Genomic DNA, 72,089 nt, shown 5'->3' with positions numbered 1-72,089 from the left:
TGACAGATCCTACTGAACGATTGAGAATTTCTATTGGAAACCTTATTGAAGAATCATTGGCAAATGACTGGGTGAGCAAAAAAGAGACAGAATTCTTGGTAAACAACAAACCAGTCACTCCATACTTCTATACAATCCCCAAGATTCACAAACGCCTGACCAAACCACCGGGGAGACCTATAGTCTCAGGTATAGGATCTATTCTTGAGCCCCTTTCCAAATATGCTGATGCCTTCCTAAGACCGTTAGTGCAGGAAACAGATACCTACTTACAAGACACCAAAGATGTCCTCTGCCTACTGAAAGAACAAACCTTTGACCCCCACATCCAGCATTCTTATAAGTCTGGATGTGGAGAGTCTGTACACCAGCCTCCCCCACAAAGAAACCTTGGAAATCTTGGAAGAAGTCCTTTTTGATTCTGAATGGGATTATAAAACACCAAGACATGTAGTACTGGAATGCTGCCGCCTGGCACTCACCGAGAATTTCTTTAGATTCGAAGATACACTGTACCGCCAACAGCACGGGACCAGTATGGGCAGCACCTTCGCGCCGAGCATAGCAGGTCTATATGTGCATCATCTAGAGAAGACGAAGATCCTGCATGATGACAATCCCTACAGACAACACATCAAGTTGTGGAAACGTTACATCGATGATGTACTGGTAATTTGGGACGGCGATGAGAGTGAGGCTCACAACTTCTTTGACTGGCTAAACCATCAAGATAGTTTCTTGAAATTTACCAACACCTTGAGCAGATCACATCTGATATTTCTTGATCTGAATATTTTGGCAGATGGAGGGTCTCTAAAAACAACGACACACTTTAAGCCCACCGCGAGAAACTGTTTGTTGACCTACGACAGTTTCCATCCGAGACATCTGAAGCAAAACCTTCCTTTTTGACAAGTCCTAAGGTTAAGGAGAAACTGCTCTAACAGACAGGACTACCTGCTACAAGCAGATGACCTAAGCCAAAAATTGAAAGCAAGACAATATCCGAACAAACTAGTAAGGGATGCAAAAAAGAGGGCAGGAAATAATCACAGAGATGCTCTTTTGTAACCTAAAGTGATACATCCAACTGAGAACACACGACCCATCTGCATCACAACATTCAATAAAATATCGGACCAGGTAACTAAAATAGTAAAAAAACTTTGGTCTATTGTTAACAGCGGCGACCTAAACATACCTCTTCCAATGTTCAGTCACCGCCGTGGGATGAATCTGAGAGACCATTTGGTCCATACTCGTCTAAAAGTGACTAACACAATGAACGGACTACACCCTCTACCCATGGGTCACTACCCTTGTAACAACTGTAGTGTGTGCCATCTGACAGCTAGTACCAAGACGGTTCTCTTTAACAACAATGTCACATGGGAGGTGAGACAGATGTCTAATTGCAACACTAGCGGAGTAGTATACTTAATCACTTGTAGTTGTAACTTGCATTACATTGGTATGACTACCCGCAAAGTCAGCACCAGAATAGTCGAACACAGGAGTAACATCAATGACGAACCATTTCATCGAAATGAACCATACACCGAATGATATGAGGTGGGTGGTTCTGGAAGTTGTCAAAGCCAAGGAGAACCAGGAAAGGATACTCAATGAACGCGAACAAAGGTGGGTGTTCAAACTACATACGGATTCCCAGGGACTTAATGATGATATACCTTGGGGTGCTTTTAGGAACTAGGCTAGTCTCCTAGCTCTCTCGAAGTTAGTCCTTATATCTGAACTATGACCTACCACTTCTGATAGAATTTACATGATATCGGGCATTTTTCCCTTAGCATACCTAATATACCAATCTGTGATTAAAAATGCCAGCGTGGAGATGAGTCTTGCGATTTTTGAATGACTTACTAAATTTTTTGGTTCTTTAGGAACAACATTACCATAAAAAAAAGCCCGTTGGCATCGCCTGCTCTGCTCTCGTAGAGGCATAGAACCTGTGTGACAAAGATCTAGGTATAACAGTTAGTGTCCACACAAGCACTTTGTGTGACAAAGATCTAGGTATAACAGTCAGTGTCCACACAAGCACTTAGACAACAACAGTGCATCACTATTAGGCTTTACAACAGAAGATCTATAGCAAAGGTTATAGCTATTTCCCTATATATTTTTTAGAACTGGGTGCTTTTTTACAGATTAAGCCCACACAGCAGTTTTTATCATAAAAAACTTTCCTAAGATCGATCCTCATAATCGACCCTCTAGTCACCGAAGAGACTAAATAATAAACACCATTACGTGGAGATTTAAATACTATCCATCTGTTCCGTTTTTGAAACTATAAGTTTTCAATTCCACTATCACTCGGAGTTTCGATTTCAATATCCTTTATTGTACCCGAAAAAAGCATACTTCCAATATGGCCGCCCGCACCTAATGGTCTAGCGGTCCTAAGGGATGAACCCGGAAGTCCGCCGAGTCTTAATCGCACACGAGCAAACGGACAAGCAAGATGCGGTCCCAGGGAGGCTATTACCAGGTTTGACCGAGCGTTTTCGCCTGATAGGAAGTAAGTAAATGCTCTCGCTGCAATGCAGAATGCCGCTTTTTTGACATTAGGAAGGACTGCAAGTCCGACTCTACGATCGGCTGACTATCGATCTCAGGGTGTTTACATTTCCCTTTCTCTACATTATCCAACAGCAGTGTGTCCCATAAGTGAAATCGACCCCCTGCGAGATCATGAAGTGTTATTATACACTTTAATAAATAAATATCGAGAACTTTAATTCTATGTACCTACTATATGTTTTATGTGTCTAACGTCCTGGTCACATTATGTCCTGTCTTGTTTTCATGTGTGAATTCACAACACGCCGAACTGTTTTTATTGGACAAACACTTGGCATGGCAGCCTGCACGCACCAATATGGTGTAACCATCAACCATAGCACCGTATGTGTGCGGCATGAAAGTGTACTGTGTGTCCCTTCCCACAAGGAGGGGTTGAATGTTACAAATGATATGCTTTCTTTTACAGCACCTTCAATTTGATAGACGTATGTATTTCTAGTATGAATGCATGCTTTGATTATTAAGTGTATTATTATTATTTTTTAATTTGTGCACCCATTAGGGTACTTAGGAGTGGCATATGCAAGGCTGGTCCCTGCATGGTCCTGAAGAAATGCTAGGGGTAGCATGAAACATGTTGACCTTGTAATTTCACTGAATCAACCCTACTAAAGGTTGACCTACAGTGATACTCACCCCACTTTTAATATACCTGCCTAGGAGCAATAATAAATCTGTTGAGGCCCACTAAGCATGGTATTTTTAACTCACTCACACCCACTCCACCACTTTTTTGCATTACACATAGTCTTTCACCGTTAAGTGCTCCTACGTAGTCGTGAGTCGCAGCACGCCCCTTTTCGTAGAGAACTGGGATGGCCCCAATGATGAAGCATGTCACCGTGGGGCAACCCCGGTGAGTGAGGGGACACTAGAAAGAAATTTTTCTTTCTTGTAATGGTCAAACTGATCAATTAGGTCAGTCACCTATACCTGAGCTAGGTCCTGGGACCCTATACATGGGTTTCCCACTTATGTACTGTACCTGTTGGAGGACAGCCTAGTCTCTTACTCCTCCTTCTCCCTCTGTTTCGTATCAGTGCACATGTGTACACAGCTTCATGGGACTTGATCTTGACCACATTTACCAGCATACTATAAGTTTCAAAGCTACAGACTTCCAGTTTCGTTCTTTTTATTGACATTCTTGTATTTTACAAAGTGAAACTCAGCTCAATTGCTTATCCATTTGTCCAGTTGAGGGAAGGATGAGCTCATCCCTACACTATACGATCAATTACATTCTAGGTTCCTGTAAGTTGGATTACTTGACATTATAAGTAATGTATTTATAGTATTTGCATATTCTTGTAGGGTCAGTACGCCTTCGGGAAGGACTCTGTACCTAGGCTCAACATACCTGGAGTGCAGTTTGAGTAGCTGCACTTTGCTTTGGGGTCTTTCAGTGTTGCCTATCCCTCACGGTAGCACCAAGTTTTAGCTACTACTTTGTTTTTACGCCACCTCTACTCAGTACATTAAACCTATAGTCATTCTATCCTTTCACAGGGATCTTGTATTGTATGACCCTCACACAGGGAATCTGCTTTTGGGTGTCAGTCCCATTTACTTTAGCTAAGCCCCCTTATGTTTTGGGGTAGGTATTGGGTGTCAGTCCCTTTTACTTTAGCATTGCACCCTGTTGTCTCGGGGTTGGTTAATGGTGTCAGTCCCATTAACATTTTCTTCCCTTCCTCTGTCACAGGGTAGGTCATTGGTGTCAGTCCCATTTTCTTTAGCTTCCCACCCTTATGTCTGGGGGGAGGTTATGGGTTCAGTCCCATTTACAGTAGCTACTTCCCTTTTGTCATCGGCAGGTCATGGGTATCATTCCCATCTACACATTCTTGTGGTACATTATTTCGCTAACACAGGGTGTGTCTGGTTGGGTGTCAGTCCCATCTCTTACAGTGGTTATCCTCACCAGGGCTGTTATGATGGGTGTCTTTCCCATTTACAGTGTTCTCGTCACTAACTTTTACATTAGTAATCACCCGCTGGGGTACAGTTTTGTTTCAGTCTATTCCTAGACTTTGCTGTTCATTTACTTGAAACGTTATGTTACCATTTTATTACATTGTCATTTTGAAAATGGTGGAGGATGAGTGATGCTTCTTGTATTTTCTCCTTATCTTCTCTGTTTTCTTGCTTGTTCAGTTCTCCTCGTGATGTCTTATCTTCTTTTCTTCCTTGGAATCTGTACTATATATATATATATATATATATATATATATATATATATATATATATATATATATATATATATATATATATATATATATATATACTAGCAGCCCGCCCCAGCGTTGCCAGGGGCAGAAGGGGGCTGGGGACAGCATCGCAGCAGGAGTGGCGCAGCAGAGCGGCCGGGAGCAGCAGAGCGTACTTACAGTGTTCCCTTGCTCCGGTTTTGTTGGTCCTGGCCGCTTCTGCCCACGCTCTTGTCCGCTGTTTCCCCCGATGTCCCGACTTTGAGGAAAAGGCTTGCGAGCACTCATGGCCCCCGCCCGCCCGTCCCTCCGCCCGTCCCTCGGTGCGCACCTGCGGCTTTTGTCCGCTGTTTCCCCCGATGTCCCGACTTTGAGTAAAAGGCTTGCGAGCACTTATGGCCCCCGCCCGTCCCTCCGCCCGTCCCTTGGTGCGCACCCGCAGCTCTTGTCCGCTGTTTCCCCCGACGTCCCGACTTTGAGTAAAAGGCTTGCGAGCACTCATGGCCCCCGCCCGTCCCTCTGCCCGTCCCTAGGTGCGCACCCGCGGCTGCTTGACTTACCTCAGCCGGCTCTCCTCCCCGCGCTGCTGAGTTCACCGCTCCACTGCTCCTCCGCTTATCGCCACTCCTCACCCCTTGTCCGCCGCTCGCCGCTCCTCCCCGCCTGTCCGCAGCTCCTCCCCGCACTAATGTCCGCCGCTCTTCCTGTTGCTCCTGAACGCCGCTCCTCCCCGCGCTCCCGATGTCATCACGCACGTCGCGGCCGGCGCTACTTGCAAGGGACTACTTTTTTTTATTCCTAAATTTTTTAAAGAACGTATATTTTTTCTTTTTTTATAGCCTATGTCCTTCTGCTTGCTCTGAGGTTTTCAAAGATGTCTTGGGTGTTTGGATTGGTGGTGTACTTTTCGAGTTTACCTGGCTCAAAGGACACAGTTCTCTCTTTATAATAGTAGTATAGATATATAAATATATATATATATATATATATATATATATATATATATATATACACGAATCTCTGTCTGTCTGTCTGTCTGTCTGTTTGTCCTTTATGCATTACTACACCATTCATCCGTTCGCCATGAAACTTTGGGAAGTTGTTGAGTACACTCTCGCGAACGTTTCTGGCATAACATTTTTTAAATATCGGCCCCCCAGGGCCCTCATAATCTTTCAAATACTGATGTACGCACCAGACGGAAAAACAACAAATCGTGTATCCACAAGCACTCAAATAAATAAATAGAATTAAAACACCATTCATCCGATCGCCATGAAACTTTGGGAAGTTGTTGAATACACTCCCGCAAAGGTTTCTGGCATAATTTCTTTTTAAATATCGGCCCCCCAGGGTCCTCATAATCTTTCGAATACTGATGTACGCACAAGACGGAAAAACTAAAAATTGTGTATCCACAAGCACTCGAATAAATAAATAGAATTAAAACAACACTTTGAAATGTTTTCCATATTAAAATGAATAAGTTTCAATAAAAATGACACAATGTAAATTGAATGTTATCATAACAAGTTTCCTTGAATTTCCTTTCGTCAGAGATCGCAGCAACGCGCGACAGGTAAGCTAGTATATATATATATATGTATATATATATATAGTTATTCTGACTTTGTCCACAGTCTTTCTCTTTTTGTAGTGTGATTCTTTTTCTTCCATGTTCTGGAGGAGATCCTTCCTCTTCCATTTCATGTGTCTGGCTGTAAGTCTTGTGTTCAGTTTGTGTTGTGCTATGTCTTTCTTCCTTGAATGCCTGTCTTGCCAGTGGGTGTGTTTCGGGGGGTAGTCATGTATGCGTCCATGCCTTTTTGCTGACTAGTTGTTTCTCATGCCTTATTACTGTTTTCTTCTCTTTCGTAATTCTTTGTTCTTTTCTTGTACATGTATTCTGTTTCATTAGTGTTCCTCTCATTTATTCCATACTTGGGTTCTTATTGTTATATCTTATTTAAGTACAGGACTTATGCTTCTGTTGTATAAGAACGGGGTATATGTAATATCCTGCTAATGTCAATGTTCTGCCATTTTCACCACCTGCTCAGCCAGTGTGAATGTGCTGTGTGCTGCATTAAATGTTGGAGTGATGATGCGTATTGGAATGTTGGGAGCCTGTGAGGTGAAGTCTGACCGTTGAGAATGGGCTGAGCAGCAGGCAGGCTGCTCATGGTGGGGCTGCTTCACAAGTACTTATTTACATCTAACAGACTGCAATGAATCTACTTAAACTACATCTTACCTGTGCGGACCTCCTTACTACAAAATCCTATTAAGATTCTTGACACTTAGGTTCTGATTATGAGCCAGGTATAATGGACGTACCATATGGAGGTAAGAGCCTCAGTGGCCCCGGTATAGAAAAGTTGCGGCAGCCATCTTGATTCCATTTTTTAATTTTGCTAAGGTATAAGGTGGGCATCAGGGGTGTTGTGCCTTGCCCCAGAATATACAGCCACAACAGATTGCTCCCATTGGTGAGTTCTGCACCCTCTGAAAGGTCACAGGGGAGGTCGCATTTCATGGGGCAGTCTTCAGGTATCATCCTCGCAAGCAGGCTTGCAGAAAACTTCATTCTATAAGGCAGCTGATTCTTCTCACCTGATCATACTGTGGCCATCTTCTTCTTATCCTCCCAGAGGTGCCTCCAGGCATGTGGCCCACCCCTTCCCCTTTTTCCTGAAATAATTGGGGATAGGGTGAATGTTGTTTTTGATTTGAATACCGTGTTCTAGTCTGCCCTCTACGGGTCGCAGAGTTTTCCATCTCCCTCCCCTAGGGCGGCTCTGAGTACTAATGTCTAGTCTCCACTCTTGTAGGTCTCTAGCCTATTGTGCTATCTCACCCTCTGGGCTTCACCTGATCTCCTACTTGCCTCCTTTGATGTTGAAATCTGAATCTATGCGTCAGCTCACATTCCCAAAGCCATGGCTAACACAGTTCAGGTCAACACGCCATCCACTGATTCCTACTCAGTCCCTGCTTTTCCATATTCTGCCCTCAACTCTCTCCTAAACGAACTGACTGACATTAAAGATTCCATTGCATAGATGTCCTCCACGGTTTCCACAATGATTTCCAATGAATTCTGAAGTACTGTCCTTGTGAAGTGACATCAGCTCATATCAGGCCAGACTGTCTAGTGTTGAGGTACAGGCGAAAGTCTGCACCTATGACCAAGACGATTAATCACTTGGAGAACGGAACCCTCAAGTGATTACGACCCCATGATGACACTACCCACATTACTACACGAGCGGATTGTGAAAGTGTGGTTGAGGTCTCCGATACAATTTCTTTGAGGCAAGTGATTCATTCCCAATTAATGATAAGATTGATAATCCGGAAACTGAATGAATCTCTGCTTCTCTCTCCCTGTTATTTTTTCATGTGTACTGTTGAGGGGCAGTACATGGATGTGAAATCATGCACAGAAGCATTTCTGCACTTGGGTAAAGATATCTGGTTTCTCCAGCAGAAAGTCGTTGACGTGGAAGGAGGCAGTCACCATGATAATACCAGAATTATTGGTCTACCAGAGCACATTGAGAAGGATGATATGCCCTGCTTTTTGGGTGCTTTGATCCATGATCTCCTGAATCTCACCTCTGACTCACCACTAGAATACCATAGGGCCCACAGGGTCCACTTCAATTGTGTGTCCGATGACCATCGTCCATGTCATGTCTTGGCATGTTGTGTACGGAATCAGCATGCTGGACAGATCCACCAAGAAGCCAAAAAATATGGACCCTAAGGGCATGAGAACACCCAAATTCTGCTTGTGGCGGATTTTACCGTCCATGCCAGTGGCATACGGAAATAGTTCTTGGCTCTCTGCCCTCCTTTTAAGAAGAAGGACATTAACTGCAGTTTACTGGAACCCAGGAGATAAATCAAGGGCACCACTTAAGACTTGATGTGACCCTCGCATCTGGTGGTACCCAGTGGTGCTTGCTCTGCAATGTGTACTTCAGCTGTGAGCCTAATTTGCGTGAGTGATTTTCCCCCAGTGTTCTTCTAACCTCATGATTGTATAACTCCGTGGTGATAGATGTTGTAGACCACCTCCTATATTGCATATTGTTCCTAGTTTTTTGCTGATGCTCTTTTTCTGGGGTGGGCAACAGAGGTAGTACTTTAGTGGTGAATTTAAATGCGGCCCTTGGTCCTGTGGTGATCCACTTCTGCTCTTGCTTCAGTTTCCTGTGTATCCCCTGCCACAAAGTTCCTTGAAGGTACTTTCCCTCAGCGTACATAGCTTGACAGATTTAATCAAATGTAAGAAAATTCAGAACTTTTTGGGTCAACACAAACATGACATCGCCTTCCTTCAAGAAACCCACCTGCCCCCGGACAGAGCGACAAGCTACTAATGGATTTGGTGGTCCGGGTCCTCGATAGCTAGCATCTCATTCACATCGTGGGGCCTGGTTGAGAGGAGTAGTCCACATAGGAAACGGGGCTTTGCTATACTTCTTCAGAAAAACCTCTTGTATAGACTTCTCCAAACTTAGTCGGACACCGAAGGTAGATATGTGTTTACTAAGCTCTCAATACAGAGGATGACTGTTACCGTGGGCTCTGTGTAGGTCTCACAGACATCTAAGTCTGGGTTTCTTTCTCACATCAGTAGGTTGTCGACATCATTTGGCACCTCTAGAGTCATTATATGAGGGGACTGGAATGTGTCACTTGACCCTCTCCTGAACATATCAGGCAGGCAGGATATGCACGATGATGGTGACAGGCATGACTAAATGCAAGACCATGCTGTCTGTGACCCTGTAAGACTCCTGCACCTCTAATATAGAGACTATACCGTCACCTCTTGCCTTCACCACATTGACTTCTTCCTTTGCACCCCTTTAATGACCCAAACATTAGTAGATGCGAATATAATCACCTGCGGGGGTCTCTGATCATGATCATATAGAGCTGCACTTAGGCCTGGGTTTGCATACACCACCGCAAGGACCTTGGCGCCTCAATGGCTCCTATTATAGGTATCGGAGGCAAAATGTTGCCTCACAGAATGTGGAGAAAGATATTTGGAGGATAATGGGGGCTCAGTGACCTCAGCGCAGACATTGTGGGGGGAAGGGAAGGCTGCCCCTTGCTAAATGCTGATGAGGGACTCTGTTCTGACCAAACGGAGGCTTTCAGACTCCAGACGGCAACTGAAAGTATGGATTGGGTCCCTCACTACTGCCTACTCCTCTTCCCCGGACCTGTCCCTTCTCTTGGGAGCTTCTGCTGGCTAAATACTAATTGAAAATACTATGTGCCACAGAGGTGGAGAAAGGCTGCTTCCACATAAGAAAAAGACTTATAAAAGAGGTGAAAAGGCGGGTAGGCTGTTGGAGGGTCTACTCCACCAACAAGAGGATCCCAGGACGATCCCTGCCACCTGAGATCCAGAGGCATGCCTCGTCACCCATCTCACAGCAATGGTGGAGGAATTTCAGAAACATTATCAACATCTACATGGCTTGATAGGCCCGACCCAGGATGCTGAATCCTCCTTTTTTAACTCCCAAAAATACCAAAGCTAACCCCACCCAATCTGCACAAATGGAGGGAGCGATCACGGCAGAGGAAATAACCTCAACGATCGGTGCCATGTCCACCGTAAAGGCTCCTGGTGAGGACGGCTTCTCAGCTGATTAGGTCTCGACTATTCTATCCCGCAGGGATAAATAAACGAGAGTATAGTAGGCAAACCAAGCTCTGAAACCATTGCGGATTTCGTACAGTTCATGTGGTGCACTCGTGCGAAACGCGCGTCCACATCAAACCCATCAGCCTCGCTCCCACAGGCATCTGAAGCTTCACCAGTGTGCGCGCGGCCTCAGGCATTCACCCCAGCGCGCGCTCGGCCTCACTTCTCCTCCCCCTAATTCACCCCTGCTGTTTCACTTTCACGGCCGCGAGGCCGTGCTCTAGCTCATTATGCCGAGAGCTTCACTTCAAAGGGATCCGCTCCCCCGCCCCCTGATTCACACTTCCTAGGAATGCGCACCCCACCCCCGCAATGCCGAAAGCATTTCCCGGCCGCTTTTAATTACATTTTTTTTTCTTTCGGCGATGTTCTTGTTTTCTTGGTTTGCCTCCAAAGCAGACCCCCCCCACCTCCAACAAAGCATTGAGCGGCGCCCATCGTGCATCTTTATTTATATATTAATGGCTCCTGTGTGCTTTGATTTTTCTTGGCTTACCACGGAAGCACACCCCTCCAACCTCCGACACAGCATTGAGCAGCGCTCCCCGTGTGCCTTTATTTATATATTAATGGCTCCTGTGTCCTTTTATTTTTCTTGGCTTACCTTGGAAGCACACCCCTCCCACCTATGACACAACATCGAACAGCAATGTGCACCTTTATTTATTTATTAATGGCACCCGTATGCCACCACAGCACCACCACAGCACCACTCAGCACCACCACAGCATCTCTCAGCACCACCACAGCGTCACTCAGCACCACCACATTATCACTCAGCACCACCACAGCACCACTCAGCACCATCACAGCATCACTCAGCACCACCACAGCACCACTCAGCACCACCACAGCATCACTCAGCACCACCACAGCATCACTCAGCACCACCACTCAGCACCACCACAGCATAACTCAGCACCACCACAGCACCACTCAGCACCACCACAGCATCACTCAGCACCACTCAGCACCACCATAGCATCACTCAGCGCCACCACAGCATCACTCAGCACCACCACAGCATCACTCAGCACCACCACATTATCACTCAGCACCACCACAGCACCACTCAGCACCACCACAGCACCACTCAGCACCACCACAGCATCACTCAGCGCCACCCCAGCATCACTCAGCACCACCACAGCACCACTCAGCACCACCACATTATCACTCAGCACCACCACATTATCACTCAGCACCACCACAGCACCACTCAGCACCACCACAGCATCACTCAGCACCACCACAGCACCACTCAGCACCACCACATCATCACTCAGCGCCACCCCAGCATCACTCAGCACCACCACAGCACCACTCAGCACCACCACAGCATTACTCAGCACCACAGCATCACTCAGCACCACCACAGCACCACTCAGCACCACCACATTATCACTCAGCACCACCACATTATCACTCAGCACCACCACAGCACCACTCAGCACCACCATAGCATCACTCAGTGCCACCCCAGCATCACTCAGCTCCACCACAGCACCACTCAGCACCACCACATTATCACTCAGCACCACCACATTATCACTCAGCACCACCACAGCACCACTCAGCACCACCACAGCATCACTCAGCACCAGCACAGCACCACTCAGCACCACCACAGCATCACTCAGAACCACCACAGCACTACTCAGCACCACCACAGCATCACTCAGCACCACCACAGCACCACTCAGCACCACCACAGCATCACTCAGCACCATAACAGCATCACTCAGCGCCACCCCAGCATCACTCAGCACCACCACAGCATAATTCAGCACCACCACAGCATCACTCAGCACCACCACATTATCACTCAGCAGCACCACAGCATCACTCAGCACCACCACAGCATTACTCAGCATCACCACAGCATCACTCTGGAACACTACAGAATCACTCAGGGCCTCCACAGCATCACTCAGGGCCTCCACAGCATCACTCAGGGCCTCCACAGCATCACTCAGGGCCTCCACGGCATCACTCAGAGCCTCCACGGCATCACTCAGAGCCTCCACAGCATCACTCACCGCCTCCACAGCATCACTCACGACCTCTACAGCATCACTCAGGGCCACCACAGCATCACTCAGGGGCACCACAACATCACTATGCGCTACCACAGCATCACTGAACGCAACAGCATCACTCGTCGCCACCACAACATCACTTCGCGCCATCACAGCATCAATCTGTGCAACCATTCAACAACAACTGGTTCAAATATGTTCTCTCAATGTTTCAAGCTTTATTACAAATGTCACAAAAGGATGTTAATATTTCACTTCTGTTCTTGGATTTTCGTCCCAATAAAATACACTGAACATAATCTTCACAAAAGTTGTTTACAAAAGTTTAAGCTATTGCCATTATAAATTACAATCACTTTTATTTAAGGATTAATTATTTTAAAAAATTAAAAGCCATGTTATTTGTAATATCAATACATCTAAGCCACGTAAATACAAAACATGTTGCATTACAAATGCTATAGGTGTCACATTTGCGAAAGTTATAACTATTGGCATTGTAAATGGCAAAGCTATTAATTTAGCTATTTTCAAAACCAACACATAAATAAAAAAATTGTCATTTACAAGACCAATAGCTCAAACTTTCCTAATGCGAGACCTATTGCATTGCAAATGCTTGTTTTTATGAAGCTACCAAAGGCCAGACCATACCCATCTTAGCCTCAGTTTATCAGGAGGCCCTAGACAATGGGCATCTCTCTGCTGAGTTCCTCAGAGCACAAGTCTCGGTGATCCAGAAACCGGGGAGGACACCCAGGAATGCTCTAGCTATCAGCTGATTTCTTTGATAAACATGGACACTAAGATTTTGGTGAATGTTTCGGCGACGTGTTTGAAAAAAGTTATCACGGCTCTTATTCACTCCACTCAGGTGGGATTTGTCCCTGGGCACTCTCCTCAACCAATCATTTGCATACTCTCTCACATATTATTTGTCAGGTGAGGGACAAGGTGGAAGAGAAGGTCCAACTCTCCTTGGATGCCGAAAAGGTTATTGACCTAGTTGATTGGGGTAACCTCTTTCGGGCCATGAAGAGGACAGGCATAGGTCATAAATTTCTCACACTAAACAGGAGCATGTACTGCGATCCCACTGCATTTGTCACATGTACGGGTTTCTCCTTTCTGTATTTTGACATTTGACACAGCACCAGACCGGAATGTCCCTTGTCATCGTTGTTGTTCATGTTGACTCTGGAGCCTCTGGCGTTTGCAATTCGATCTAATGACAATATTATGGGTGAGGTTAAGGCCTTTTACTACACAAATACATTTCTCTTCACATTATCAACCCTCTTGGCCCCAGCAGCCACTCTGATTTCTCAATTGGTCTCTTTGCTGGACATTGTGCAACCCATTGTAGATCGTATCGCATGCGATTTTAAAAGGTGGGCTTCCCTGAACCTGTTCCGGTGGAGTAGGGTTCCGATCATCAAGATCAATGTCCTTCTCAATGTAACTACATCTTAGGAGTGCTTCCCCTCGTTATATCGGTCTCCTGCCTGCGGGGCATCCAGCGCTCCATCTCCTGATTCATTTGGGGTTAAGATAGACCGAGAGTAAAGGGGGATCCGCTCCACTCATTATCAGAGAAGGGTAGCTTACGTCTCCCACACCTGGAGGGTTATTAGTTGGCACAACAGCAGGCCCACTCTGTGTATTGGTTGCCGGCTCCCAGGTCCATAGCCTTATGGGTATTGCTGGAGAATCACATATTGCAGACTTCTGGGGACCTTACCATTTATTACACTTTGGGATCTTTGTTTACTCCTTCTCTCAACCCCATCATTCATACTTACCAATACATCAGGTATAGGGCTCATAGGCTGTTGCATCCCCGAGTCATGTTCACTCCGAAGCCCCAATATGACACAATGCACCTAACACGGTCGGTGGGGAGGAAATTCATTGCTCCACTGGATAACTAATGGTATTCTCCACATTGAAGACTTTGTCTCCAACTGCTCCACCGCATCGTTCTCTGACTTTAGAAGCAAATTTGAGATTCCATCCTCCCAACTATGGAGATACAATCAATTTTCCCACACCGTAATATATGTTCTAGGGAAGGCGCTATTGATCTCCTTAGCTTGTCCATTAATTAATATATCCACTCTTGGAAAAACATTGGAGGGACTATTGCCGGACTGTATGTCACATTGCTTGACTCCTGTTTTCCTCTGCCACATCCACAGCACTGCGTGCCTGGTTGGAAACTCGTCTTAACACGCAATTCTTGGATGATGAATGGTATACTTTACTGGCAGACTATAATAAAGGATTATTGGAAGCGCACCTTCTGTATAGCTTTTTAAGATCCTCCACTGTTGGCAGTGGTCACCAGCAAGGTTACACAAAGCCTGTCTTAGTATGGATTTACGGTGTTGGAGATGTGCTTTAACGGACTGTGATATAGTCCATAATGTATGGAAATGTGACCAGCTCATAGCTTTCTGGTCCCAGGTTTGGGACCATTTGAGGAAAGATCTCGGGGTAGATAGGCCATTGACTGCCCAGCTAGTGCTCCGGCATAATACTTATGACCTCCCTTCTGTGAATCAACATGTTAATAAATGGCTCTCCACTGCCTTATGGGTGGCTAAATTGCCAATTCTGCGGCTCAGGAAATTGACTCTAACTCCCACATAGCAGACCTGGCTGGACAACATGTACGACATGCTTTGAGTGCCTTATATATAGGTTAAATGATGAATTGCAGATATTTGAAGAGGTTTGGGTCTCTTTTCTTAAAGATTGAAGAGCCAAACACACCCATACATGTAAGGTGTCTACTGTGTACCTCTTCCTTCTTCATTTTCCATGCAGACCCCTATGTTCTGTTCCCAGACCCCCTTCCTCCTGAGGTCCACCAGACTTCGATCCGTACTGTTGTTTACTTTCGTTAGTGGGGGTTCCTTGGTTTTCATCCTGTAGGGGCGGGTCATTGTGACTTGGCCTGGAAGGTACTGGGGACAGAAGACCATCTTAATTTTTTTTCGTCCCTTGCGGGTGTTCCCTTCCTCTCCTTTCCCCCATTGCGGGAGCGTGTTTTCTTTTCCCTTTCCCCTCTTGATGGTTGTGTTCTTCTTTTCCCCCTGCTTAAGTTGTTAAGTAGTAGTTGTTGCCTACTTGCCCATTTCCTGTTCCTGTTCTTGGAGACTTATACTTAGCCGTTCTTTGTATTTCTCATCATTTTTTGCTGTGGGTCCTCCATGGTGGCCTAGTATACAGATAGATTATGGGTTTTCATTTTACCTTGTTGGCTTCCTCGCTCTGCATGGCTATTTGACTGTATATATCTGAATGTACAACTCTTATTATGGAAAAACACAATAAGGAATTGAAATTTTAAAAAAAGGTAGATCCCTGACCCCCAAGCAAAGACGTGGTATCCTGCTAAACCCAATCTTGCCATAGGTGTTGGTAGCCCATATAGGTTACAAGCTATGAATGTGTGGAAGCCATGAATCACCATATACTACCTTCCATGTAGATCCAGGTTCTGACATCACCTCTGCATCTCCATTCATAGCCTTGACTGTAGAGATGCTTCACTGCCGGGAAGACGCTGAAGAATCTGCCAGATGGTGAACTGAGTCAGCATTGTGCTGTTTTGCCATTCCTCCAAATGACAGCTGGTAGTCCAGAGGAACTCATGACCCTTTGCAAATCAGTTACCACCCCAACTTGGGGGGGTCACAAACCATTCATACATCAGGGTCTGAATTGCTGTTTGGAAGTGAGACCCAAACACTCCGCTTCCAAATAAAGATCCAGAAACCATTCCTAAACTCATTCAGCGACTCGGAGAACTTTTGCTAATTGCTAAATGGGTCTAGTAAATAAAAAAACTTTTCATTGGTCACAAACCCTCTGATTTAGCAAATCAGAGGGTTTGCAACTACTCATAAGCACATTCTGGCACCCTGATCCTGGGATGCAGGTCTGAAGTCCCTCTGTGGAACTCCCAAATAATAGCTCTACAACAACCACACCAGCCAACCACACAGACACTTGCAAACACTGCCAATCACATCATGTTCTGAACACACACAACACATATCCTTCCTAAGACGAGTGCCCATAAGGTCCCTTCCTCTATTGGTGAGATAGCAGAGGCATGAGACCTGGTCTGTGACCACAGTCACGCACACCTTCAGCATGTATGGCTGGTGTAGTGTGGCTCACTGGTTAGAGGTGGCAGGCCTGAGAGCAGAAGTCAGCCTGGGACCAGGGTTCAATTCCCGACGCGGCAGGGTCGTGGACCTTGGTCAGCGGACTCGATAATTCTCGCTTCGGTGCTTACTCTAATCAGGGGTTCCACTCGGCAACTCTGGGCATTAGCTTGCCTAATCTCCACAACGGCCCCACCAATTCCAGGGATGCCTGGCTCCACCTTGGGGACTCCCAGCAAGGGACCATCCCACAGGGAAAGCCAGGACGGGTTCCCCAGAGTTATACAGCGCCGGGACGCCCCGTTGCTGGGGCAGCTGTGCGCTTTACAAGTATACTACATTTACATTACATTTACATGTGAGACGACGAAAGTCAGTGTCATTGTAGAAGACCACCTGCAATGGGCATCAGACTACCTGCATTGCAGCTGCTAATATGCTAATTTTGAAGGAAAAGGGGAGCATCATGGGAAAAGATTATGTTTGCCTGTGGCAGCACCATCATTTCACCATACCTGTACGAAAGAGGCCCTTAAATAGAGAGAACAGCAAGAGCAAAGTAATGGCGAAAGTCATCAGATTTTGAAAGACAGGCAAAGTAACCATGGCATAGAAACATTTCTGTTTTTCCATTAAAAAAACCCTCTTTTTACAAGCATTGTTCAAACTTTTTATGGTGAACTTCCTTCAGTTAAAAGATTTCAAAGCCCCCACCATTCCAACTCATGCAGTCGAATTGCAAGTAACAAACAACTGTATTAGCAGCTGTGTTTAAACGTTTTAAGCTGAAGCCCATTGAGTTAAAATATTAAAATTTCCTGTATATCCTACCAACAAGTAGTTTAGACCCCTAGAATGTCATGACTCTCATGTAACCCTCAATTTGATAGAAAGACTCTCCTTTTAGCAGATACGTTTCTCACAACCACCTACGCTGTTGTGCACAGACCTGGAGCAAGTTCTTCATTCAAGGGCGTAGCTTAGTTTTTGAGATTCAAGGGGGATGAATCTCAAATTTCCCAACTAAGAAAGCAGTGGGCTGCAGGGCGCAGAGGTGAAAACAGTGGCGGCTCCTCCGTGCCGCACCATTGCCTTTTTCCTCCTGCTGCTTTAGTGCATGAGGGGGAAGGTGGAGCTGCAAGGGAGGAGTGGTAGAACACTCCTGTGCGCAATGACTGTTTGGTTGGCCCTCTCGGGCCGCCCAAAACAGTTATGCGCACTCCCCTGTTCTCCATGCAGGCTGCATGGAGAACATGCCCACCCCTCCAGCCCCTGGCTGAGGGCTGTGTCACGGCGCTCAGACCAATAACAACACTGCACTGCAGCATTGTGATTGGCTTAGGGGTGGGAGGCTGGCTGCCTTCTTCCTGTTCCGACCTGGAGTCGGAAACAGGCGAGCAGGAGAGAAGACGCAGGGCCCGATGGCGGCAAGGTAATTTTTTTTAAAGAAGCCAGCGCCCCCTGTGCCTGTCCTCCCCCCCTCCCCGCCACGAGACGTGCCGACCGCCCCTGAGTGAGAAGACCAAGCGGTACGGCACTATGAGCTATCGGGAGCCTAAGGGTACAGCTTTATGACTTATTTTTAATCAGGCACTTATTTTTAATTCATTAAATATTTTGGGAAATCTTGCTGCAAATGAATTATTAAGCCCCACATTATTTACGACTTTATTGGTCAGTGGAATAATGTAAACTGATAGGGCCCCTTGTAGGATGTGAAGAGGGGGCCCTGAGTTTTAAAGATCTCACATATATTCATTTACCTTGAATGAACTGGAATGGGGCCCCTCTGAAAGGCTTATGGGCCCCTGAATGATTTGAGAGTCCCGGGTGCAGCAGGGGTCTACATTACACCCCTGTTGTTGGTTTAACGCAAACCTCTTAGATAGGGTTGGGTTGATTTTCTGCACTCTCTCTGTGCCGTAAGAGACCGTGATTCACAGGGCTGCCTTTGCCCAACAGTCCAGCTCTGCAGTATGAGGAATAAAAGCACCAGGAGGGTTGTTGTTGTCTTTTACCAGTCTGCTTCATGTCACCCTGCTCAGGGTGAAGAATACCAAGGCAACATAGTCTTGATTTCCCCTCATGCCACTTTAATCCACCAGCAGACACTTTCTGCCTCTTTATCTCATTCTTGCAGGTTCTCTTTCTTCTTTGCTTTCTTTGCCACTGTTTTTCAGTCTTTTTCTTCCTCTATATTTGCCAATTTTGCGTTTTTATCTCTCTTGCGCCGGGTTAAAGTCTAATGAAGAAAACAAAGCGTTAGTCCCCAAAAACGAGTGACAATGGGCCCCACCTGCAACCACCGGCACAAATTAAGCACTTGGAACAGAACACTCCAAAATGTTGTGGGGTGTAGATGAAGGGGGTTCTCTCTGCAGAAAAATGTTTTCAGGTGGAGAAGAGAAAGTAGAACTGCAAAGTAACCTTTTACAATGAGAAAATCTAACTGTTTGTACAATCTGGATTCTAAAAATAGTAAGATCCAAAAATGACATATGACCAAAATTTAACATGATGCTGTCAGTAGTATGCCTGGAAACCTGTATGTGCGTAAATCAGTTGGGGCTGCGTCTGAGTCCATCATTATTTTGAACTCCCCATCACCTCAGTTTGGGCACAGCCAAGTGTTAATCAGTCATGATCCTGCTCCAATTGGAACAGTTCAACTCGAACTGCTAGGCCAGACCACAACACAAGCAACCCAGGACTGATTTTGCTTTGTTGGAGCTTATCAGCCAGGTATTGCTTGTTTCTAGCGACACAATATGCATTGATCCTGTGTCTGGGCATACTCATCTCACTTAGGGCAACAAAATAATGTATACAAAACGTGATGGCTAGGACGCTTTGAATTAATCTCACTGAAGAACAAAGAAGTTGCTAGCCCTTACAATAATTTTTTCTCTTTAATTGTTGAGAATACAAACAAAGAGGAATCTTCTGTTTGTTAGGGTTACTTTATTTCAACCCTTTTGAAATTTTGAATCATTTTTAGATATATTTTTTCATGGGTGAGAAAAACACTTTACACAAAAACATTTACAATATTTACAACTATCATACAACTGACATATATACAGATAAATCAACATTTATATACAAACTTCTTTTACATGAAAAAATGGCGATTGTATATCCACAAATAATTAATCTTTGTGAAATCTCAAACCACTATAATGCCCAAAAGGTCAAAAACAAGCAAGGCAACAAAAAATTGGATTTAACTTTTTCCAAGTAGTTTAAAATGATACATAATCAACTAAAGGACTAGTAAATTATGATGCCTGTTTGCCGTTTGCCGACGCGTTTCGAATCTGGGAAAAATCACAGATTCTCCTCAGGGCTCTTTCAATGTAGAAATCTATAGAAATAAAGGAAGTTCGTTTTAATAACTGGAAATTAAAATTTGAAGTCCCCTGAACATACTGATAGTCACTATTTTGGTTACCTTCACAGGTGGGTGGCACGGACCCGTAGTCCAAATATTCAGGTAGGGATGGGGACCATGGGCTTTTGATTTTGACAGAAAGTTCTGTTTTTAGAAAAATACGAGATGGTTACTAGACCACCCAATGCAGTACAGTTTAAGTGGCTCTACAACTACAAGGCTCGAATATCATACCTTTAAACGTTGTAGCGGTAAGGCTACTGGTGTTTACACACTGAAGTTATTCTGCTCGTGGAGCGATGCCGATGATATCTGTAACGCACAAGTATAAGTTGTGCTTAGTGGTCGTTATTTTGTATACAGACGGCAGTCACGCTTAAGTTTTACCGCGGTGCGGGACATACCTGTGGGTTTTAGATGGAGGGGGTTCGCTGGTCACGTTGTCGTTACTCTGAACCAAACACTGCCGTGAACTTTACTGGTAGGCGGGGAGCAAGCTGTAGGCTCCTCCGCGGCGTGTAGGAATGCGTGCCTCAGTCGCGCTGAATTCAAAGAAAAATTATAAGGAATTATTTGATTAGGGCGACACACGCAGCGTTGTGTTTGCCATTAGCTCAGACCTCGATTTCACTCACCCAATCTCTGAACAGTTTCTCCGAATCCGGAGAAGTTGCCCATATGGCAAATTCGCCCTAAGGTTTCTAGGATGCGAACTACCATAATGGAGGATGGTGTTTTTATCCGTTGCCTTCTTAAATAGCGACGCATTTAAGGTTCCACCGGCGTTTTTTATTTCCACATCAAGGAAAGTCATTTTTTCGTTACTTGAGTCCAGTGAGAAATGTATATCCTGATGTCTTGTATTTAACCACACATAGTACACTGGTATCGTTACATCGACGACGTGTGGCTCTTGTGGCAGGGGAGCCACACCGAGTTGAGCGACTTTCACCAGTGGTTAAATACACGACATCAGGATATACATTTCTCACTGGACTCAAGTAACGAAAAAATGACTTTCCTTGATGTGGATTCGGAGAAACTGTTCAGAGATTGGACAGTTTGAACAGCATGAGAAAAACTTTTGCGATGAATTGGTTCAACGGGGCTACCCGAAAAAATTATTGAAACATTCTTTTAAGAGAGCTCGATACACACCTAGAGAGTGTCTCTTTGAAACAAAAATGAAACGTGAACTAGGGAGCCTGGTCTGCGTCACGACATTTTGTGCAGAGACCCACAAAATACGGCAAATGGTGCTGAACCACTGGCATCTGTTAGAAGAATTGGAAATACCATTTCCCCGCCCGATATTTGCATTCAAGAAAAACCAAAATATTGGTCAGCAAATAGTTCGCGCAGACATCAGGACAATTAAACCAAAAAATGATTTATTGTCCCAATGGCACCTCAAACCAATAGAGGGACACCACAGATGTGGAAACTGTATTGCATGTGACACAACTATTGAGGGTAAAACCCTTCATCATATTAACATGACGTGGACTCACTTAGACTTCACCAATTGTAGAACCAAGAATGTGGTTTATGCTATCATTTGCCCCTGTCTAAAAATTTATATAGGCAAGACGAATCAACAAGTTAACACACGCATGACACAACACAGGTCACGCATTAAAAACAAAGTTCTCACTGCGCCTCTGGTCCAACATTTCATTGACAACAAACATGGAGAGAACGAGTTCCAATGGACTGTGTTGTTCAGTATAAATCAACCCAAATCTGGTACAAACACTGAGCAAATTTTATTGAGGAAAGAGGCCTATCTGATACTAACATTCAACAGCACCCAAACGGGGTTGAATTCACTATCCGAGATTTCCCGCCTCTAAAACTCACAAGCGCTTATTTGCTGAAAGACTACAATAACCATAATGCCGAGCGGAACGTTCACTGTGATGTAGGAGCTCACATGGTAGCTTCTCCACCAATGAGTTCGCATTTCCTGGTCCATCCATCCAAGAGTGAGGTATTTTGCTTCTAGGGACATGTTGTGGACTTTAGGAGTGAGGCGCACTCCTTCATCCCTGGCCTTTCCCCAGCTGCGCAGCACTTAGTGCCAGCTGCAGCGTTTAGGCCCCCTGTTCTGTCCCTCAGCTGCCCAGCAAGTAGTGGGCAGCTGCTACGTTTAGGTTCTGGCGCAGTGGCGCAACCTGGACTTTGTGAGTTCTGCGCTAAAGGTTTAGATGCTGTTATGATCTATGTCCTATTGCTTTTGGGTGTTAGGAAATGTACAATGTGTAGTATGTTTTGCGCACCCTGTGTTCTGCACCTCTGAATGTGTTGTTGATACATTATGTGCCCTGTTCCTTACACCGCTGAATGTAGGTTCTGCATCATGTGTTTTGTCCCCAGGTCTATGCCCCTACTTGTATTGTGATACTGAGGTGGTTGTTCTTGCTAGTGCAGGTGGTGCTAGTAAGGTCCTGGTTCCCTGCGTGACCTGTTCCTAGGGTGGTTAGGATTGCGTAGGGGGGACTTACCAGTTACCAGTGGGTACTGGTTTTGTGCTTTATGTCCTATTTTGTGTTACAGTGATCTTCTGTTATAAGTGATCCCAAGGGCTTGATACTAAGCTTGCCCCCTGACCAGAGTCCCAGGACCAGTGGACTCTATGGTGCCTTCCCTGCCAAATTGCTGGGACTTGTCTGATCTCCCTGGGCCCCTGGGGCCTCGCTGAAGTGTGCCTCGCTCGTTCCCCTCGGCAGCTCGTGCCGGCAGCCCGTCCAAGCCTCGAGCAGCGCCGCTCTCCCCTGAGCCGCGCCGCTTCGCTGGGTCGCCCGCATCCTGCCTCCCCCTCCTCTTCTGAGCCGCACACATTGGTCGCCCCAGAGAAACGCTTGTACCGTGCCGGCAGCCCGTCCAAGCCTCGAGCAGCGCCGCTCTCCCCTGAGCCGCGCCGCTTCGCTGGGTCGCCCGCTCAAGCTTACTAAGGAGGTCACTCGCATTATCCCGTGCAACCAGGACAGTAGGTACTGTCTGATAGGCTATGTTCTAAGTTCTAGGCCTACAAGTATTGTATTGTTACTTCTAAAAGTGCTGATTCCTGGCAGTGGTCCAGGTGGCCCTGTCTTGTAAATAATCCCTTGTAAATTCTGCCCGTGCCTCTGGCACATTGTAAAGTGTGTTTTATCTAATGTGTTTTGGTGTAATACAAAGGCTATTTTTATATAACCTTGTGTGGAGTTTCCTTTGTGGTGGGCCTCTGGGTGTTGTTGCTGGGGTGCGTGCGCAAATACTTAACTTACATCGCCTCCAAGTTTAGCCTTGCTGCTCGCGCCACGTTACCTAGAGGGTGAGCAGGGGTTATCTTGGCGTGTAACTCCCTTGCCCTGACTTGGGAGTGGTGGTCTCTGACTGACTTTGGCGAAAGCCCTGGCCAGCCAGGGATCCCATTTCCAACACCCACCACGCAAACAAACACAGCACTCACCCTGGAGCCACACCACTCACTCTGCACTCTCTCCTCTCACCCTGCCTCACACGGACACGCCTCTCAGCCTGCACTTATACTCATACAGACACTCTGTTCACCCTGCTTGCACACAGGCACAATAGTCTGCTGGAACATATAGGGACAGGCCACTCACCCTGCACTAACTCCTCTCACCATGCACACACTAGTCACTCTTACAGCGCATCCTTCACTCTTGCCACTTACACACAGGCACACCACTCACCCTGCGTTAAACTGCTCACACCACCCTGCACTCACTAGTCTCACTCTGCATGCACTCCTCTCACCTGACATTCACATGGGTGCTCCTCTTGTATTGTATTCATGCAGCTCACTCCACACTCACATCGGCAAGGTTTTAACCTACACTCACAATAGCACTCTCAGTGGCACTGGGGCGGTCATGTGCAGAGTGCTGTTTAGGCATCGGAAGCCCTGTAGCTTTCAATGGGGAGTCTCCGGTTTGCGAAAGCACTGCAGGCTCGGGGACGAAGGTCTTTGGGGTGTGACCACAACTTGGAGAGGTAAGTTGGGATCATGGGGGTTGGTTAGACACCATTGATTGGGCCACCCAAAGCTCTGGGTCATCGGGTGCAGGGGTGCCTTTTAGGGTCGGGTCTTCTAACCAGCTCCTGGTCACGGTTGGGTGGACCTTCCGGTTTGAGGCTGCAGGCGTCGGCTAGAGTGTTGAGGCAGGTCAGAGACACCGGCTCTTGAGTGAGAATCGCTTGGGAGACCTCCTCTTGGTGTTGGGCCACTCTAATTCGGACCATGCGTCGGCTGCAGAGTGGTGCAAACCTGTGGATCCTTGCGGAGCTAGAGTGTGTTGTTTGAACAAATCCGGTGTTCACTGGAGACAGTCTTTGGGATTGAAGGCAGGCAGGTCCTCCGGGTTTCTCGAGGTTGCTGGCTGCAGGACACACCAGGATTTTGCTGGAGCAGGTTTGAGGTGGAGACAGGCCGGTAGGGCTGGGGCCAAGTCAGTGGGCGTCCTCCTTTTCTTAGCTTTGGCACGGCTGTTCAGTCCTTCTTTTTTTCTTCTTGTAGGTTCTTGTCTGACTTCTTGGTTCAGGGCTGCCCTCTAAATACTGTATTTAGGGGGCGTTTAAGGGGTCTCAAGGTCAGTAGCCAAAGGGCTACTGACCTTATAGCCAACGGGCTACCGACCATAGGGTGACTACACCCTTGGTGTGTTCATCACAAGTGGGGGAGTGAGAACAATCCCTAATCCTGATTGGGGAGTGCCTGCCATCTGCAAGATGGCAGGCACTGAAGAGTGGGCTTCCCCTCACCTCCTTCAAGTGATGGGTGGGGTTGGCAGAGGTGGGCACACATTCTGAGCTGGCTAATTTTTCCCACCTGTCTTCCTGCTGAAAAGGGGGGAGACAGGAAGGGGGACTGCTCCTGACAGCAGGAGATTCAGAAAAGGGGGTGGTGATGAACAGAGTGCCTGAATTAAGCAGACCACTCTTACCCAGTCCAAAGATCAGGGCTTGATCCATCACCGTTTTTTAGCTCACTGCACCATCCCAGCTCAGAACTTGGCTATATGCAAATTAGTCTGTTTCTGTCCCAGTGCATGATGGGAACAGGGCAAACCAAACTACCAAGCCAATTCTTGTACTGGGAAGGAAACAAGCTTCCGGGGACCGGTTTCTGCCATTTCAGGCGTCGTCGGCCCGGCTTGCTTGAATCCTGATGGTGCAATGAGCAAGGGACTCACATCTGAGTATACCCTTCCACGCTTATGGTGGACAAAATGATTCAGAAAAGGGGGTGGTGATGAACAGAGTGCCTGAATTAAGCAGACCACTCTTACCCAGTCCAAAGATCAGGGCTTGATCCATCACCGTTTTTTAGATCACTGCACCATCCCAGCTCAGAACCTGGCTATATGCAAATTAGTCTGTTCCTGTCCCAGTGCATGATGGGAACAGGGCAAACCAAACTACCAAGCCAATTCTTGTACTGGGAAGGAAACAAGCTTCCGGGGACCGGTTTCTGCCATTTCAGGCGTCGTCGGCCCGGCTTGCTTGAATCCTGATGGTGCAATGAGCAAGGGACTCACATCTGAGTATACCCTTCCACGCTTATGGTGGACAAAATGATTCAGAAAAGGGGGTGGTGATGAACAGAGTGCCTGAATTAAGCAGACCACTCTTACCCAGTCCAAAGATCAGGGCTTGATCCATCACCGTTTTTTAGCTCACTGCACCATCCCAGCTCAGAACTTGGCTATATGCAAATTAGTCTGTTCCTGTCCCAGTGCATGATGGGAACAGGGCAAACCAAACTACCAAGCCAATTCTTGTACTGGGAAGGAAACAAGCTTCCGGGGACCGGTTTCTGCCATTTCAGGCGTCGTCGGCCCGGCTTGCTTGAATCCTGATGGTGCAATGAGCAAGGGACTCACATCTGAGTATACCCTTCCACGCTTATGGTGGAAAAAATGATTCAGAAAAGGGGGTGGTGATGAACAGAGTGCCTGAATTAAGCAGACCACTCTTACCCAGTCCAAAGATCAGGGCTTGATCCATCACCGTTTTTTAGCTCACTGCACCATCCCAGCTCAGAACTTGGCTATATGCAAATTAGTCTGTTCCTGTCCCAGTGCATGATGGGAACAGGGCAAACCAAACTACCAAGCCAATTCTTGTACTGGGAAGGAAACAAGCTTCCGGGGACCGGTTTCTGCCATTTCAGGCGTCGTCGGCCCGGCTTGCTTGAATCCTGATGGTGCAATGAGCAAGGGACTCACATCTGAGTATACCCTTCCACGCTTAAGGTGGACAAAATGATTCAGAAAAGGGGGTGGTGATGAACAGAGTGCCTGAATTAAGCAGACCACTCTTACCCAGTCCAAAGATCAGGGCTTGATCCATCACCGTTTTTTAGCTCACTGCACCATCCCAGCTCAGAACTTGGCTATATGCAAATTAGTCTGTTCCTGTCCCAGTGCATGATGGGAACAGGGCAAACCAAACTACCAAGCCAATTCTTGTACTGGGAAGGAAACAAGCTTCCGGGGACCGGTTTCTGCCATTTCAGGCGTCGTCGGCCCGGCTTGCTTGAATCCTGATGGTGCAATGAGCAAGGGACTCACATCTGAGTATACCCTTCTACGCTTATGGTGGACAAAATGATTCAGAAAAGGGGGTGGTGATGAACAGAGTGCCTGAATTAAGCAGACCACTCTTACCCAGTCCAAAGATCAGGGCTTGATCCATCACCGTTTTTTAGCTCACTGCACCATCCCAGCTCAGAACTTGGCTATATGCAAATTAGTCTGTTCCTGTCCCAGTGCATGATGGGAACAGGGCAAACCAAACTACCAAGCCAATTCTTGTACTGGGAAGGAAACAAGCTTCCGGGGACCGGTTTCTGCCATTTCAGGCGTCGTCGGCCCGGCTTGCTTGAATCCTGATGGTGCAATGAGCAAGGGACTCACATCTGAGTATACCCTTCCACGCTTATGGTGGACAAAATGATTCAGAAAAGGGGGTGGTGATGAACAGAGTGCCTGAATTAAGCAGACCACTCTTACCCAGTCCAAAGATCAGGGCTTGATCCATCACCGTTTTTTAGCTCACTGCACCATCCCAGCTCAGAACTTGGCTATATGCAAATTAGTCTGTTCCTGTCCCAGTGCATGATGGGAACAGGGCAAACCAAACTACCAAGCCAATTCTTGTACTGGGAAGGAAACAAGCTTCCGGGGACCGGTTTATGCCATTTCAGGCGTCGTCGGCCCGGCTTGCTTGAATCCTGATGGTGCAATGAGCAAGGGACTCACATCTGAGTATACCCTTCCACGCTTATGGTGGACAAAATGATTCAGAAAAGGGGGTGGTGATGAACCGAGTGCCTGAATTAAGCAGACCACTCTTACCCAGTCCAAAGATCAGGGCTTGATCCATCACCGTTTTTTAGCTCACTGCACCATCCCAGCTCAGAACTTGGCTATATGCAAATTAGTCTGTTCCTGTCCCAGTGCATGATGGGAACTGGGCAAACCAAACTACCAAGCCAATTCTTGTACTGGGAAGGAAACAAGCTTCCGGGGACCGGTTTCTGCCATTTCAGGCGTCGTCGGTCCGGCTTGCTTGAATCCTGATGGTGCAATGAGCAAGGGACTCACATCTGAGTATACCCTTCCACGCTTATGGTGGACAAAATGATTCAGAAAAGGGGGTGGTGATGAACAGAGTGCCTGAATTAAGCAGACCACTCTTACCCAGTCCAAAGATCAGGGCTTGATCCATCACCGTTTTTTAGCTCACTGCACCATCCCAGCTCAGAACTTGGCTATATGCAAATTAGTCTGTTCCTGTCCCAGTGCATGATGGGAACAGGGCAAACCAAACTACCAAGCCAATTCTTGTACTGGGAAGGAAACAAGCTTCCGGGGACCGGTTTCTGCCATTTCAGGCGTCGTCGGCCCGGCTTGCTTGAATCCTGATGGTGCAATGAGCAAGGGACTCACATCTGAGTACACCCTTCCACGCTTATGGTGGACAAAATGATTCAGAAAAGGGGGTGGTGATGAACAGAGTGCCTGAATTAAGCAGACCACTCTTACCCAGTCCAAAGATCAGGGCTTGATCCATCACCGTTTTTTAGCTCACTGCAACATCACAGCTCAGAACTTGGCTATATGCAAATTAGTCTCTTCCTGTCCCAGTGCATGATGGGAACAGGGCAAACCAAACTACCAAGCCAATTCTTGTACTGGGAAGGAAACAAGCTTCCGGGGACCGGTTTCTGCCATTTCAGGCGTCGTCGGCCCGGCTTGCTTGAATCCTGATGGTGCAATGAGCAAGGGACTCACATCTGAGTATACCCTTCCACGCTTATGGTGGACAAAATGATTCAGAAAAGGGGGTGGTGATGAACAGAGTGCCTGAATTAAGCAGACCACTCTTACCCAGTCCAAAGATCAGGGCTTGATCCATCACCGTTTTTTAGCTCACTGCACCATCCCAGCTCAGAACTTGGCTATATGCAAATTAGTCTGTTCCTGTCCCAGTGCATGATGGGAACAGGGCAAACCAAACTACCAAGCCAATTCTTGTACTGGGAAGGAAACAAGCTTCCGGGGACCGGTTTCTGCCATTTCAGGCGTTGTCGGCCCGGCTTGCTTGAATCCTGATGGTGCAATGAGCAAGGGACTCACATCTGAGTATACCCTTCCACGCTTATGGTGGACAAAATGATTCAGAAAAGGGGGTGGTGATGAACAGAGTGCCTGAATTAAGCAGACCACTCTTACCCAGTCCAAAGATCAGGGCTTGATCCATCACCGTTTTTTAGCTCACTGCACCATCCCAGCTCAGAACTTGGCTATATGCAAATTAGTCTGTTCCTGTCCCAGTGCATGATGGGAACAGGGCAAACCAAACTACCAAGCCAATTCTTGTACTGGGAAGGAAACAAGCTTCCGGGGACCGGTTTCTGCCATTTCAGGCGTCGTCGGTCCGGCTTGCTTGAATCCTGATGGTGCAATGAGCAAGGGACTCACATCTGAGTATACCCTTCCACGCTTATGGTGGACAAAATGATTCAGAAAAGGGGGTGGTGATGAACAGAGTGCCTGAATTAAGCAGACCACTCTTACCCAGTCCAAAGATCAGGGCTTGATCCATCACCGTTTTTTAGCTCACTGCACCATCCCAGCTCAGAACTTGGCTATATGCAAATTAGTCTGTTCCTGTCCCAGTGCATGATGGGAACAGGGCAAACCAAACTACCAAGCCAATTTTTGTACTGGGAAGGAAACAAGCTTCCGGGGACCGGTTTCTGCCATTTCAGGCGTCGTCGGCCCGGCTTGCTTGAATCCTGATGGTGCAATGAGCAAGGGACTCACATCTGAGTATACCCTTCCACGCTTATGGTGGACAAAATGATTCAGAAAAGGGGGTGGTGATGAACAGAGTGCCTGAATTAAGCAGACCACTCTTACCCAGTCCAAAGATCAGGGCTTGATCCATCACCGTTTTTAGCTCACTGCACCATCCCAGCTCAGAACTTGGCTATATGCAAATTAGTCTGTTCCTGTCCCAGTGCATGATGGGAACAGGGCAAACCAAACTACCAAGCCAATTCTTGTACTGGGAAGGAAACAAGCTTCCGGGGACCGGTTTCTGCCATTTCAGGCGTCGTCGGCCCAGCTTGCTTGAATCCTGATGGTGCAATGAGCAAGGGACTAACATCTGAGTATACCCTTCCATGCTTATGGTGGACAAAATGATTCAGAAAAGGGGGTGGTGATGAACAGAGTGCCTGAATTAAGCAGACCAGCAGGAGAGGCTGGGGGTTGTATTACAAAGGCTGCCAGGCCATTGAAGCTCCCTTGCCACAGATAGCTCTTCCTGGCCTGGGAAGGTGTGAACCCCTCCGCCCAGGAAAGGCTTTGTTTCTGGGCTCAGAGAGAGAAGGCTCCCACCCTAGGGGTCCAGAAACATGTTGTGTGGTGGTAGGCGAGTGTGTACTAGTCAGAGAACCCACCAGATGCTGGTTGTTTTTAAGGGGGCATCTCTAAGATGCCCTATTGAGTGCATTTTTCATTAAATACCACACTGGCATCAGTGTGGGTTTAATGTGCTGAGGAGTTTGATACCAAACTTCTCAGTTTTCAGTGTAGCCATTATGGTGCTGTGGGGTTCATAATGACAAATCACTCTTTGCCATGAGTCCCTCATTCCATCGGCCCCGCAATAGCATCAACTCTGACATGTACCTAACACTCTGAAACTTCCCAGTGAAAGCCCTACTGCTTGGCATCATTCAACTGGGCCACGTCGCAGTCACACACATGTGTAATCACTCTACTAGTGCCTTGTGTGCAGTCCTGGCCTGGCACGAGCATGGCATCATTCTGTTCTACAGATGGGGCCATTACTTGGCGGAAGGCACACATCCCTCTGCAGAATCTGTGCACATTCTCATGATCTGACACAAACCTGAAATTCTTTCCCTGTGTAATGCAGTGGGCTCTAGGCCCACATACTTAGAAATTATGGACATGGACAATTTTGTATAGGCTGGTAACTGCCCATGAGCACGTGCACTCTGGCCCTTTTATTGGGGACGCCTGTGTGGGATGGGTGTGTGCAGTGGGTGTAGAGACAGCCCTCAAAGGAGTGGCTGGTTAAGACGTACATGCTGAACACTAGAACGTGTCCAGCAGGACACTACACCCTGCACCAACGTCAGCTTCTTGGTGACATCCCCACCCCCTGAAGCAGGGCCCGCTCGAGGGAGGTGCAATCGGTGCCACCGCACTAGGCACTGACTTTGAGGGGGGGGGGGCGTGTTTTCAATTACAATATAGTTTTAGAAGCACTTGCTGCTGTGTTCCTTTCCTCCAGCAATTTCCAGGCAACCATATAAATGTCAAGAAAACTCTGGGGATCGATGGACGTGCTGCAGAGTAATCAGGGTTTTGTCCAGTGGAAGTTTTGACTCATCATAAAGTAGCGCAGGACGTTAAAATATCTGATGCAAAGCAGGTGTACCATGCAGATCACAAAGTGCATACAATGTAAATAGGCCAGTGCATTACTGCTTCTGTCAGAGAGTCCTTTTTGTTGCTTGCATAAGTTTAAATCCTAATATAGAACAGTGAGCAATTAGCTATCATCAAAATGCTGCATGCAAACTGCAAGGTATAGATAAGAGCGTTATGATTTTTGCACCCCAGTCTCAGTATCCTAATGCTGCAAAAGGGTTTCACTGGGTAGATAGCAATTCTTATTAGTAAAGCAAACCTCCAACCATGGTGTTACGTTTTAAATTCTGAGTGTGTGCTTCTTCAGACCGAGCACTCTTAAAATACACTGTCTACCAGTAAGGATAACTTGTGACTCCTACACCTTGTACTCCTCTGTCTGATGTAACATTTCCCATACACTGATTTACACACGTATGACTCATTGTCTCTGTGTAACGTGTATGTGATGTAGAGTGCTCTGACACCTTACACTGGTATAAGTTGCGCTATAAAACAAAAGAAATGCACGTAGGAGAGAGTGGTCTTGGAGGCTTGCGGGGGCACTGTTAAAGGGTGGTAGTAAGGGCATCCCTGGCTGAGGTGGTCATATGGAACGCCAACAAACATTGTCGCACAGGGCGCCACCAGTGCTAAAGCCCAGACGTGAGACAGCCAGGTGTTTATTCTGCTCTGGGGACAGCCCCTCGTCCTAACACATATCTGCGTTCGCCCAGTCCTTCTCAGGACGTTCTGCCTTCAACCACAGGCACTTGTGGGCACGATGGGTCGTCACTGCCCACCTTCCTCCCTGCTGCAGACTCGAGGCAGGTCTGGTGTTGACGCCAGCGGAGCCCGTGGCATGCCTACCCGCAGCCCTGCCTGCCAACGGCGCCTCTGCCACCTCGTGACGGGTCCTTTGTGTTTTGTTGTTAATGGAGATGGGGCGCAGCTTGGTGGATATTTCCAGCTCTGTGCCGATCTCAAATACCGTGCCAGCGCGAAGCCAGCTCACAGCGCTCCTCCTCGGCTGCCCGTCCTCCCCTGTGATAAACGGGGGGAGGGGCAGGCGAGTGCAGAGACAGAGAGCAAGGGAGGACCGTCGATGTCTCTGCGCTTGGGAGAGAGGGCGAGGGGTGGGAGAAAAGTAGACCAAAAGTTGTTTGTGTGTGTAAAAGGCCGCTTTATTAAGACACAGGTGCACATTACAAACACAAACCTTGGCAACGCCTTACAAAACTAAACCTCACTAAATAATTAAATAACTACAAATTCAGCCCCCCGGACCCTCCCCCACCCCTAAAACATTTGAGCCCTCCCGCTCCCAACAATACATCAATAAAAATATAACAGCATTATAACATTACGTCATCAATAAAATTACATCATCAATAAAACATTTCGTCATTAAACAAACATACGTCATCGTTAAAACTTTATTCGTCCAACCACAATTACAATAACAACGGTCAGGTCCTCCATAACCATAAACCCTGCCTGACCCTGCACTCCTGCAGATACCCCCCCCTCACAAAACTGAACGGTCAAACCATGACCAACATACCCCAGCACTTGTCAAAGAAATACTTGAACTAATACTCAACCAGCAATCTGCCTAAAAACCGTAATGATACCCAAAAACACCGCACAGCACCTGTGTCAGCGACGGATACAAATACAAGAGAAACAACCCCTGCACACCGGTAGCCCACAAAACAGCCTTTTACTTAAAAAAGAAAATAGTGGCAAAAAACGCCCAAAAATTGGGGAAAAAACTGAGCAGCGAGGGGAAAAGCGGAGCATTTAAAGCGAAAAATTGAGGGAGGGAGGGTGGGACAAAAAGCTATGAGCCCACCTAGCCACCAGGTCACCAAACCTAAAATGGTGGCTGGTAGGCAGTGGGCGGGGGGTTTATAATTGGGCTATGCTGGTCCTACTGGACCAGCCCAATTCTGGAAACTTCTGTCCCTCTTAAAGGGACACCCCTCGCAGCTCTCCCAAACCGCCCGGGGGAGGAGACCTCCCGGCGGTCGGCTCCCTCCCCCAAGCCCCCCTTGGGAGAGAGGGCGAGGGGTGGGAGAAAAGTAGACCAAAAGTTGTTTGTGTGTGTAAAAGGCCGCTTTATTAAGACACAGGTGCACATTACAAACACAAACCTTGGCAACGCCTTACAAAACTAAACCTCACTAAATAATTAAATAACTACAAATTCAGCCCCCCGGACCCTCCCCCACCCCTAAAACATTTGAGCCCTCCCGCTCCCAACAATACATCAATAAAAATATAACAGCATTATAACATTACGTCATCAATAAAATTACATCATCAATAAAACATTTCGTCATTAAACAAACATACGTCATCGTTAAAACTTTATTCGTCCAACCACAATTACAATAACAACGGTCAGGTCCTCCATAACCATAAACCCTGCCTGACCCTGCACTCCTGCAGATACCCCCCCCTCACAAAACTGAACGGTCAAACCATGACCAACATACCCCAGCACTTGTCAAAGAAATACTTGAACTAATACTCAACCAGCAATCTGCCTAAAAACCGTAATGATACCCAAAAACACCGCCACCCAGAAAGGTAGGCGGGGGAAGCAACGCCTCCCTTTCTGCCCCCCAACCGCAAAGCGAAAGGCAACCAGAAAATCAACGCTGCATGGCCAAAGCCCGGGCTAAAACCTCACGAATCTCCAACAAGTAAAGTTCCATGCCCACCCGGGACAGATGAACTCCATCATCCCTAAAGAACTCAACAGCCTCAAACTTAATGTCCCTGTGTGAAATCCTACTGAAACCAAGGCTCCTACAGCAACGAGACACCTCCGAATTCACTTTCTTCCTAGCCCGATCGACGGCCCTGGGATTCACTGCTCCCCTCCATATCCTGCGAGGAATCAACTCTGTCCAAAAAACGTGGCACCCAGCCCAACGTTCCTTAATGAGGCCTAAATCTCGTTTCATAGCTCGCAGCAAGACTACACCTTTCGTTGCACATAGGTCATTTTCTCCCAAATGAATAACTAAAATATCCGGGCAGACACCGCCCACCATGTTGTTGTTCAAACAAGGGATCAACTCTCTCCAGAGCATCCCACCTTTACCCTTCCAAAGAACGTTAAACATTCGATCATTGAAACCAAGTAGATCTCCAAAGTAACTCCTCGCCGCCTGGACTCTGGCCCACTTGACAAATGAATGCCCCACTATCCAGACCGTTACCACCGAGGAGCGAGGTCCAGCAACGGATCCTGAAAAAGAAAAAAGAGTTAAAATCCTGTGAAGGAGGATGACGCATGCGCCTCCTCCGCCGAGCTCCTCACGTAACGCTGGAAACAGTTAGAAGACCAGCGCCCCAATCGCTTAATATCCCTTTCAGACCAATTCCTGTGAAAAGCTTCAGTGGCAGCACCTATTCTGAAAGAGTGAGTCCCATAAATATTGCTATCGAGACCTATGTGCTGTAGCGCTTTGCGCAAAACCATACGTAATTGATAAGGTGTTACAGGGGTGCCAGTGATATGTTGGAAAACCAGGACTTCATCGCCACCCCCACACAAGGAACGCCAGCGCCGCGCAAGCAGTAGAGGGCAAGTAAGCTTCGGAGCACATGCCTGTAACCATACACCTTTCCCCTTCCCCGTCTGATCCGTTTTAGAACTGGCCAACCATACATGAACTCCCTCATCATAACAGAAAACGTCCTTCCAAAACAATCCACACTTATACTTTGAACCCAACAACTCAGATACCCTGAAAGCACCAAAAAACATGAAAGCCATCAACATAGAGAAAAGACATGCCTCAAAATCATCTGAACAAACTAAAGGCAAAACCGTAATCAACCTGGCCAGAACTTGCCAAGATAGAGGGGCTCTGGATCTACCAATGTGCCCTTGCTCCCTGGCCCATCCCTCAAGCATCCTTCTACCAATTTCCCCCGCAGATGGAGGATAGCCCCACCACAACTTCCCCATGAAAGCAATCCCCGCCAGTTTCCCAGCAATGGTTACTTTGGTCAAACCCTTATCCATGAGGTCCAGTATAAAGTTGACCACATCATCCGACCGACTCGACAGATCCTCCCTTCTGACAGCACCAGATTCCAGAAATTCCTTCCACGCAAGGGAATACGCAGAACGCGTGGACACAGACAGAGAACCTACCACCAATTGAACGACCCGACCTCGCCGACGTGCCACAGATGACTCGGCATCGGAGTCGGGGATCTGTCCGCATCCTTCGCCAGACCACGGAATCTCTCCCACTGTGAACGAGACAGAGCATCCGCAATGTCATTGTCCACACCAGGAATGTGCAACGCACGAAAATGAATATCGTGTTTCAAACAACCAAGAACAAAAACTCTCATAAGTTTCAACACCTGTCCGTCCCTGGCCGATTGGCGATTCACTATCTCCACCACCGCCATGTTATCCACACGAAACAGCACTTTCTTGTGCGCCAATTCCTCCCCCCACAATGTCAAGGCGACCAATAAGGGGAACAGTTCCAGAAAAGTGATGCTGCGACCTCCATTCAACCATTCATCAGGCCAACGTTCTGCACACCATTTGCCATTCCAAAAGAGCCCAAAACCATCACTGCCAGCAGCATCCGAAAACATTTGTACATCCCACTGAAAGTCAACCTCTCTGACCAAGGGGACACCATTGAAGGAGTTCAGAAAAAACTTCCACATTCTCAAATCCTCCTTGACACCAGCAGACAGACGAACACGATGGTGGGGCAAATGATGACCTGCCAAAGCCCTGCCCAGTCTCCTACAAAAGGTCCTGCCCGCTCTCACCACTCTGCAGGCAAAATTCAAATGACCCAAAAGCACTTGAATCTCTTTCACCAACACTTTTCTCTTTGACAACATCACATCCAGTAATTCAATCATGTTGACCCTTTTGTCTTCCGGCAGTCGAGCAGACATACACACAGAGTCAATTTCAATACCCAAAAAGGATAGGACAGTGGCAGGGCCCAGTGTTTTCTCGGGAGCCAAAGGAACTCCCAAATCCTCCATGAGCCCTTGGAATGTGTCCAGAGCCTTCTGGCACTCCGCGGAGCCCGGGGATCCAACAAAGAAAAAATCATCGAGATAGTGAGTTACCAGGGTATGACCGGACTGATGGGAAAAATACCATTGCAGGAAAGTACTAAAACACTCAAACAAGGCACATGATATGGAGCAGCCCATCGGCAAAGCCTTGTCCACGTACCACTTACCATTGAACTGAATACCTAAAAGGCTCCAATCGTCCGGGTGGACAGGCAATAGCCGAAAAGCAGACTTGATGTCACACTTAGCCATCTCAGCGGCTGCGCCCGCTGTCACAACAAGTGACATGGCCACGTCAACCGAAGAGTAAGAGACAGACACTGCCTCTGGGTCAATGAAATCATTAACAGACGACCCTTCAGGCCATGACAAATGTTGAATCAGGCGAAACTGTCCCGGTTCTTTCTTCGGGACAACCCCAACCGGTGAAACAATCAAGTTATGGATCGGCCAATCGTGAAACGGGCCAGCCATCCTCCCTTCATGTACTTCCTTAGTAAGTTTGTCTTGTACCACCGTGGCATGTTCAGAAGCTGATTTTAAATTGGCAGACCATCTCCGTTCCCTAACACCTAAGTAACCGAGTCGGAACCCAAACTGAAAACCTTCCAACAGTGTAACTTTTGCTGACTGATCATCGAAACCATGGAGGGCAATGCGCAGCCTTTCTAAATTAACTGGCGTACGAGCCCTTGGACCCAGCACCCTTAGCACCTCTGTATCCCCTTCCTCCTGAAAACTGTGCAGTCGTATTTGATGTTCCTGAAACTGATTGCTTTCCCTGTGTACCGTCCGATGGCTGATTGTTCCAACACTTGGACAACGGGTGTTTCTTACCACAGCCTGAGCATTCATGTTTAAATTTACAATACTCCCTGGTACAGGAGCCCCTATTAAATTCCCAACAGAAACCAGACCCTGAGTACAAGGTTGCAGTGGCCCCCACCCCTCCCCGGGTGGGCTTCCCCTGAAAGGGCCGATAAACTAACGGCAAACCACTTGCCGTGAAAATGGTTTTACCCCCTGACGCTGACCCCATTGTGTGTTGCCACAAGTCATTATCTATCTCCCCCCACTTAGCTTCCGGGTCCCAAGCCATCCTGGCCCGAAATTCCTCATCATATTGAGACCAAGCAAAACCACCCCCGGTGATCTGGGCCTTGCGAATGACGTCCATGTATTTAAAAAGGGACACGCTGCGCTCAGGGAACTTTTCGCAATATACACTGGCATAAATTAAAAACGCAGCTGTCCAGTTTTCAATAGTTAAAGGCACTCTGGGGCGTTTTGCCAGCTCAAACTCCTCCTCCTTAGACCCCTCTTTGGACCTGACTTCCCTGTGGAGTAGCTTCAGTAGTTCCACATACTCACCATTCCAAATTCGGTCCTTGGTACTTAACATGAGATGAGCACCTAATGGTTTCGTAACCCCCATGTAAGGCAGTTTTTTGATTTTGAGTTCTTTACTGGCCACAGGCTCTTTAACCTTGCTGGAAGCACCAGCCATAACATGACCTACCACTGTGTTCTGAATGTCTACCACATCATCTGTACCAACTGCTGTGTCTTTTACATATCGACCTTTGACCAGACGGCCATCACTACTAATCACTTCAGTTTCACCACCAGTACCCACAGACACCATCTTAGGTTTGGCCTGTGTGGCTGATTGCTCACCTGGCAAAAGAGAGACCACTCTCGATGGCTCCGCCCGTGTCTCCGAGGTCAATGCATCCGGTCGGCGAGGCGCCCTACTCGATGGGCCGTGCTCTCTTCTCCCTTGCACTTGACTTTGGACCACTGGAGCCTGTAACACACTATAAGAAACATGAGAGGGCACCCCCCTTTCCGTATCCCGCACTTCACCTTCTTCAGGACTGTCTTCATCGTAGTCCAACACTACTGAATCGGCACTAGTGTGCAACAACTCATCACGGGTCTTACCCAACCCGGTATCAACCACCGTACATTTAAATGATTTGGAAACTCCAGGAGGGGGAGCAGGCTGTACACGCCCGTACCTCCCTGCGCGTTGACTCTGTAGCTCCTTAGCCGCCGGCAAGGCCTGCCACCTATACCTGCTACTCGTTGGGGCCAGCGGGGTCACGCCAGACCCTCGTGTGCTGGCCGCGGCGGGATCCCTCGTTGGAACAGAGAGGGCCGCGCTAGGCACTCTCCTCACTTCCCCTTGGCGTGATGGGACTGGACCGCGCCCTGCCAAGTCTGGACCTCCACACCTATTCCTATCCTGAAAAGAAAAAGTTTGGACTGGTGTGCTAGGGTCCCTAAAGGCAACACTCGAAACAGACCTTGACCTCCGCAAATCAGCATCCACAAGCGACCCCTGGCACCTCTCCAAAGAACGTCCCCTAATGCAACCCTTCAATGGCACCCCTCTAACCGGAGAGTCGCCTATCATCTCCTCCTCATCACTGACATCCAAATTAGCGCCCGCCGCCACCGAAGAAGAGGTCTGCAAAGGTACCCCCACACCCCTCGCATGGACCCCAATATCCTTGTGAAAACCCCGCTGCGCCAAACCTGCTGTACCAAAATGCTCCCATCCAGGAGAACCTAACATAAGATAAGGACCTCCAGCATCCCCATGTACAGACTCTCCACTCACCTGCCTGGAAAACCCCTCACGCTCCAACAACGTACTTGAGAAACCCCCAGCCCCTGTAACCCGCACACCAGGGTGAGCCAACCCCACAAACTCATTCCCCACAGCCCTACCCAATCCCCCTAAACCTGTGCCATGCACAGGTGCAGACCCCCGACTCTCCCCATAAAAAGCTCCCTGACCCCCCTGTGACAATCCCCTGTCATCCCTCCGCAAACGGACACTCCCCTCCTGAAAACCAGGAAACATAACAACCCCTGAACTTACCGTGTCCTGGCCCAAAACCTCACCATGCATGGAACTACTGTCGCCCACCTGGGCCCACTCACCCTCTCCTCTGGATCCCCCTCCAACAGACATAGCAGAACCCACATAAGAACCAGGTGTAGAGAATAATAACGGGCTGCCCACATTACTGTTCCCATCCCCCCGGACAGCACCAACATCCTGTGCAAAAACAACCTGGCCAGCATGATGCTCCATACCAACCTGCCTGCCCAATCCACCTGTAACACGCTGGCTAGACTCCCTATCATAAAGCACATCCCTCTCTGAGATAGCAAGGTGTGAAGGGGTTAACCACATACCAGAGCGTGGGTCAACAGTCCTCTGCGTCTCTGTTACAACCTGCTCTGTAACATTCAAATCCGGCATAACATGCTGCTGCTCTGCCACCTGCCAACCATCCAATTGAAAAGAACCCCTGCGCGCACCTCGCGCGGACCTGACAAACGCAGGCTCCACACGGCGTTCCCCAATGGGGTCAGAAGCGGAGCGCTTCTTACTCCCTCTCCGTCCCCCCCTCCCCCGCTTGGCCGGTATAATCGGAGCGGGAGCGGGAGCTTCTGCCTCCAACCCGTCACCCGCCCGCCCCGCCGAAGCAATCAATTGCGCCTCAGGCGCCTGACCCGGCTGCAAGCGAGCCGTCTGCCCTGCCGCCAGAGAGCCTCCCGCCCCACCCCAGGGCTCCGTAACCAACCCAGAAGCCGGTCCCGCGCCAGCACCCCCGACTACGGGAGCGCCCAAAATTACCGGCGCTCCCCCCTCCCCCGCCGCCACACGCGCCTGTAAAGTGGGGGCCGGTTTCCTCGAACGGGACCGGCCCCTTTCACTTACCTGAAGAGAACGCCTCTTCTTAGGCGAAGAACACGCCAAAACCGCGGCGGACACGCCGGCAGAGGCCTGGCGCTGGGGGCGCGCCGGCCCCCCTCCCACCACCAAATCCATGCGACCTGCTTCCGATAGCAGACGCATGGCTTCCAACACGCGGTAGTCCTCCATGCTACTAAATGAACAACAAAGGAACAATAACGCTGTCGAACACACACCCAAAGCACCTCACAATTACCCTCGACCACAAAAAGCTATGAGCCCACCTAGCCACCAGGTCACCAAACCTAAAATGGTGGCTGGTAGGCAGTGGGCGGGGGGTTTATAATTGGGCTATGCTGGTCCTACTGGACCAGCCCAATTCTGGAAACTTCTGTCCCTCTTAAAGGGACACCCCTCGCAGCTCTCCCAAACCGCCCGGGGGAGGAGACCTCCCGGCGGTCGGCTCCCTCCCCCAAGCCCCCCATGTGAGAGCCCTGTCCTAGTGCCCACCGTGCCACTGGAAGGGCAGCAATCAATTCTAGATCTACAAGTGGCCTTTGTGCCTGTCTGCCATCTTGAGGGCGTATTTATATGCCCACGAGGCAGAAGGTTTGCCCGCACAGCCCCTGTGTTAAGCTGGAGCTAATCAGACGCACGCGAAATCAGCTCAAGTAACCACCGCCTCCTGTGGAGCTGCGCCCACACCGGGCAGGGCACGACAGAGATGTGCCCGAGCTCGCATTGAGATATATATGCACAGAGCGCGGTGCACACAACTAGTGAGACGCCATGCACAGATACCCACCGTGCCAAATTGCCAATATGTACAGGGTCGTAGGTACCATCTGCCCAAATGTGTACTGTGCATAAGCGCATTGCTTATGCACACAGACAGGAGATACCTGTCCCCAACCGTACTGCTTTGCAGACGAGACACGGGCACTACTAGGTGAAACGCCCACCATTGAGCATTGGTTGCCGACACACATGCGGTGCTTAATCTGAGCCGGTGGGGGGCCACTTGCACTCATTTTTGGGGACCGGGCACTTATTTTTCTACATCGCCCATTTACCGAGAGCAAGAGATGAAAAAACTCTCACCGCAGAAGGACTGAGGAAGAGAAAGACGGGAAACCCATAACAAAGGGAGAAAGCAAGGGCCAGCAGGAGCGACTGAAAAGGGCTGGGGAGTCTGGTAGTGGAGTAGAGGCATCACGAGGTGGATTTAAGTCTATGCAGGCGCCCGACTGAGGGCTCCTGGGCAGACTGCCAACATGAAATGTGCGAATGCTGGTAGTATCGGTTCAATCTGTACAACTGTGTACAGCGGTTTAAGGGCTCGATCAATACAGGGACTCCGAGTTGGGACCGGGAGAGCCGTTTGTACACGTGGACACGTGGACTTGTACGCCGCCCTCAGCACACACACCGGATTTAAGGCCTAGTTGGCAGTGATTCCGTCCGGATCAGGGCCTGTGAAGCCCGGTGCCGCCCCATGAAACCCTGCAGTGCCCACAGCTGCGTCGTCGCAGCCGCCCCTGGCACAAAGGCTGGTGTCTCAGCTGCCACCACAGAGCACTCATCTCGCGCCGGTGGCACACAGTGAGCCGAGGAGAGATTATACCCACACAAACCCAGACTGTAAATGCCCTTTGTTGTTAAACACTGCGAGGCTCGGACAGATAATGGCGCCGCGCCTTAGCAGGCCCACGGAAGGAGCAGGGAGTGGCCTTCATTATCCCCCAGATTCTAATTAGTCCCGTGAATTTTGTGGGCGGGGGAGGGGGGAGGAGGGGATGTGTGCTGGGTGACGGTGGCACCCGCATTAAGTCACTTTGCTTGGAAGGAGCGGGCAGAAAACACCTTCGAGCTCAGACTGCGGAATGGGCCCACAAAGGAATCATTGCAATGCCTCAGAGAGCCCGTGATCTTCGTCAATAATTCAGTGTCGCTAATAAAGGGCGATGATAAATACCGAAGTGACTCATGCAGAGAGGCTGGGTGCTGGAGGGAGTGAGGCAGATCTGTAATTCACTTGAAGCAGCACATGTATAGAAGTCATTTTATATTAGGCATCATTCTTTTTTAGGAGGGCGAATGCATGACTGCATGTATTCAATTGTATTCGGAATTTAATTAATGTTAAATCGTTTTTTCGCTCAATGTTCTTTTTATTTATTTTTAGAGAGCTTGAAAGGACGGAGAGCAATAGCATACACTGAAACCTGCCTCCACATGTAATAAGAATAATTCCACATGTATCACCCTTAAGGGCATCCAGCTGATAGGAGGCCTTAGGGGTGATAAGTGAGCTATTGGCCAGAGTCACATGATGATGAGCTGAGGTGTCCCCAGCGCCGGATCGAACCGTGGGCTCTGCTCTCCGGAGTCAGCGCTCTGTCACCACTTTCTTTAATAAGCATAATTTCAGACGGGCTTAGAGGATTTTTCTCCCTTGCAGTAAAAAAAATCTACAAGAACCTTAAAAGGACTTTCGAGCTCAATGAAGCATATTAGGCATACACTGGTGCATGTACTGTGACATTCAGGGTTGGATTGGCATTAAAAATTGGCCCGGGCACGCAAAAAAAGTGGCCCACATTGCCATATTGCCTTTCCGCAAAACACTGCTTTGGCAAAGTTTTATAACATGGGGCGGGGGAGGGGTTCTCTGACAGAGGCATGTTTTCTTAACTTTACTTAGATAAAAAAAAATGCATGGATTAGTGCACATTGGTGCAACAAACATGAAAACAAGTGAGGCCACTTCTGCTCAGGCCCCCTACCCCTGCTCAATATGCATACGTTTCAAAAGCTTTATTCGACAGTAAGTCATAAAAGCACATACAATACACAAACTATCACAATACACAATAAATATTACATAAACAATACACAGAATAAAAAAGTTATTAAATTCCATTTGGTTACTGTCGAATCAAGGAAACTATTAAAATTCTTATCTAATAATTTTTTATTTTATTTTATTATTTTTTAAAAAAAAGTTTTTATTGAGACCAAAATACAGTCACACAGCGTCATGCCGACAACCCTGAGGTAGGCCGCTATCAATCAACAAATCAACATGAAGGATGTATTATAGTCCATAGTATACAGCGGACGAACAACAGCAGCATCTCAGGAGTATCAACAATGAGCATACGTAGCAGCAGGAAGCATAATTGTGTACAATTTCCGGTAGATAGGCATGCAGCAGTCAGCTATCAGTGAAAAGGAGAGCAGGTCAACTTCAGATATACGAATGCCCAAGGAGCGGAAATATGCACATTTCAATTCAAGGAATGTCTATCCTCCAATGTCTCCCTCCCCCCCTCCCCCACCCTCACCCTAAAAGGAAAAACTTCAATAAAACCAAACTCTGGTGCATAGGATAAAGCCACAAACGGGCATTAGGTCAGGTGTATGGAAGCATTAATGTCATTGAGTGGGGCGACACAGAGCGAACATACCGGCACAGTCAGTAGGCCATTTAGCAAAGGGGACTCTGTAAGCACAGGGGGGGAGGTGGGGACCACCCACGCAGGGGGGGGGAGACGACACAGCAGTCGGGAGACGCAGAATATCCCCAGACACGCATGATTCTCTCATATCAGGGGCACGAACAGAAAGTGCAGCTACTCCCCAGGGCATGGTGCCGCAGAGGAGTGTATCTGCAGGGAAAGTGGGATCATCCCATATCATCAGATATCGCTCCTGGTAGCGATTGTGTAGATTCCGGAGAGGATGCACGCTCACGCGACCAACGCGTAAAGGGCTCCCAGATGTCTCTAGGTCTGGAAGCAGAGGGCATTAATTCCCAGTAGCGCACAAGCTGTGTGTTTCCGTATGTCACATCTCGAACCCATGCAGCGAATGAAGGAGTCGCTCGCCTACCCCAGTGCACCGCCACCTGTCGCTTAGCATAAAGGAGGAGTATCGCATGTAGCTTTCTGTGGGCAGGCAATGTGTCATGAACCCAACCCAGTAGCCCCAGTAACGGGGACGGTGCGTCTGACCTGTGAAGTATCTGGTTAATAGCAGTGAAGATGTCTAGCCAGTATTGCTCAAGTTCAGGGCATCCCCATGCCACATGTATAAAGGAGGCAGTTTCGTGTCCGCTTTTCCAACAGGTTCTTATCTAATAATTTAAAATTACTTCCTGAATTAAAAACGACTTAATTTAAAAAAAAAAGATAATTCCCTATGGTTAACTAGCAGCAGGAGACATTAAAGTGCGTGTGCGGATAATCCAAACCCATCTTAGAAATTTAGCTAATGCAATAGCTATAGGTAGGGAAAAATCAGAGCCTAATATTCTTAAAGCTTCAATGTGCCTCACGGTACCAAGAGATAAACAAATGGGTCTCAGCCATTTGCACCGCGGGGCTGCATAGAGGGGACATGCAAAAAATAAATGAGCTACAGTCTCTGACACATCTAGACAATTATGGCATTTTTCATCTTGAGATGGCGCCCATTTATGAGTAAAAGCTTTTAATGGTAGAGTTCCTATCCTAAATTGGAAGTATAGTTTACGATTGAGGGGAGTCTCAATTTTATCCCAATATACTTCACATGCCGGCCAAGATTTGTGATCCTAAATACGGCCTGTCAAGTTGGTATTCATACAGGACCAATATTGTAACATCTGAACCATTTTCCAATATTTTTCCTTCAGTTGGTTTTTTGTAGGGAATTTCGCAATCTCTGGTTCATCCCATAAAAGACTTAGATCCAGCTTTACTAAGAGAGACCTTAAGTCTTTTAACCACTGAATTTTATGAAAACAATCTACACGGATCACATCCTTCAAACTCCGAGCATAATAGATAAGTTCAGGTGTGGTCCAGATTCGTCTCCAATAAAGAAGTGGGCGAAGCCTTGCCAAATCCACAATATATTTTTTCTGCCCAGGTCTAATAAGAGCGGAAGCATGGGAGTACTTTGGGGAACACCAACTAAACCACGTAAACATTTATTTTCAGCTTTTGCTAGGTGACTCAAATTATTAAATCCCCATAACTCTGCTCCATAAAGGGCAGAGCTTATCACTTTGGTGTTGTATATTTCCATAGCTGGAGTAATTGGTTTTGTGAAAGAGGATTTATGTTTAGAGGATAATATACCTGCAAGCTGGTGGAATTTTAAGATGCTCTTATCCGTGTGACTTTTCCATCCCATGTCGTTCTGTAACATTATACCTAGGTAGGTGAAAGCATCCACCTGCTCTAAAGGGATATTATTCAGAAGAATTCGACCTTTAAAGGGTTTGTGCTGGGTTAATGACATGAACTTTGTTTTTGCAATGTTGACCTCAAACCCCCGCAAGTTGCAAAATTCCCCAAAAGCATTAACAGCCTTCTGTAGGCCACATGGGGTCCTGGAGACGATCAGAGTGTCGTCCACAAACATGAGGACAGGTATGCGAACCCCAGCTAGAATGGGGGCGTCAGTAGGGGAACTAGAAAGATGGTCCACAATTCCATTGATGTATAGGGAATACAGGGTGGGGGCCAAGACACAACCCTGCCGAACACCACGTTCGATAGGGAATGAGTCGGTAACCTCACCCTGTGATCCGCATCTGATCCTGGCAAAGTTACTCTCATGTAAGCGAACAAGAAGATTCAATAATTCCGGTGCCATCCCCAGTTCATCAAGAACTCTCCAGAGTTTGTGATGAGGTACCAAATCAAAGGCCGACTTCAAGTCGACAAATACAGCATAGAGCGACCCTTTAGTCAAGACCACATTTCTCCAGTAGATTGTAAGGAAGCGGAAGACTTGGTCTATGGAACTCGTACACGGGCGAAAGCCTGCTTGGAATGGAGAAAGTATGTTATTTTCCTCAGCCCACGACTGTACTTTATTTTGAACTAAGCGGCCCATTAGCTTTTGTGCTGAATCTATAAGACTAATAGGCCTATAATTACTAGGGAGGGATTTGTCACCCTTTTTAAAAACAGGGATTATTTCTGCTCCCTTACACGAAGGTGGAATAGGAGCTCCCTTTGCCACTGAATTAGCCAAGAGTGCAAAATACTGGCACCAGGTAGGTCTATCACTTAAGAAGACATCCGCGGGGATACCATCCATGCCTGGGGCTCTTCCACTTGTCACGCAGTCTAATGCTCGATCAACATCTTTAATAGAGAATACCTGATTTTGATAAAAGACATGGGAAGGTGAGGGATTATCGTCCTTTGTCGGGATACAGGCATATTGAGGTTTAAAAAAATCTAACCACTGGGATTGTGCAACATTATTTTGTGGAGGTTCTGCACATCCTCCCCTATCCTATTTAACAATATTCCAAAATTGTTTGGAATCTTTAGCTTCACAAGCATTTTTCATGTCCCTCCACCTTTCTTGATCCCACTCTCTTTTTGCCACCCTTTGCGTGAGCCTGTAAAAATCCCTTGCCTCTCTTACTTGAGCGATGTTCTTAGATTTTAATACTACGCTCAATTTATGACGAGCAAGTTTACAGGCCTCATTGTACCACCTTGCCACATTAGTGTATGAGCCTTGACTACCTGTTTTTAACTCTTTAGAGAAGAAGGTTTTTAAGCTAGAGAAGAGACGGGTATGTGCTTCTAGCATGACTTGAGGGAAATCCACGCCATTGGTTTGAAAATTTAGTTAGGATAATTCACTCACAACCACTGCTTTAAGCTCAGTTAATTTGTCTAGATTTTTGATAAATTTATTCCACTTAACGAGCGCATGTTATTAGAAGCAACGTCAGGTGTTAGTGCCCCTCTCCTCACTGGCTCCACTCTATCCCCCTTCTGAGATCGAAATGTAGAACAAAGGGGGTTATGGTCACTTTCGAACCGGGGTTTGATTACCATGTCTACAAGACTATGCCATAATCTTATATCTACCAGCAAATAATCTATGCGGCTCCTATTACGTCCATTATCAAACGTATTTGCTCCCAGTTGGTCAGAGGGAGTGCGCCCATTTGCCGCTCTAAGGCCTCTCTCTAGGCATAAAGCCTTTAATTGAATTGCGGAATCTGACCATCGTTTTACGGCTGGAATACCGAGTTTGGAGATACCCCATCTGGAGTCTTGATCTGCTGAGAGATCCTGATCCTCTTGCCCGAGTGGTACAAAAGTGGTGTTAAAATCCCCAGCCACAATAGGAACAATTTGATCTGGTAAAGACTCTAGCTGGGTGTCAGGAGCGGCTATTGTCTCAGAAATGTTCCCCCATATTGACCCCCTAGCATAAACATTAAAAATAGCCACCCAGCGATTTTGGCTCCATTCAATCTTGACCATCAAAATATCCTTGACTGGGGACAGAATATGCAAGACTTTACAGCATAAACTCTGACGAACCCAAACCACCAGGCCACCTGCAGGACGACCTTTAGATTGTTTTATTGCAGGGATATAGAAATTAAGGAACCCCACAAGAAAAACGAAAAACTGGGACAACGGACCAAGACTCCTGGAAGAGGCAAATGTCAAACTGGTCTATAAAGCTACACCATTCTGGGGACAGTAGTTTACTACCAATGCCTGCAACATTCCATGAAAGAAGCGACAGGTTTTCTTTAATTTCCGGGGCTATACTAACAGATGGAACCCTCTCTATTCTTACTAAAATGTCATTCCAAATTTCAAATCTTTATTTCGATCGATTGATCATAAAAGATATACAATGAGCACATTGTTTAAAAAAAAATATATAAAATTCGAACAACAGTATATCAAAACGAGGGATTTTTCAAGAAGCTCTTGCCAACTGTGTGTACCGAGATCTGGCATACCACATCGCTGTTAGAAATTTGGCCAGAGCAAATACCGTTGGCGGCGATAAGTCTGTCTTTAGAACTCTGAATGCAGGGAGGAATGTTCTGAAACCCAGATTTTTAAGCAATGGAACCAGCCAATGTCGTCTGCTTTTATGGTAGGCTTGACAGAAGAAGATGACATGTACCTCATTCTCCTTAGTATGGGCACAAGCAGGGCATATCTCATTAGATGACTGTCCCGTCCATGCCTTAGTAAAGGTTTTTAGAGGGTGAGTTCCGTACCTCCATTGCAGAAATAGTTTCCTGGTTAATACAGGAGCCATTCCATCCAGGACGCTTTCAAAGTTATATGAATCTTTAATTAGAGTGAAGCAGTATGTCAGAGAACCCTCTTGCGCACTGGCCAGGACTTGCGTAAGCGTTTTTTCATAGTATGCTCTAGAGAGCGCTTTCCTTGGAATCCTGGTGCTCGTGCTTTCTGGGTGTGACCACAGTTCTGGTATTCCGAGGTTCTCGCAAGTTGTCTTAATATAATTCAACCAGGGGATCTTGGTGGCATTGGGTAATGTTAGAAATTCCTGCAACTCAGCTCGATAGGAAACAAGATCTTGACTGCTCCAGATGCGACGCCAGAATGTCAGGGGTTTGAGCCCTAGTTCTTCTGTGATGGGCCTCAAAGCCAAATCCAATCTCAGAGGGAGGAGTGGGGTACTTGGTGGGAGGGCGGTCAGCTGCCTTATAAATTTGTTTTCAGTCACCTGCAGGTTAGGTGTTGAGGTGTAGCCCCAAATCTCTCCCCCATAGATTACACCACCCCGCGCCTGCATTTTGTAGATTTGGATAGCGGGGGTCAGGGGGCGGAAAGTTGACTTGGCTGCTATTCTCATAATGCCCCCCACCTTCTGGACCAACTTCATGTTAGCTTTAATCTGGTGATCCCCCCACGTCAGGTTTTGATTTAGGGTTATCCCCAAATACTCAATGGTATGAACCCTTTCCAGACGTACTGAGCCAAGTAGGGGATTTGGACGCTTTGTGAGCTTGGGATTTAGGATCATAAATTTAGTTTTTTGGGGGTTAATTTCGAGGCCCCTATCTGTGCAGAAATCTAGGAAGCCATCAAGCACTTTCTGTATGCCCATCGGAGTTTTGGATAGCAGCAGGGTGTCATCCGCGAACATGATAGCGGGCACCCTGCTGCCATTCAACTTAGGGGCATCATTATTGGCAATCCCGGTCAGGTGTGCGATTACCCCATTCACAAAGAGGCAGAACAGGGTAGGTGATTCTTTGTAGCTAGTATTTGCTCGGTAGCGGTAGTTTTGGTGATCAATGTAGTGGCCGGAGTTAGATTTTTTTATGCCGACTCCAAGATCTATGATGGAATTGGGATGTTCCACTAAGGAAGTATTCAATTCTTGTATAACCCTAATGTTACTCCATACACTATCCAAGGAGGGGACAGGCAGCATTTTATCTAAATAAGTAGCCAGATTATCTTGTATGTGGGGCACAATATTTCTGATGCAAGGTAATGTGTTTCTCAATAGCCCACTAGTGTCATCCTTTATTAAATCGCATGCCTCCATTCAGTCAAAACACCAAAACGATTCCTCAAATCTACTCCTTCAAACAAGGTTGGTTTTTTCCTCCCAGGTGGCAGACATGCAAGCAGTCGATTTGGTCTAAAACTCAGGGTTATCCTTATACACCATGACATATCATAGAAAAATTCCAGAGTTAAGGGTATTACTGCAGAGCCCATTTGTTGAGGAAGGAACAAGTTTGGCAACACATTAGGTAACACTTCAGGACCAGAAAAGTTCATGGCTATGCAATCTCCCCCAAATCTTTTCTTATGGTAACTCATCCATGACACCCTTCTGGCCATGATTACTTCTCTTGCTAATTGCTGGCTACCCCTTTCGGATATCTTCATATTATTAATCAGCCACTGCAACGCTTTATCCATTAAGGATACTGAAGATTCCACTTGGCCATGACCCAGAGGCGGAACATTAGCCAGTACAAGAACTAGAGGTGTGGCCTCTGGAATAAACTGGAAGGGCTCATTCTCTAAGTTTATGTGTGTTCAAGGAGGATACTGGGGGAATGACTAAAGGGTGGCCACTCTCGAGATGTACATGCTCACTAATGGGATTTAAAGTGACGCTATTTAAAGCAGAATTATGGGTGGTTAAACCATCCAGAACAGAGGGAGGGTGGACTATACTCTTAGCTATAGGGATCTGTGGGTCCTGCCCCATTTGTTTTACTGACTGACCTGCAGTGTCGTGAGTTACTGAAGCTAACATTATAGGAAAATCATTCAGGGGGACCGGACCATGTGTTTGCTCAAGAGCTATAACTCTTTCTTCCATTGAGGTTAGTCTATTCATAATGGGAGCCAACATTAGGTCTAGGTTCTCTTTAAATGTTCCCCAAAGTGAATTAGAAATATCTTCCATAGATGGCTGATTATTAGGAAGTGGATGCTTAATTAATTTGGGCTTTGATTTCGGATGCCTTACTACCCTCTGTTGTTTAACTTTATTTGGGGGTGCCAAACCGCCAGCTCTGGTACAACTCCTAGTAATCAGAGCGGGTGGTGGCGAAGAATTACACAATGAGGCATCTTCAATGAAGCCTGTAGGGGATAAATTTTGAGACTGGTCTTGAACACTCATAGATGTACAGGGTGGGCCAGCCAAATCTATCAAGTCCCGAGGTAATCCAGGAGTTAGATTTATTGGCTGGGAATCAACGTCCTCTGGAATGTCATGCACAATAGCGGTGATAGTGTGACCTGGGTCCATAGAAAGTCGCCTTTCAGTTCTTTCTATTTCCTCTGTTATTAAACTGGTCACTTTCACTAAGTACGAGTCCAGAGTAGCCCCTCCCTTCTCCTTTGGTTTGTCGGTTCTCTTCTTTCCCATTATTGATTAGTAAGAGATATAGTATATTACAGTACCTTTCTTTAGAACAAATGTCAGAGGAAGGGCCCGGCCCGACCTCCTCCGGCCTCCGACGGCCACAGATGGTCCCGCCCTTGTCCCGGGCTTCTCCCGCGCGCGTCCCAAGACGCGGGAGCTCAGCCTGCCTTTCAAGCGCCTCCGGGCACGGAAGTGGGCGTGTGCGCCTGCGTCAGTGCGCAGGGGATCCTGGTGCCTGTAGTCCCCCCTCTCAGCGGCTGCGCAGATGTCAGTAGCAGCGGCGGCGGGGGAGACCAACAGGTAATGCTGCCGTGTACTGGAAAGGACTGGGGCAGAGTTCAATACCCCCACGGTGTTGTTGTTTTCCACATAAGCCTTCAAACACCACCAAACGCCCCCGCAGTACTCGGTGTTGCTTCAATATGCATACATTAATGGGCCTGCCACAAGAGAAAGGGAGTGACACTTCAGCCCCATTGGTAACAAGCATTTGCAATGCAATAGGTATCGCATTATTAAAAGTTTGAGCTTTTGGCGTTGCAAATAATAATGCAACACCAATAGCTGTAATTTTCAGTAATGCGAGACCTAACTATGTTACTAGGGCACAAAAATGCACACACAGAGGACAGAACAATGAGAGTACGTATTTGCTAAACAAAAGATATGTGATTACGATATAAGCTATAGAGACAACACATAAAACAAGCACATTCTCACTTCGGCCACATTCAGGACCCCTGAAGATTTGGGGGCCCCCTTGCACAACAGGGACCTTTGTTAGGCCCATACGCTGAAGGTCAAGACTCAAATAGTTTATTGAACACGCTTTTCTGAGCCCAACCAACCTCCCTTCCCTTACACCTACATCACAGGTGCCTATTTTGCAGACCAAACAACTAACTGACTGGACCCAATGTCTTTTTTTCCAGCGGTCTGATTTAAGCGCTAGAAACTAGTAGAAAACCGCAGGGCGCACAAGCTGTTGAGTTTGTTGGGAAAGAGAAGAGCCCCCCAGAAATAATGGAAATGGACCATGCAATGACCCAGGAGTTGGGAGATGTGCAAATAATCAGTAAGTGCTCTTCAACAGACTTCTAAGAGCAGGGACAACACGTGCCCCTTTTAGAGACTTTAGTTTGTTAGTTTTAAAAAGTGCACCTTGAAGCTGACGATAGCAACGCTCAGTGATGTATTAAAATAAGCATTAACCTCAGTGCTTTGAAAAACAACGTTCAAAACATGCAAGCTCCCAACGAAACGTTGCTAAGTAATCCCCAGCCATCAACGTGTCGCATCCAAACGGCATGTGTCAGATGAAAAGTAACCACCCAGTAGAAAAAAGCTATTGACATTGTATATTGGCAATATCTTTTACCTATGTGTTATGGAGTGTATGTATGTGGTGTGTAGTGGAATTATGTAGTTTGTATTGGATTAGTTAGTTGTGTAATTGTGTGGCATGGAATTGTGCGGTGTGGAATGGATTTGTGTAGTGGATTATGTGACATGGTGGGCTGTGGCATTATGTGGTTAGTAATTATGTGGCGTTGAGCACTGAAATTATGTGGGGTGTGATTGTGTGTTATGGAGTGCAATTATGTGGAATGGCATTTTGTGGTGTGGAGTGGTATGTGGTGGAGTTTAATTACATGTTGTGGTGTTGAATTTTGTGGCGCTGTGTTTAATTGTGTGGTGTAGACTGGATGTATGTGGTGTGTTGTGTAATTGTGTGGCTAGCTTTGTCTTTTTAGTGATGAAAAATAACAATTAGGGTGGAGCTAAGCTCCAGATCTGTGTGTTTGGGTGTTAAAAACAATGAAGGAGAGTTAGATCTATTGGTGTAGTAAATGTCTCTGAAATATGTATTATGGATTGGAGTGGATGTGTGTGGTGTGTAGTGGAATTATGTGGGTTGTATTGGAATTGTTACTTGTGGAATTGTGCCATGCAAAAAATATATTTTGTGTTATCTTCCACTTGCAGTAGCAAAAGCCCTCCGAGAAAATCCTACGAGCATTTTGATGCTGTTGGCTACTGTTAGACCTGTCTGCTTTTGGGTAGCCCCTCCTATTAATTATTTATTTTGTCCCTTCTTGCTCCTCATAACCCTTCATTCTTTTTATGTCCACTAGATTTTTGAGGTGTTGACCTAGGGGCTAGATGCTCTTTCTGTCCTCATAGTCCTTTTCCCAGACTCTCCAAATAGCAAAAAAAGAATGGGAGGATAAGTTTTGGGAGGACCTATTAGCTGCCAGCAAAGGAAAAGATGCGAGGGGTTTCTGGAACCTGGTGGGTTCGAGGAGTCGACCCGATGACACACTGAGGACTTGCACCATCCCGTCCCAGACCTGGTCCAGTCATTTTGGGGCTTTATACTCCCCGGTAGAAGGGCCCCTTAATGAACCTTTTGTACCCTCTACCTTAGGTTGGAACGGAATTACTGATCCTTTCACTATCCGGGAGGTAACAAATGCAATAAAGTCCGTGGTACCCCTGAAAGCAGCCGGCCCAGACGGGCTTCCGGGGGACTTACTTAGAGCATACCCAACTGAATGGGCGACTCTGATCTTCACCCTTCTGAATGCCATCATGGAAGGTGGACCTGTCCCAGAATCCTGGAAGGGGGCGGAGGTGGTACCCATATTCAAAAAGGGTTGTCGGGAGAACCCAGGGAACTACAGGCCAATAAGTCTGATCGACTCAACACAAAAAGTGGCCGGGAAGGTGATTTTAGGGAGGATCCTTCACTGGGTGGATGAAAACTACATTCTATCCGACTTCCAAGCAGGATTCCGCTCAGGAACGGGCACCATAGAACAAGTCTTTAGACTTATGCTTCTGCACTGGAAGGTGGTGTAACTGGGTAAGGGCAGTCTCTACTTGGCCTTCATCGATCTAAAGACTGCATTCGACCTTGTACCAAGGGAGGAACTTTGGAGGGTTCTCCAGGGCCTTGGGATCCCTCCCTACATTCTGTCGCTCCTGATAAAACTTCACACTGACAACTTTGCCCAGGTGCGGTGGGGCCAGAGTAGGGAAACGACTGAAAGGATCCCGGTGTGCAGGGGTGTCCGCCAGGGTTGTGTGCTGGCCCCCACCCTATTTTCCCTGTATGTAAATGGGGTGATAGAGCATCTGCTTCAAGAACCTGCGGATGCACCTTCCCTGGGGGGGCGTACGGATCCCCACATTATTGTTTGCGGATGATACCCGCCTCATCGCCAAGACTCCACAGGGCCTCCAGAAGCTTTTGACCCGATTCCAGGACTTCTGTTTGGCAAGGGGATTGGTGATCAATGTGGACAAAACGAAATATCTGATCATGCATCCACCACGGAAACTAAGATGCCCCCCAGTCTTGAACTCTATCCCGCTTGAGAAAGTTTGCGAATTTGATTACCTGGGAATACGACTGTGTGACACTATGAGCTGGACGTCTCACATCAACAAGATGGTCCTCAGCCACAAAAGGGTAGGGGGTGCGTTGCTAAAGGAGTATCATGCCTCATCCAAAGAGTCTGTGGCACCGGCAATAGAGATTTACAAAGCAAAAGGAGTCACCTCCGCACTTTATGGGGCGGAGTTATGGGGCTTTTTCAATTTGGAGTCCCTATCCAAGTCAGAGAGCAAATTCCTGAAAGACTTACTTGCTCTTCCCTTGAGTACTCCCACAGTCCCGGTTTGCTTAGACGTGGGCTGCAAGACAATCAAGGACCAGGCTCGTCTCCGGCCGTTGCTATTATGGGCTCGTTTGTGGAGGGTGCCAGAGTTAAAATCTTATGCTGACGGTCTGTCTGAGGTGATGGACATGGGTGGCTGGCACAAGATCAAGTGGCTGAGGGAGATAAAAAACCTTTTGGGGGAGTTGGGCTTGGGTGACTGTTGGACCACAAAATCTGCCCCACCCAAGGCTATCCTGAAAAAACTGTATTGGGACTGGGTCTCTTCCCAACTCACTGGTAACCCACGTCACTGCAATTCGACCACAGCATTTCTTAGAATTAAGGACGTGGTTGCCTACGAACCCTACCTGGATTTGATCACCATGCCAGTTGATAGGGCTCTTTTCATCAAGTTCAGAATAGGCACTCTCCCGATTGGGGACCTCATATCCCGATGGAAATCACCAGTGCAGCTTTCGCCCTTTTGTGCTTTCTGCCCTACAAGGCCTGAGACGGTGGCACATATCCTTTTTGAGTGTCCGGACTACATCCGCCCAAGGAGGCGCTGGCTCAAACCTTTATTTAAACGCCTTGGGACACGCGAACACTTGGTAGCGCTACGTATCTTGCTAACAGACACATCTCCTCTTATAGTATGTGGCATTTCTAAGTTTTTAAAATGGTCGTGGATACTTCGCAGAAACAGACTGTCTATCTCAATTTAAGCTAGTTTTAACTAATTTATTTCATGCGTAAAATGGCATTTTATCTTTCTTAACTAGTGAGACATTTGTACTGTTTATCTGCAGTTTTCTACTATTTGTATTGCTTTTAAGATACAATTGTTTATCGAAATAAAGCTTTCCAACAACAACATAGTCCTTTTCCCCGAGGCCTAGGTGCCTTCCCTGACTAAAAACCCACAAGAATCACAAAATGGTCGCCAGTAACTGCCATAACTGCCACCTTAGGAGAAAGACCCGTAGGTTAGAATAGGGACCTTCCAGAACCTTCTGGACCCTGCTGGACCTTTGTAAGGGAGCCTATATAAGGCAGAATGGGAGGCAGCCATTTTGTTGTTGACCAGTGAGTGCTAGAGAGTGGAACTGGTGAGGAGGGAGGCGACTCTGAGGAGGAGGACAGCGCTTTACCAGGAGTGGGATTGACCTGTGGGCCGGCGGATCTCCTGTACTGACCTGTTCCCACTGGTGTTGACCAAACCCTGCCAGGGAAGACCATTCCTAAAATCCTTGAACGACCTCCCCAAGACATTCCAAGGGCTCTGAGGTCTCTGAGAAGAGTTGCGTTTGGAAGAGGGAAGAAGTCTAATCCTGATGGGTCATTCTTATAAACTGCGGCGCTGAGTTCTTTTCCCATAAGGCATTTAAGGAGCTAGCGCTTCCTCATCAAGGACTCACCGTGAGTGGGACTGGTGTGTCCAGCTGACAACTCTGCGTGGGGTGAGGGCGCCCTATCCGGCACAGACTTCCTCTGTGAGTTAACGGAGTGCTGGGTGGCATTCGAGGAGGTGAAGCAGCGACGGAGGAGGCTGGTCGAGAGAGGCGGGGCCCCGGCGTGAGGAGACAGCGAAGAGGGAGCGGCCGGGCGAGTACGCCGGAAGAAGTGCAGCAACGTCGTCTATTGCACAAGCCCAGCAGCCTGTGAGGAAACGCCAGGAGTAGTGCCGCAGCGTCGACGTCTGCGCAGACTCAGAGGTGCCGTTCACTGAGGAGTGCACCGGGCGGTGAAGTCAGCTTCCGACGATCCTTCCGAGGGAGAAGCGTCTCAACCGGGGTCAGAGACACCAAGGACCCAGAGTGACAGAAGGCGCCATCGTGTCCCCAGATACCGGCGTCAGTTGGAACTTAACAGGCCATCTTATTCTTTTTTTTAAATATATTTATTCAATTTTTCCAGCAATTTTCCAGATATTCCAACATATGTTTACAGCACATTCCAATTTCTCAGGTGATTATATATACATTACATTACATTATAACGTAAAAAATTCATCCAACAGATATAAATAAAATACAATACAAGCTACCCTATCCAAAACAGCATTACATATAACACTTTCTTATGCTATTCAAGGTTTATCCTACTATTTTTCCACCTCGTGATGGGTTGCCATATTTTATTACCTAATGCTTTAGCCCTTCTGCCTTTCCTCTCATATATTGCTTTTTCTAGATTGTATATAGTGAGGAGGCTGCCAATCCAATCTGAAAATAATGGAGGAGCCTTGTTCAGCCAATTCCTTGCTATGCAATTGCGATAAACTGCAATTGCAACAAAAATAAACTCTACTGGCATAGCTTCTGCCGTGTCTACCACCCCTAAAATAATTAATTCATCCATAAATTTAATCTTAATCCTGAGTGTTTTGTCAAAAAACTCTCCAATGGCCATTTTCAAAGTGAACAATTGTGGGCACTGCGAGAACATATGCGCAATATCTGCCCCGTTCGCATTGCATCGCGGGCATGATATTCCCGTCGTGCCACCCCACTGGGCAATTCTAGCCGGGGTATGATAAAGTGAGAACACTGTTTTGAAATGCTGTGATTGGAGGTTTGCCGAGCATAACACTGTTCTACCCAAATCCAATGACTTCTGAAGAGTTTCTGGGCCAGACCCCAGTTTTTCTGCCCATTTTTGCAAATATTTCGCCCTTTCATCTGATTTATTTTCTTTCAATTCAGCATATAGTTGTCTTATCGTGCATTTATTAGTTGTTTCTATGTATTCCATAATTTTGCATTGTCCCATCCCTGCTGAGCCGCCTTGTTTTTGTGGGAGTCTGTAAATCACTCCCCAGGTCGTGAACTGGCTCCCGAGTAAGGGTATAAAGGCAAAAACATTACCCTTTGTGACCGGATTTTTCCCCGCTCAAACGAGGCTAAACACTGTTGCTCTGCTAATACCAGAGACCCGAAAAAGGGACCGAACTGGGGTTAAGAAAGGGTGTAGAAGCTGCATCTGTCCTAGAAGTACAACGCTCATTGAAAGGGCCCAAAAAGCCTAAAGTGGGTTCAGGGGCCAGTTAATGTAGCTCTGATTCAGACAAAGTAACTACCTGTTTATCCCCTTTTAGGCTCCAAGTATTACATCAAGTCATTGGGTGACATTACCGAAGCTGGGCTGTAAACCTGTGCAACTTGTATGAAATACCCATGAAACTGTGGTGGTAAAGTTTAGCTTCTTTATAGTGTAAAGGAGTTTGTCAACTGCAGAAACTTGATCTAGAATTGTGGTGTGTGGAACGCTTATTTATATTACAGGGTCATCTCCCAGAAACTTTGGATGGAGAAGAAAAGTTGTTGATATCTTACAGAATGTGACGTAAAGTAATAATGACATGTGAGAATATTTGATGTATCGAAACCTGAAAATAAGCCGTAAATTCAACAAAGAGTTTTTATAAAGCAGATCGTATTCTTCTAAATTTGGTGTAGTGTCCTTATTTTTAAGTGGATGGATGTCATGTTGCTGAAGAGTTCGACGCAAACTTAACACATGTTACTTGGAGTTAGGCCTTTCCCCTTAGTGCCAAGCTACCTTATGTGACTTGGAGGTCCCAGGTCCAACAGCTACTATTGCAGTGAGGTTGCCATTAAAAACTCAGTTTAGACCGGCTTTGGGAGGCACAGCATATTGTTACCATTTTGCTAAGGAGACTGGTGCCCGAGACATTAACGTCAGTTCCACCACATATAAAGCAGCCTCCACTGAAGACATCACAATAAGATCTGAAATGCTAGTATTTGGGCATCATTGCATACTTCCACCAAGCACTACAGAGTGGCTATTGACATGAGGACTGAAGCGATCCCTTGAAAAGACATCCCACAGCATGTTTCTGTTGACCGCTTCTCAACTCACAATGGCAGAGATATTATGCTGCTTTAAGATAGGATTTGATGAGGGGCAACATATACACACCGTATTGTGAGAAGCTACTTAGCCGTGGTGTCGAGCCCAATCTGTCGATATTCGCATATGACCACTGACCAAGGAGAACTAATGTGCAGCCCTAGACAGACTCTTTATGCTGACAGATGATTTTAAATGATAGGAACGGCCATTCTTTTACAATCGCTTCAAATAGCCTAAAGATTCAACGAGTCAAACTACATATTTCAATTCGGTTTTGAACTCACTGCTGCGAGCAAGAAACCTGGGTTGGATCAGAGTTCAGGCTAATCTCCCCTACTTTTTAGGTCTCGGACCTAAAGGCTGCGCTTGCGCAGTCTGGGGTCAGAGAATTAATGTTGTTTAGTAGCGCTTTGGATCCCGCCTCCCTGCCCTGTCTCTCCTCCATTGGCTGGCTTCCTAAACGGAGGCCAGCCATTGGAGGAGAGAGCCGTCCCTCCAAAGAAGCTCCGTCTTTTTCGGATTTGGGGGCGTAAGTTTTGCTGTTCTTTAGACAGTGACGTTGTCTGTCACTCAAAACAGCAAAACCACGCCCCCGAATCCGAAAAATATCGGAAGCTTGAGGCCGCCATTTTGTTTTCTTCACAGTGAAGGTGAGCCGTTCCTCGTTGTGCTTGTGTCCTTGTGTTCGTACCCCCCTTGGCCCCTCCTTCCGTCCCCTCTCGTGTTGATGGTACAACATGGTGTAAGGACGGAATGCAATCAATGCAGTCCGACTGATACCGAAGACAGACAGGGCAGGACTTCAAGGTCTGTGAACACCTTCGTGCAGGTGGTACAACATGGTCTAAGGACGGAATGCAACCAATGCAGTCGATTGATACAGAAGACAGACAGGGCAGGACTTCAAGGTCTGTGAACACCTTTGTGCAGGTGCGCGCGTTCCTCTCAGGGCTTGGACCTGTGGTTTATGTTATGAGCAGATCCCAGTGCGGAAGACGAACCCGGGTGCACATTCCTTCCTGCTGACTTCGCCCGCACTCCCACAAGCCGGTCGGATACCAGCGAGCCTGAAAGCCCAGCAGCCAGGGCACACCCGCAGCCGGGCCTTCCGATCCCATGAGGTGATGCTGTGGCGCATGGCGGCGGCTCCCGCGCGCCTCATGAATCCACCCAGGCGTTTTTGGCTCGACAGGGGGGAGAGCTTCCGGTCAGACAAGTTGGCGGTTTGAAGTCACAAAACGTTCAGTCTGTGTCCTGCGGTCACTGCAGTGCTTAATTTATGCCGGTGCTTAGCACCGGCACTTGTTTGATAGGGCCGGGTCTACATAATACCACCACACGTCTGCACGTCTGCAACTCTGCATCTGCACGACATACAATTGGTCATACTGGCAGGCAATGTGAATGTGAATGTCAGTCAGTATATAACAGTAAATTACCTCAGACTCGGGGCGCATCACATATGTAATAATTTGCTTTAAGCGCCGCAGCGCCGTGGCAGATGGCCTGCGACCCTTCCGTGTTGCTGTTAATTGGCGGGCCGCAGGCACAGGACACTGATTGGGCAGGGGGCTGGGTTTGGTTATGTGCAGCGTGCAGGCAGTGTGTGAGTGTAGTTTTTTCAGTATGCCACGCCCCGGCACACGTACACGCACGTCCTCGCTAACTCATTAGGGATTCAAAGGCAGTTGGTTAGCCCGCCGTGGAGTGCAGACAGTAGCAGGCCTGGGCCGCCGATGGCAGAAAGGCAGGCAGGCCGGTGCCTGGCCGCCCACCACCACCCAAAGTAATTGTAAGTAGCAACGCTGCTTTTTTTTATTTTGGACTGGACAGTGGTGAGTGGCGTTACAGTGTCTGCAACTTCAAATGAAAGTCAAGGGTGTGGTAGGCGTACGCTAGCTCCAGCTCCCGCTGGGTGATGAAGTCGGGCTCTCTGAGGTTAACTTTAAAGGCCCTGTAGGTATACAGTTTGCTTTTTGTTCGGCAGGAAACACGTTTACTCTTTTATGTGATCTGTTCGTAAAGGTGTGAATATATGTTCTGTACCCCTGTTTACAATGTATATTGTACATAGGCTATACAAAAGCCAGCCCTGTCGATTTGGTCAATGCTTTTTCATTTTGAACTATACGCAACAGATTGCATTTTTTAAGTTGCACCACCGTACTTTTCTTTGATCGCATTTCACTTCTTGTCAGATGTATTCCTGGGAAAGCCAGTGGGTCCGCCTGGTGGACTCTTGGGTGAAAGTTCAGCAAAGCTTTTATCTCTATGGGTAGTGTGAGCAAAGTCCTATAATGAGCACCACAACATGCTAAATCAATTACCATCCAAGAAACTTAAAGCCTAGTTGTCTTTCAGACCCTGCTCTCATGATTTCATTCCGTGCCAGCCCTATTCTCCAAGGGGTTCAAGTATTTCTGGAACAGGTGCTGCTTATCCAAAGGGGGTCCTGAACACAATTGTTTGACACATCGACACCAAAAGTGCTTCTGGTAGGAACTCTAGAGCAGGCCGTCATAATGTTAAACCTCTCCTTATTCTGCAGAAAAAACATCCCCATGTTAGCAATGCACTTCTATTAATTACGGTATCAGCAAGTGTTGCCTTTCTACCACTTAAAGATAATGAAAATTCTCCAGCAAAACCCCCAAACCCTACAGGATTAGCCAATCAATTTATTGGTGGAATCTTACTCCGCAGTCTGCATGTATTTGAAAATTAAGACATTTGGCTCCAATGTCTTATTTCCTGAGGCTAGGCTGCACCGGCCACTGATACCTGTCATCCAGCAGACCAGCCTTTTCCTGGTGCTGGCAGTCAGTAGAGAAGACGTTTGCATGTTTCCCTCACCTGGGCCAGTAGGCCTCCCAGGCAGCATTGGGTCATGGCTGCAAGGCTGGGGCCACTTCCCCTAGGCTTGCAGCGGTACCGTAAAACATGGCTCCGAGGCCTACTGGGTACCCCTACCATGGAATTGTACTTGCACACGGACAGTGCCGACTGCAGAGGCATGATTGCTCAGGGTAGGCCTTGGAGAGTGGACTTCATAGCTCAATTGGTGGAAGTAGGTTGAGCTGAGAAAGTGGATGTGGCCTCCTAAAAAAAAAAAAATTGAGCACCTGCACTTCATATTTTACAAATTAAGCACTGGGTCACTGCCGTTTCTTTGAGAGTTCCAACATTAGATGAAAAGTCTGCAAAAAAAAAAAATAGGAATTAAAGTTTCAGGGTGTTTTCTCATACATGCGAACACACGTTTTTATTTTAAAGAAATATTTTTATTGCAACACAGACTGGCTAGGATAAGGTTATGACTGCGATTTAAACAAAAACCAAAACACCCGGAATTAGGAATAGGTCTGCATTACTCTCATAGGGGTTTTGAGGTAGGGGTAAAAGAGAGAAGTGAGGGTAAGAGAGTGGAAGTTAAGGGGGAGATAAAGGACGGAGAGAAATGAGAGCGGGATGGAAGAGCAAAGAAGGAGTCAGAGGATGGATGGTTAAAAGAGACAGTCTGTCTGACTCTGAAGTTGAGCCTTGTTTCCCAAGAGCTGCTTTCGCACTGCCAAAGATAACCAGCTTCTGCAAGGTGCCTATAGAAGTCATGCACTACGTTTTTTCTTGGCTATTCCCAGTTCTTGGACTGCCTTTTGTGCTTCACAGGTCTTTTGAAATTTTGTTTATTTGAAGACCCAAACTTCATAATAGGTCTATATAAAAGTAGCAAGGATTTCCAAATGAGTTGATGTCAAAAGGACTGTTTTTCGTCAACTTCCCTTTCCTTTCCTGGAAGAGTTGACGAATCTATGCACTGAAATATCACAGTTTGCAAAAGTGACATATCGCACGCCTTGATCACTGATGACTTTACAGGGTTGATCAACCTTGTCCCACTCACCCTTCGCCCTGAAATAGCTTCCTATTTTATGATGAAGGTGCAAGTATTTTCTAGTCCTTGGGCCTTTATTAAACAACCCAATGCATTCTGGGAATCCTAGTCCATGGTTGCCTCATTTAACCCTCTCCCCGAACCCACTTGTTGTCCTTCCCTCCCCTCTCCATACTCACAATACATTTCCAATTCTCACGCATTTAGCGTAGTCCTGCTGGCATAGCATCTCATTTCATGGTTTCCATCGCAAACTCCTACCACAATCCCACCCCCTTACTGCCCCTGCTTCTCCCCGGGGTGTGTTTTTTTACCCCCTCCCACACCTCGTTCCTTTCGTGGTCGCTTGCCCCCGCCCTTGCCCCGGAAGTAGTTGTGCACTTCCGGGGTGAGGGGGCGGGGCCGCGGCGGCGAAAGGGTTAAGAGCCTGGGGAGCGTGGGAAGCGGCCTCTTTGTGCCCGCGCTCCCAGGCTCGCTCCTCGCCCCACCGTGGGGCTATGTAATTTTCTCCTTTTGTTCTTACAGGTGTGGTTCGTGATAGAGGACTACGGGGATTCCGTATCTGAGGCCGACGCATTGTGGTGGAACATGAGAATTTTTTCCCCGTGATCGAGGCGTGACGACTTGAAGAGCCCGACGACCGAGGACTGCGGTGTTTTGCTCGTGGGATCTCGGGACAACGTTTGCGGCCCACTGACGGAGCGGATTTCCTGGCACTGATCAACGAGCGAGGAGATCCAGCGGGACGCCGCCGAGCGGGCGTTACCGGAGCATCGGGACACGAGGTATTTTGCGGGGCGGGGGGGGCGGCCAGACACCTTCCGAGCAGTGGTAGGACGCCGGTTCGAAAAGCGCCCTCAGCGGTTATTCGCCGCAGGGAAGTGAGCAGCCTATTCTGCTTCCCTTTTGTGTTAGCAGTTTAAATAAGAGCGCTGCCTTGGTTAAGTGTGCCTTTGTTAAAGACGGTAATAACAAGTCGGGAGAGCGCTGCCTTTTTTGTGGGGAGGGTTAGACTCGTTTTATTCGTTTTCTAACTTTCAACGAACGCGGGGCAGGCTCGCCTCAGTTTTGTAAATGGTCCTTTTTGTTTGCATTTTTAAATATAGTACAAGCGAGTTACGCGAGCGCTGCTTTGTGTGGGCGATTTAGATTCCTTTCCGCTTATGTTAACGCAAACGCGGGGCAGGCTCTGCTCGGTGTCTATGCTGGAGTTTAAGGTGCCCTTCCTGTTTATCTTAAGGTGTAACGTGAGTTAGAGACTGATTTTGTTTTTTTTTAATTCTCATATGGAAGTGTCTCAATGTAATGCAACCAGTGATATGTAAAGCGCCTTGATACTCCTTTTAAACAGGTTTAAGACCGGTGGTGTTCCTTAAAAAGTGGTTTGTTCTTTTGACTGGAGTTGCAATTAAAGGCACACAAGGAATTTATTAAGATACAATTTAAATTTATTTAAGGGTCAATCAATAAGTTCTATTACAGGTGGGAAGAGAAATCTTCCATGCATATATAGCCACAATTGTATTTTGACGTATTTTCTATTTTCAGGTAATCAAGTTGTACGATCTTGGTCAGTTTATTCCAGCCCGGGCGCCTTCATCTGGGTCAGGTACGGAGCACGGTGTGCTCATAAGTATGTCTGCAAGAAGGGGGCATAGGAATGCGAACGTTGGTTTAATGAAAACAAAGCAGGGTGGGTGGCGATCCTGAAACAAATGAACACAGAAAATACAAGATCACCATTCCAGTGTGAAGTGTAAGGAGTTAGTTTCAAAAAGCTTTGTGGCCATGTGCTTGAAAATTGAATGCGTCCGCCTGTAATGCAACTGGCGGTAATGCAAAGTGATCTAACACCTTCGAGTTGAGTTTGCACTATATAACAATGAAAAACATAATATATAAGAAAAACATAATATATAAAAAAGCAATTTTGTGGGAGCAGTGAGAGAGGGGGGTGTCACGGAGAGATTAAGGGGTGGCAAAGTTGCAAAAATAAAATAAAGCAGTGTTGTGGGAGGGGTGGTGACCAACAATGTGCTCGAGAGAAAGTGCCAACAAAGGCTGCATACACCGACCCTAGTGCACAAGTGCACGCTGAGGCTGCCACTCGTGCCTGTCGCAGTTCATCGCCTAACACTCGGGATGATCAAAAACCTGCATTTACAGAAGTGTGCCCGTGCAATCCAGAAGCATTTGTTATTTTAGACAGAAAAATATTGTTGTGCTTAAACGTTCTGAGCCTTTTGCTTTAGGGCTTGTAACTGCATTGCATACTATATTACCGCTTTTTAGAAATATTGTGTTAGCTGTGTGCCAAACAACAAGCATTGGCAAATCTTGAGCGAGGCATGCCTAGGAGTGAAAACATGAGAAGGCGGAATAAGGAAAGAACAGGAGAGGAGGCAGCAGTGGTCGGATGTGGCATAACGGTCAGAGCAGCCGACCTTAAAGCCGTGGAACCAGGTGCGAGTCTCAGTGTGGGCTCAAGCATCCTCTTATAGTGCAAAAATCATTTCATCTCCCTATGCCTGAAAAAATTAATGTATCCGTCTGTAATGTAACTGGTGGTCATGTAAAGAGCTCCGATCCTTTCGGGTTGGGTTTGTGCTATATAACACTGCAAAGAAATGACATTTTAAAAAGCAGTGTTGTGGGATGTGTGAGAGGGTAGGAGAGGTTGCGGGATGGGGGTGTCACAGGGAGATTAAGTGGCGGCAAAGGTGCAAAAATCAAAACAAAAAAGCAGTGTAGGGTGAGGGGGTGGTGGGTGTGCAGATCAGCAGGGGGAGATTAAGTAGCAGTAGAGGCTTAATAAACACCAAAGCAAATAGCACAGCAAATGAAGCAGCAGCCACAAGCATTTCATTAAGCCCATTCAGTAAGTAAACAGAACGCTGAGCAGTGGTCGGATGTCGAGTAGCTCTTGGCATTGCTGTGGGGGGGGGAGCGCATTGCTTTGAAGTCTGATACGGGGGCAGGGAGCGGCAGCTTTGAAGTGTGACGGGAGGCGGGAGGCACAGACAAATGGTTGTTTGTGACGTGGCTGGTTTGTGCATGCGCATAGGTCACATGAACGGTGCCAAATCCGCCGTAGGTAGACTGTTCTTTTGCCCAATTACTATAATCTCAGCCAGCAATGTGCAAGCGCATTGGCAGGCCGAGACCTAAAAAGGAGGTAATGGACGCCCATCTGCCTCCAGAAAGGCCACTCAGGCACCCACTGGGCTCTGGCGCATCAGAACAACACAGACACCTCCCAAATCGGCCCCCAGGCTATCCAAAAAAGTTGCCCACATCTGGAACTCGGATGCCATTGCCCAAGTGCCTGTTTTACCAATCCGACCCTGGTGACATTTGCACAACAGAATTTGCATTGGTTTGTTGGCTAGACACCACATCTGTATATGTGCAAAAGGCCATTTACAAGTTAGACTCACAATGCACACATCTTTTGGCATGCTTTAGAACAGTGCTTCCTAAACTTTTTAAAACCACGGCCCACTTTTTAGTACGACAATCTTTCATGACCGACCTAGCTTTAATGGACATGAGGCAGATGATATTTAGGTCTCGCCTGAGGCAGCACATGCGTTGCACTGGAGATACTTTTAGTAAGTGCGCTTTTGAAAATGCTGTCATGGCCTAGAGCTTGCGGTTACGCGTGCTGGCGCGCATGATCAGGCGCCATCTCACTTTCCACCCTTACACTCGCAGCGGCGTTCATCGCTCACGATTACTTTCACTTTGGTGACTGCGCGGCCGTGTCACTTTCACGGCCGCGCGGCCAATGCTTGTTTTTTAAGTGGAGTGGTGCAGAGAGTCCCCTTGCACCTTGTTAAAAGAGAAGCCTGGACCTCTCCAAAGACCTGTGTCTGCCTGTTGGTTCAAGTGTGTAGATATTGTGGGAGGCGAATCGCTGCTTCCCGTTTGCAACGCGCAGGGTTTCTACCTAGTGTGCGACTTCACTCTTAGTGCCTTCTCCTTTTCCGGTACATAGTGGCCGTTCCCCGGTGAGCTGGCTGCTGCCACCCACCAATAAAACAAACCTGTTTAGCACCCGCTTGAAATGTCTTTATTGTGCCACTAGGTTAACCCAGTTAATCAGCGATCCATAACCGACTAAGTTATGCTTGGTTTGCCGAGCAGTTTTCCTTATCAGAGGCAGTTTAAATACAATGTGTTCCACTCGACTTGTCCTACGGTCTAGGTTTGGCCATTTCTGTCGCGCGCCATGGAAATGCATGTGATGACCACTGCCTCCCTGCCAATAATAGTCTGTTGTAACTGCCATTATTGGCAATCTCGTTATTACGGGACACCGTTGGCCAGATTTACGGACTGGTCATTAACATCGGTTCTGTGTGTATGTATGTATGTATTCCAATCTTATATAGCACAAAACACTGTCACCCAAAGGGTATCCTGGCGCTTTGAAAGACAAACTAGCACACGGTCACAGAAATCACGCTACTCTAGAAAAGAGATAGGTTTTTAAATTTCTCTTAAAAAGAAGGATTTTGCTTTGGCTCCTCAGTTGGAGCGGGAGAGAATTCCAGAGACTGGCGGCAGCAAAGCTGAAAGATCGACCACCCATTCTTGACCTCTGAAACCTGGGGACCGTAACCAGGCATGCAGAGGAAGAGCGCAAGGTACGTGAAGCAGAGTACCAGGAAAAGAGATTCTGCAGCAAAACAGGACCCTGCCCATGCAGCGCCCTAAAGACCAAACATGAGGCCTTAAAAAGAATCCGCTGCTGGACGGGTAGCCAGTGGAGATCACGCAGCGCTGCGGTGGAAGAGGCGATACGTGGACGAGACAAAGCCAACTTGGCTGCCATGTTTTGTATCCGTTGGAGCTTGCCAACCAGATTCTTGGGTGCACCCAAAAGCAGTGCGTTGCAATAGTCCAACCTGCTCAGTATGATCCCCGCACAGCTTCAGATCTAGCCGGGACCGGGAGCATAGGAAGGACTTTGCGCAGCATGCGGAGCAATACCATACAAGTGGCAATGGTCTTGTTGACAAAACCATCCAGTTGAAGGTTAGGACCAAACATAACTCCCAAATTCCGCACAGAGTCCGCTGCTGTCACTGAACCAGGAAAGAAAGACGGCCAAAATTCCTCTGGCAGGGGGCGTGGAACCCGATCAGTGGAGCAATACGGCACCTCTGTTTTAGACCTGTTAAACTGGAGTGAGTTGGAACACAACCAGTCTGCTGTAGCTGACATGCAGCGATGGAAGGTCTCTAAGGATACCGCCTCTCCGCCCTCCAGCGAGAAAATCAGTTGGGTATCGTCGGCATAATTAAATACCGAGATACCAAAGGTACCGATAAGATGGATTAGAGGGCGAAGGTACAAATTAAACAGTATTGGGCTAATGGCTGAGCCCTGGGGCACCCCCTGCCCAACCTTCCGCACGCCTGATCTATATGGCGGCAAGGCCACCACTTGCTGCCTATTACGAAGATACGAGACTAGCCAGTCTCGAGCCCGCCCTGTTACTCCAGCCTCCTCCAGTCTCCTGATAAGAATCGGGTGGCTGACCGTGTCGAACGCGGCCGACATGTCGAGCAGCACCAGAAAGGCTGCTCGACCGGTGTCGACTCGCGAACAAAGTTTGTCCAACACGGCCACCAGAGCCGACTCCGTCCCAATCACTGGGCGGAACCCAAACTGGGCCACGTCCAGGCAGTTGTTATCTTCCAGGTATCTGAACAGAGACTGGGTAACCACCTTCTCCATGATTGATTTTAACCGGAAAAGGGAGTAATGAAATGGGCCTGTAATTCTCCGGGCGGGTGGGGTCCAGGGTAGGCTTTTTCAGGAGGGGGGACACCACTGCTGTTTTCCAACAGTCCGGTACCAAGGCAGATTCAAAGGACTGGAGGCAGATGGAATACAGTGGGAAGAAGAGTTCCTTCTGAAAAAGCTTCCAAAATTTATGAGGAAGCGGGTCCCCAGGGGAGCCCGAGGACACCGTCAGTGCTAGTCGGCAAAAATCATCGAAATTCGGGACAGAGAAGCTGCTCAACCGAGGCTGGGCCAGCAGATCTTCTGTGTCGGCAAGGGTAGATGGAAAGACCCGGGGTGGCGGGGGCTGGGAGTCTGACGGAGTAAGACCGCTCAGTATGGTAGCTATCTTAGCTTCAAATGTGGCTGCCAAAGAGTCGCATAGAGCCTGAGAAGCCGAGATGTTATTCGAGGCACAGGAAGGCTTGGAGAGATCATTAACAATCCTAAACAAGGCCTGTGACTTGTTGGGTGCTTGATTCAAAGTTTCCTCAAAATAGACAGCTTTCGCACGTTTAATCTGTGCTATATATTCCGTAAGAGCGAGCTTAAAAATGGTCTTGTCTAGATGTGAATAGTGCTTCCTCCAAGCCCTTTCAGCCCGTTTACACCACAGTTTCGACTGCCGAAGATCGCTGGAATACCAAGGCTTAGCTTTTTCCTGCCTGTCCCTTGACCTGCGGAGAGGTACCACCAGATCCAAGGAGTTTGAGATTTGCTGACATAGATTGTAGTAACTTTCTTCCACATTAGCCCCCAGCGCGTATTCCACAGGTAGTAGGCTGGGCATGACCGCGGCCTTTAAAAGCCTAGACCAAGGCCTACCCACCTTAAAGGCTTTCGATCGTGCAGCATCTAAAGGGTCAGCCGCAAGATGGAGGGAAAAGGAGACCAAAGCATGGTCCGTCCAACATTGAGGTGAAATGCCTTTCACCGATACCTGCAAACTATCCGCGAACACTAGGTCCAGAATATGGCCCTTCAGTTGAGTTGTGGAAAGTACCAGCTTTTGCAGCTGAATATTACTGCACGCCTGGCATAAATCATTATAGGCGAGGTGTGCAAGGCCATTTGGCCACAAATTAAAATCGCCCAAAATGAGTAGCCTAGAGTGGGAATTGGAAAGGTCGTAGATGAGGTCAATGAAGTCAGGCAAGGTGGATACAGTGTTGCCCGGGGGTCTATAACATAGCACACCAGACTGCAATACTCCTTTCTGTCCTGTAAAGGAGAATCCCATCAATTCGAAGCCCTGTACCTCCTTGACCTCTAACTGAGTAAGGGATAAGGTTTCTCTAAAGATAAAACCCACTCCTCCACCTCTGTTCTTCAGACGAGGAGAGTGCATAATTTTATAACCGACAGGACACGCCAGTCCTAATTCCACATTACTGTCTGTCCTGGTCCAAGTCTCCGTCATGAAGAGCACATCCAGACTAAGCGATTCAATAAGAAAAACTATCTCGGTATGATGCTTGCATAGGGACCTCACGTTCAAAAGACCACATGCAAGCAACTCCGGCCTGCGAGCGGTTGTGTCCTGCTGGTTCACCCTAAGCTGCCTGAGTTCTAGAGTAGACAATGCGGTGGGAGGTAAGAGAGGCAGCAACCTGTGCGCGAACGGGCGCAAACGGGCTTCCCTCTGGCGCACCTCCGGCGCGCCTACGCTGCGCGCTTGGTCAGTATCCATCTTATATACCGGAGATCGCGATAGTCCTGTGAGGGCAAGCCACTGGCTCCTCACCTAAGATGGCGCCTATGAGTGCTCAGCCCCCCAATGCCCAACCCAATATGGCGGCCAAACAACGGTGACACGAAGCGATTTCTATTGGGCCCCCTGATGTCCCTCTGTCCCGCGAAATGCGGGTGCAAGCCGATTAAAATGCAGGTAAGATCTACCTATGTTCCCCAGAGATGCGGCAAAGCCAGCGTGCCTGCAGCCAAAGCACATGCAGCGCGATGTTGCGAAGTACAAGTAAGTGCTGTTAAAAAGTTTAAAATAAGTGCAAAAGCAAGAAAACAGTAGCGCGTCATGCAGCGCGCAGCCAGTAAGTCAATCTACCGGTCTGGGAAGAAGTACCTGCTTAAATAGGCTCTTCCTGCGAGAGCGATAGTCCTGTGAGGGCAAGCCGCTGGCCCCTCACCTAAGATGGCGCCTATGAGTGCTCAGCCCCCCAATGCCCAAGCCAATATGGAGGCCAAACAACGGTGACACGAAGCGATTTCTATTGGGCCCCCTGATGTCCCTCTGTACCGCGAAATGCGGGTGCAAGCCGATTAAAATGCAGGTAAGATCTATCTATGTTCCCCAGAGATGCGGCAAAGCCAGCGCGCCTGCAGCCAAAGCACACGCAGCGCGATGTTGCCAAGTACAAGTAAGTGCTGTTAAAAAGTTTAAAATAAGTGCAAAAGCAAGAAAACAGTAGCGCATCACGCAGCGCGCAGCACATCCATCATTCCCTGAAACCTCTTAATCCCTATATATGCATCCGTTCCTCAAGTGGATGTTGAGAAAATCAAACATGCACTCAAGACTCCCTTTGCCCGGTCAGTCTGGCTACTGCATTGCTCCTTAGAAGTGGTTCCTTTGGATAGCCCACTGTAAACATTGCAGGCTATGTGCGAGCCATTCCTTTTCCCTCTTGGGCGACTGGTTTAGTTTGGTTATCAAGCGATTTTTGTTGAGGTAGTTATACGTGCTGGATTTGCTGTACCTTGTTGCCATACCACCTTTTGGTAAGGCACATGTCGTATATCCATGAAATGAATCTGCATTGTTTACATCCTCTTCCCCCAACAAACCTTTGGGAGTTGTACTCTTTGTTGGTAACTCTATTGTCTGCATACAATGGAGTAATCATCCAAAGAAACCATTGGTTGAAAGGTTATTTTTTTTTTACCATAGCCTCTTCAAAAATGTGTCTACCGACTTTTATCTGTTGTTAATCTCCCCCCCGCCCCCCCCCCCCCCCCGAAAAACGGAGGGCCCCGGAATGACTTATCTTCTTGTGATTAATCTAAATAACTGGCAACTCTGAACACACATTAATTCAGACATCGCTGATATGTTATCCCTTTTAAAAATGTAAGCGTTACGTGATCACCTTGTGGTCCTTTATTTTATTGGAAATGAGAGTAGGACTTTAGCCCATTCCATCTCCACCTCCACACGAATGCACTTTGACAGCCCCTTCCAGCCAGGAAGTGAACTTAATTGCCCATCAGTAATCATTTTTTCCAGATTTGTTCACTGCCGTGCCGTTTTAATAATTAGGTTTGTGTATATTAATGAATGCTCCTCTTGATCAGCAGTTCCCTCCTCTTCGCCCCAGCACCATTACACATCAGACCTAAAAGTTGGCCAGAATAGACACAATTGTGTACTTGTTAATATAAACAAGCATTGGCATATCCAATAGATCTCACCTTTGGGACCTTATAAGTGTTAAGCCATGCAACAGTTGATGTTGCTGCACAAAGGATATTGTGCTGGATAACTAAACACTTATAAGGTCCCAAAGGCGAGACCTATTGGCTATGTCAATGCTCGTTTAATGTAACTATAGGTTTGTGTGGTTGTACATTGCCATTTACAGACAGCACATTTTCGATTGAAATGTCCACTACGTTTGCACACACATACAGTGTTATTGATAAAACTATATTGCACACAAATGATAATGCGTAGAAACTGGGTTTCAGTTAATATTTATAAGTAAACATTAATCTGCACAATACTAAGTAAAGCGTCTTGAGGTCTTCTGGGTCTATTAAAATCTTTTTTTCCATCACACTTCAGAATTACCAAAAAATGTGCATAATTTTTGCTTTCCTAGCTGCTGAACATGTACTGTACATTAACAGATATTTACATGTTGGTGTGTGTTAGGAAAAATGACATCCTACATCTTTTCGTTTCTCACTCCATGTGCTGCAGCAATATTGCCACATAATTAACTTTACTTTTCTTTCTATCTCGGACAGTAAAGTGAGATGAGTTTATAAACACCAATCCCCAAGTTGAAAAACATAAGCAACAATTTTTTCAGAAGACATAACCTAACATTTCACCTCAGTCTTTTAAGTTTAGCAAATGTGATAAGATAAATAAAAAATGTGTAGGCATCTTTGTCAATTCATTAAAAATTGGCTTGCTACCCACTAGTAGGTCGCAACCCACAGTTTGGGAAACACTGCTTCAGACTCTAACAGAATATATGGCTAACAAATACCCTT

General features: G+C 47.3%; 1 protein-coding gene across 1 annotated transcript; it reads right to left on the bottom strand.

Annotated features, from left to right (window-relative positions):
- Positions 1-13,645: 13,645 nt before the first annotated feature.
- On the bottom strand, positions 13,646-50,627 carry LOC144824326 (uncharacterized). Its single transcript, XM_078683443.1, has 4 exons — positions 50,315-50,627; positions 37,886-38,782; positions 34,071-34,388; positions 13,646-13,818 (listed from the first exon to the last, which is right to left on the bottom strand). Exons 1-4 carry the CDS (start codon positions 50,625-50,627, stop codon positions 13,646-13,648), a joined length of 1,701 nt encoding a protein of 566 aa, XP_078539569.1.
- Positions 50,628-72,089: the final 21,462 nt, after the last annotated feature.

The sequence above is a fragment of the Lissotriton helveticus genome, chromosome 3_1, assembly GCF_964261635.1.
Source record: "Lissotriton helveticus chromosome 3_1, aLisHel1.1, whole genome shotgun sequence".
NCBI lineage: Eukaryota > Metazoa > Chordata > Amphibia > Caudata > Salamandridae > Lissotriton > Lissotriton helveticus.
The sequence above is the reverse complement of the archived record's forward strand: the minus strand, read 5'-3'. Positions and strand labels throughout refer to the sequence as shown.

Bases quoted from the DNA above. Each gene is read 5' to 3' on its own strand.
- LOC144824326 (XM_078683443.1), bottom strand. From the start codon at position 50,627: ATGGGAAAGAAGAGAACCGACAAACCAAAGGAGAAGGGAGGGGCTACT. The intron at 38,783-50,314 runs GTAATTCTTCGC...ATCTTATGTTAG, and splicing joins CATTGAAGATGCCTCATTGT to GTTCTCCTGGATGGGAGCAT. The intron at 34,389-37,885 runs GTGAGCAATCAG...TTTCTTTTTCAG, and splicing joins AGTGGTCTCTCTTTTGCCAG to GATCCGTTGCTGGACCTCGC.